This window comes from Phoenix dactylifera, chromosome 5 (assembly GCF_009389715.1).
Source record: "Phoenix dactylifera cultivar Barhee BC4 chromosome 5, palm_55x_up_171113_PBpolish2nd_filt_p, whole genome shotgun sequence".
NCBI lineage: Eukaryota > Viridiplantae > Streptophyta > Magnoliopsida > Arecales > Arecaceae > Phoenix > Phoenix dactylifera.
The window spans coordinates 13,788,308-13,860,396 of NC_052396.1; the positions used below are offsets into that span (position 1 = coordinate 13,788,308).

A 72,089-nucleotide genomic window follows, 5' to 3' on the forward strand; every position below is an offset into this window, starting at 1 on the left:
TGTGGACTTCATGAGAAAGTGTGATCGGTGCTAGAGACACGTCGATACCCAGTGACAACCAGTCATGTCTCTTTCCCCAATCAGCGCACCCTGGTCATTCGCCTAATAGAGGATTGACATGTTGGGACCATTCCCTCAGGCAGCTGGATAAAGAAAATTTTTGATAGTGGCCATCAACTATTTTACCAATGGGTGAGGCCGAGCCCCTAGCTCACATCACCAAGGAAAAGGTATGGGGCTTTGTATGGAAGCAAATCATATGTCGCTTTGGTCTTCCCTATGCTATCATTACTAACAGTGGGAAGCAATTCGACAACTCTTGCTTTAGAGCATTCCGTGCTAACCTGCACATCGAGCATCACTTCACCTTAGTGGGACATCCCCAGTCGAACGGAGAGGCCAAGTTAACTAATTGGACAATCTTGCAGGGCCTAAAGATGTCGTTGGACAGGACAAAAGGACTCTGGGCTAATGAGCTCTATAGTATCTTATGAGCCTACCAAACGACACCCCAAACCTCGCGAGAGAGACACCTTTTGCTCTCACATATGGGGCTGAGGTTGTCATCCCAGTGGAGATCTGACAACCATCACACCAAGTCGACTTCCTGGATGAGCAGGCCAAGCATCTACGAGTCAACCTCGACCTATTGGAGGAAAACAGGGAGCGAGCTCGAATTTGCATGGCTGCCTACCAGCATTAAGTGGCTCGATATTACAATTTTCGGTTGAAAGCCATGCTCTTCAGACCTGGAGACCTGGAATTAAGGAGGGCCGAAGTCTTCCAGCCAACCGAGCGAGATAAACTCTCATCTAATAGGAAGGTACCATACAAAATATTTGAAATCGTCCGACCTGGAGCTTATCGCCTCAACATTTAGATGGGATGGATATTCCCCGGATGTAGAATTCAGCCAATCTCTGAATCTATTATCAGTAAAAGCTCGACGGAGCATCATTGTAAGTCTAAGTTATGTAATAAAATCACTTACTTCTCTCTACAGATTCTATGGTGGTTGTCAGAAGGCTAGACCTTATGCCGAAGACTTTGCATGCCAAACGACCTCTATAGGTTGAAAGAGGCCCAAGTAGATGTCCCACTTTCCTTCTTTGCCAAATGTGAACGCATTCGGCCTCAATCTTACGGTCAGGTGCATCCCATTATGACCACTGACGAAAATGCTCTCAAATGTAACAGGTCAAGCGAGCCATTTAATGGTCACGAAGAAGGCCGGCCCCCGTGCCAAAAGCTTGGTGTGCCAACCGACCTTTTTAGGTCAAAAATAACCCAAGAAGAAGACCGTCCTCCGCTCTGAAGGCTTGGTATGCCAACCAACCTCTCTAGGTTAAAAATGGCATAAGTAGAAGATCTGCCCCTGCACCGAAGGCTTGGTATGCCAACTGACCTCTCTAGCAGATGGGTTCATGAATATTCTTCCAACAAAAAAGAAAGAAGACGCAGAGAAGAGAACAGTAAGGAGAGGAAAAGCAAAATAACCCACCAGAAAACAAAAATAAGATTCTGGATGGCACAAGAATGGAGAACCTTGCAACAGAAGTGCTCAAGTCATGCCCTGCGACCTCATGCCTTTTCTCTCTCTAGATTCTGGGGACTAAAAGAATGAGATGAATGGGCACGACTGCAGCCTTCCCTATTGATCAAGGGTTTGAGCAACCCTAAATGGGCATGGCTGCAGCCTTCCTTATTGATCGAGGGTTTGAGCAGCCCTTTTCGAGGCAACACTTCACCTAGCCTCAGACGCATGTCTCTTGGGCACGCATCCCAAGACGGCCCATTTGGATCACCGCCAAGACTTGGATGCTAATTAAACTCCTAGATGCCTTGCCCATGATTACAGTGCTTTGAGAAGGTAGCAAGGCCACACCTTTCATAAATACGGAATTTGAAAAATCATTATTTTCTCAAAAAAGATACTATGCATCCATCTTGGCGATCTTCATTAAAGCAAACCTTCTAGGAAAACTACTTCCGCAGCCCAAGCAGGATAGCTCGGCTCAATTGCGGAAGTATGGGGCAAGTGATATGCCTCCAAACTAGTCAAAAGGACCAACCAATCAAAACATGCCACGACTGCAACATGTGGCAGATCGGAAGCGGCCATTAAGCAGGCCCAATGCCATACCGCCGAGCTTACCTATCAAGGGCTCCCTATAGTTGGCCTATCCTTACTGGAGGACCCAATGATCATGGAGATCCCACCAATATGACAAACAAAATGTCGTCCGTATGCGAAGCATTCATGCCCGATATCTAGGTCGTACTCAAATCAGTCACTTCGGGTCGACCCATTTGCCATAATCCTTTGGTGGTAGGTAAGCTCATCTCCCCAATATACACAAAAAAGGAGAGGTAAGCAAGCAAGAAGAACACTGTTACAAACTGAGAGACAACCTCCTTCTGTACCCTAATAACTGCATGTCTTAGGCATCAGAGGGTCCTGTACCAAATACATTCTGGCTAGTGGACTTATTTGCTCTATACTGTTTGAGGTCGGGGTGCTACCATACAACGAAGATCTTAGCCATAGGGACCGTACTCCGCTCGTCTTTTTTCAATTCCGACCAAAGCAACCAACAACCGTGCTCTCCAGCGTCGTCACACCTTTTGCCGTGATGCCTAAGGCGAATCAGTTCCCAGCGGTAATACTAAGCCTACTTTTTCGAAATTAATCTTTATCTAACATTTTAGTCCTTAACCTAATACTTTAATGTATAACTTAGTGGAATGCTAGTAAAATCGTTAATCCAAATGATGTATCAAAATTTTTTTAAAAATAATTAAAATAATTTTGAATGATATTGCATCCATCCAAGGATATATAAAAAAAAATACGTGCATCCTTCTCTCTACGGATAATTTTGATTTATAAACTAAATAATTTTACTAAAGCTATTAATTTAACTGTATAAATTTTAGGGACTATTAGATATAACAATTATAACAGACATAAACATGAGAAGAATTTTTATAGTTTATTTTAAATATTATAAGGAAATATTGGAGCTATTTGTGCGACCGAAGATGTTGGCTTCAGCAACTTGGCTGGCATCCTTCTTTGCGGGATTTCGGGTTGTGGTCCTCGGGCTGTGTGAGCTGGCCCGGGCTAGACTGAACCCGGGTAACATGGTACGGAGTTGGACAGGGGCCGTATGCAATGGAAAGCATTCAATCACGGTTGAAAAGGAAAGAAGCTTGGAGGTGGGGGCTGCTGGGGAGGCGCGGGTTTCGTTATTCGGGACCTGTATGTCAGGGTCGTGGCTGCTGGGGGTAGTCAGCTATTTGACACCTCGATGCCGAGTGCGGAGCTGAGAGCTGCCCGGGTGGGCCTTTACCATGCCCGGTATGTGTTACAAGCCAGGTCTATCATTCTAGAGGATGATTCTGCTATCGTTATTAGTTGGATCCAGGAGGGTCCTAGGGGTGATGGTACAGACCATCCCTTGCTCCGAGACATTTGAGCTATGGTGAGGGATGGATGGGCCTTTCAGGCCAAGCATATTTGCCGTGAAGCCAATGGTGCGGCGGATTGGGTGGCTGCGTATGTAGCTAGTCATTCCGGAGGCACCTTATGGACTAGAGATGGGGAGCTGCCTTTGGCACTTCGAGGTATCCTATTTTTTGACTTTATTGGGGTATCCGTATCCGTCAGGTATGATCCATCCGCATTAACAAAAAAAAAAGAAAAAGAAAAAAGGATCTAAAACTCTCTGAGTATCAGTTTTAAAAATTCCGTTACAAGTGGGAGGCTGGGGATATATTGTTGATCCGAGGATTATCTGTCATTGTTTAGTTCACTATTTTCTAGTCTCATATATCATATATATATATATATATATATATATATATATATATATATATATATATATATATATATATATATATATATATATATATGTATATGTATATATGTATATATGTATATGTATATGTATATGTATATGTATATGTATATGTATATGTATATATGTATATGTATATGTATATGTATATGTATATGTATATATATATATATGTATATGTATATATATATATGTATATGTATATGTATATATATATGTATCTGTATATGTATATATATATGTATATGTATATGTATATATATATGTATATGTATATGTGTATATATGTATATGTATATGTATGTATATATATATATATGTGTGTGTGTGTGTGTATATATATATATATATATATATATATATATATATATATATATATATATGTTGCAAGATCTAAACTAATATTAAAAAAAAAAAATCTATTGCACCTGCATTTCAATTGCTTTATGTCATTATCGCATATAGCATTTTTATATTAAAGTAGTTGGGCTCCATAAAACTATAAGTCTAAAAATGCATGAAGTAGGATCAATTTGTGAAGGTACTCTTCAAAAATTTACTTATTTATTTTTTTCTTAAATGTGTTTTGCATGTATTCCATTGCTGCCATGCTAGTATAGCAGAGAAGATTAAACTTGAATTATTTATTTGAAAGAGAAGGAGAGAGATAGTCATATTAACAGTTATCCAAGTTCAAATGCTCGGAGATGTACCATCCAAAATTCGAAGCTGCAAGTTATGGTTCCCAGACAGAAGAGGTATAACCAGGGGCGGCCCAATACATTTGGAGGCCTAAGGCGAATTCACTAAAAGAGGCCTTTTTTTTAAATAATAATATTTTTTTAATAAATATAAAATATTTTTTTATTTAAAAATAATTCGTCTAGCTTTTTGAGATGCAAAATTACTAATCAAACTTTTGTACTCAAGATTCATTAAAATACTATTTTCAATCGATAATATAGCTAATCCATTTAATCTTTCTTGCGACATAGTTGACCGTAAATAAGATTTTATCAACTTTAATTTTGAAAAACTTCTTTCAGCAGAAGCAACTGTTACAGGTATTGTTAACAATATCCTGTAAGCAATGCATGCATTTGGAAAAGAATCTGTTTTTTTTATAAAACTTAAAATATCAATAGGGGTACTAGTTTCTATTTGTAAAACTTCTTTTAAAACTTTTAACTCTGAAAACAGATCAAGACCATCAATATCAGAATTTTCACCATGCTTTAAAAAGTTTTCAAGATTAAGGCAATACTTTTTCAACTCCTCTTCATTTAAAGATTTAAACTTTCTAAAATTAAACAAAAAACTAAAAATATCTTCATATATGGTGAATTGTTCAAACCTATTTTGAATTGAAGAAATAGCTTGATCTACTATATATAAAAAGTAATCAATTCTAAAAGATTCTTCGGTTGATCTTTCTATCTCATCATCACTATTTTCATCAAATTGTTTTTTCCTACGGATCACACGTTTTTCACGAAATGTAGGTTCTATTTTCATTTCAATTGCAGTTTCTTTAGATGAAATCAAAGCAGTCATGAATCCTTTTTCTCTATAATTTTTCAAATAAGAAAGAAGATCTTTTAATTGATTTATAGCAACATCAATATGCATATCTTCAGATTGTAAGTTTTTACTAACTGAATTAACAGCAAACAATATATCATACCAAATATTCATGCCTAATAAAAATTCAAAATTTTCAATCTCATATGTAGCTAAGCATATGGCTTCACTTTTTGTTTTAGGATCTTCGCTAGTTTCTGCTAATTGAATTAAGGCATCTCTTATTTTAGGAGCTTGGTTTTTAATTGCTTTGACACTTTCAATACGACTTTCCCAACGCGTTTGTGATAAGGGTTTTAAAGTTAATGTCGATATATTATTTTGTAAAATTTTCCATCGTTTTGTAGAAGAAGAAAATAAAGTATAAATTCGTTGTATCACTCCAAAAAAAGATATAGCCTTAGGACATGAGTTAGCGGTATCACATAATACTAAATTTAAGCTATGACATCCACATGGTGTGTAAAACGCTCTAGGATTTATATCTAATAATCTTCTTTGTACACCTTGATGTTTTCCTTTCATATTAGACCCGTTGTCATACCCTTGTCCCCTTATGTCATTAACCTCAAGTTTATGTTTTTCTAATATATTTATAAGTTCACTAAAAAGACCTTTTCCAGTTGTATCATCTACTTCTAAAAATTCTAAAAAATATTCTTCTACTTTTACTGGACTTGTTGTAGTATCTACACATCTTAAAACTAGAGTCATTTGTTCTTGATGGCTTGCATCAGGAGTGCAATCAAGTATTACAGAAAAGTATTTTACTTGTTTAATCTTTTTAATTATTATAGTTTTAATTTCAGATGCTAACATTTGAATTAATTCATTTTGAATCTTATGACCTAAATAATGATTGTGAATTTTATCTTGTTGAATACGTCGAACATGCTCTTGCATTATTGGATCAAATTCTGCAATTGTTTCAATAAAACTTAGAAAATTTCCATTATTGCTTTGGTATATCTTTTCATTCTTTCCCCGAAATGCTAAATTATTTTTTGCAAGATTTTTCACAACAGCAATAATTCTTAATAGTACTTTTTTCCAATGGTCCTTCTCTTGGTTTATTTGTTCTTGGAGTCTTTTATCAATTGTCTTGTTTTCTAACAATCTTACTTCTAAATCAATCCATTTATTCATGCTAGTAATATGTTCATTAGTTGTTTCATGATTTTTGAGCTTAATACCTAGATTTTTCCAGTCCCTAGTTCCTTCATTGACTAAATGAGTCGTGCTATGTGTTGAATCAAATAATTTACAACAAAAACAATATACTCTATCCAAATCCTTCGAATACACTAACCATTTTCTATCATATTTTTCACCATTAGGTAATTTACGAATATAATGTATAGTAGAGAAGTGTCTATTATTTTCATCCCTAGGAAAGTAAAGATCATAGTCTCTAATTGGACCTCTTTCCACTAATAGATCTCTCAACTTTGTATCAATATTTTTCCATTGACCAGGATCATATATATTTGTAGGATTAGAACTAGTTTCATTAAACTCTATACTATCCTTATTTATCTTATCTCCATCTAATTTTTCATTGTGTTCTTCATTAGAGATTGGTTCATCAGATGTTTGAATACTATTATGAATCTGATTGTCTATCTCATTTTGTTTCATTCTTTTTATGTCATCTTCAAACTCTATTTCATTCTGAGTTGAACTTGATGTAGTATTTTGTTTATTTGTAACAATAAATCTATCTAAAGCACCTTTTTGAGATAGAATAAGTTTTTCAATTTTTTTTTTCTTTTTGAGTTTTTCATATCCACATTCAAATTTTCTATTAGACATTTGAATTTAAAAATAATATTATCAAACAAAACAATTAAGACAATCACTATAAACAAATTAAAATATAAGAGAGTTAGAAATGATAAAACCCGAAATGTCAACAGAAGCAGTGTTGGACGGCCCGGATTCGACGACGAACTCAAGTCCCGACAAGCGGTGCCGAGCTCAACGGCGAGAAGCGGTGCCGGAGCTACTGTCAATTTTAATGGGGACCCTAAACATGAAAAGCTAATGTCAATTTTAAAGCAATAGACAATAAAACATGCATAAAAGAGGAAAAGCTAATGTCCATTCTTTCAAATAGGTGCTCCAGGAATTTTCACTGACAGGGAATTTAGGGAAAGAAGGGAAATCTGTTAAAACTTTATATTATTCAATCACCCAAATACCCAATAACCTGCAATAGGATTATGAGTATATAATAACAAAAATAAATAAGTAATAACTAGTTAACTACCATTACCCAATAACCCATTACGGCGTTACCCAACCCAAGTAACCCAACAAACAAAAACAGTGAAACAGAGCACCGAACAGTGAACACAGAACTGTCAGAACACAGGGGACGGAAGCTCACCAGTCACCTCCGGGCTCCGGCGACGGCGGCGAGGACGGAGGGCTGCCGGCCTGGGTCGAGAAGGAGAAGAGATAGGCGAAGGACCGAGGACGGAACTCGGAAGTCGGAAGAATCGAGCCGAGGACGGCGAACGGGCGAAGGACGGAGCTCGTCAACTCGGACAGTCGGAGTCTCGGAGGTCGGAACTCAGAAGAACCGAGCCGAGGACGGCGAACGAGCGAAGGATGGAACTCGGAACTCGGAGAGTCGGGTCGGAGTCTCGGAAGTCGGAACTCGGAACGGAAGATTGGGCCGCCCCTGCTCGGAAGAACCGAAGATTAAAATTTGAATCAACTAGGGCTGGGGATTAGGGAAGCCTGGAAAGAAGAACGGAAGATTGAAGAAGAGTTTAGAAATTAGAAGGAGAAATGGAGAAGGACTCTCTCTGGACCTCTGGTTATCTACTTATCTGGGATTCTGCAAATCTGCCAAGACTGCCATTCTGCCTCTGGTGACTACGGCCGGCGGATGGAGAAGATGGGCTATGGGGGAATGAGGATCGTAGGGGGGCATAGGGCCCTCCATAAGCTGATAGGCCATAGCCCCGGCGCCCCGCTGTCCATTGCCCGTTGGGCGTTGCCGCGTTGGCTATGCTGCCGCCTGCCAGTGCCATGCTTGATGCCTGGAGAGTGGAGGCTGGATGCCTGGATCCTACTTCGTAGGCAAGACCGCAAGAGGTAGGCAGCTAGCCAGCTAAGGGCTCGTAGGCTCGTAGCTTCCTTCCGTGACGGGTGACTCTTCCGACTTCTTCTTCGGCGGCGAATGGCGATCCCAATCCCAAAATCGTGATGCCCTGGCAGCCGGCAGGAGAGTGGAACTGTCAACTGTGGAAGGCCGGAGCCCAGAGGCCTTCCTTGAGGCTGAGGCCTTAGGCGACCGCCTCGGTCGCCTAGGGCTTGGGCCGCCCCTGGGTATAACCACGAGGATAAGGCTCGATTTATAAGGTTGAGCTTGAATTCAACATGTTAATCTCTCAAATTTCCTTTCTTCAACAAGAAACTATAATTCTTTTGTATCTATGTTTGAGCCCGGTCCAAAGTTATGTTTGAACTTCTATTAGTGAAGCTTGATAGGCCTAGAAATTTTATTTTGAGCATACAATTCTTCTGTGAGATCTTTAGATTAACCATATTTCTTGCTACCGATTATCTCGAAGAAAAGACAACTATGTAGTCTTTTGTGATAGTCTATATATACCACAATTATAAGGGTATCTTCAAAGGCGGTGCCCTATTTTTTGTCTAAGAGGGGCTGAGTTTTACAATATTGCTATATTCATGTTATTTTTAATTAATGATATTTGTAAAATATAATTAAGAATATCAAAACTTATTTTTCCCAAAGTATATATATATAAAAATAATTTATCTTAAAAATTATGCAAAAAATATTCATTAGAATTTAGGGCAATTAACCTAGGAGTTAACAAGCATCATTTTGGTTGGATGATCTTTGCCAAATGATGATTCTTGGCCAAATGATCTTCTCCAACATAAACAGTAAGAGAGAAGACATTACAGCAAGTATTATATATGGACTCTACATGGACTCTTATTGTTTGAGGGGGGAAAAAACGGAAGAGAACAAAATAAGACTTTTATCAGGTTGACTTTCTCATTGAGAAGGTCTGAAGTCAGCTAAGGTGATCCATTTGAATGGATAAGCATGGCGCGGCGCAGGAATGTCATACTCTAATGCAACAATAAAATATCAAGTACCATGAATGGGATCCTTCGCGTCAGTGAATGTTCTTTTCTTGTTATGTGAAAAACTAGAATATAATTAGATAAAAAAAATATTCCATGAGTACTTGATCTAATAAAAAAGAGAGAAAAAAATTCTCAATTCGTTCAATTTGAACTTATCGAAAATAATAATAAAAGAACTATAAAAATAGGATTATTTTTTTATTAATTTAAATAATAAGATTACAACCCTCTATTTATACTTATAAAAGACACCCTTATAAAATTTAGATTAAATTTCTCTTCTAATTGAAAAATATAACAACTTTTCTAAAATAGTCGTGACTAGTAGAAGTAATCATGAAAAAACTAAAATTATCTTTAAGCTAGATCTTAATTTCTATATTAACTTTATTTTCAATTGTTTTATTTAATTCTTCTCAGGTTATTATGTATGCTTATTAAAAACTTTTTAGAAAGGAATTTTTTTACTTTCACTTATCCATTTTGAGATCTAAAAGTTATCGCATACATAAGTCGAATCCTTTAGAGATCGATGCAGCGTCATAGATCTCACAAATTTACCTAATTTTAGAGAAGAGCACCTCAGTCAAACATTGCATGGAGAAGTTTTGATCTCCAAAAATTTTGATATTAGAAAAGAGCACCTTAGTGAGATGTTGCATGGTGAATAGCTTTTTCTGTTTCACCCGAAGATCATCCATAGCTGATAGCACTAGTTTTTGGCTTTGGTCTTCATCTAGAATAGAAGCTTGGTAGATCTATGTCTTTAGCATTGATAACTGAGAACATCGTAATATGATGGTGGCAAGGCATTCTCCCCTATTTTCTTTAGAATTTCAAAGGACCATCGTGAATCGCTTTTAGCTTCTTCCCTTTGCCCTTCAACCTCTATTTTTCTAGGTGTAGCCTGACAAGCTATCTCTCTCTCTCTCTCTCTCTCTCTCTCTCTCTCTCTCTCTCTCTCTCTCTCTCTCTCTCTCTCTCTTCGAACTCGCACTTCACCGGATGCTTGTTATGTTGGTTGTTATATGTTTGCTATGATCTATGTTACTATGCTTCAACCTTCTAATACACTTCTCTAATATTTCCTAAAAACTTTTAAGCCCATGTCACCCTCCATGCCATTCTTTGGCTCAGCACCAATTGTGAAATCCAAATCGAACAGGCTTTATGGTAGATAGCCAAAGCAAACCTCAAAGATAACTTTTGGATAGAATATGCATTACTCAATTATACATGAACTAGGATAGAGCAAGCTATCATCCCAAGTCTTGGATGATGGAATTATAGCCCCCAAAACGAATTAAGCACCAATATCGAATTTATGACTCTCATTTGTCCATCTATGGATTGAAGGCAGTGCTCCTGCTTCATATTGACATCCAATATCCATCATCTAGTAATTATTTAGAAAATTTCTATCTCAATCTAAAATAATGAACAAGGAGGCCCAAATTTTTCCAAGCATGCTAAATTTGTAGGCGTCTATACAATAGCCTAAATAAGGTCAGTCCAGCTATGCTAGATATGTTTTATCAAAGATCTATCAAACCCAAATTGGACACAGTTATTAAATGTGTCAAGCTTCCAAGACCAAACTTTATCCTTTTATTGAATAGATAATCCGACTTGAGCGACATAGCCATTTAATAAGGGATTAAGGGGTTGGATGCAAGTCAAGTCGGCAGGTTAGGCCAAGAATTGCAACCCTCAAATTCCAATCCTAGACGTGCTAAAGCTGGCGACTTTACCTATGTCTTTTATATCAAAATGATTAGATATACATTTTTTGATTTAAAATATTATTTTAAAAAAAATAATAAAGATCAGAATATCATCAATATATAAACAACGAATCACGCAACATCATTGATGATTTTGAAATAGACACACTTGTCATGATAATTGATGGAGAAAGCAAAGAAAGATATTTTTATCAAACTTTTTATGCCATTGTTTAGATACATATTTTAGACTACATAGGAACTTAATAATTAGTTTGCAAGCTTTATTCTCTTATTTTTTTTATAATGGATCCTTCAGGTTGGATAGCCATCTAATACGGCTGCCGCTCGCTCATGTCGTCTTCTTCTCCCACAGAACGTACAACAACGTGCTCTCAGAAAAAATAGGCATCAAAGCTTGGAAGTGGCAAGCTTGATGAGATCCTTCCTTAATATCTTCCCGGATGGATTCTTGGGAATGGCTGATATGAACGCCACCTTCCGAATCCTCTTGTAAGGAGCCACCTGAAAATATCACACTTGGTAAGAACTAAGAACGCCGCCATTAATGGCTCCCAATCCATGGGCTCACCTGCTTTGCCACGAACTCCATCACTCCAGCCTCCGAGAATTGGCTTCCAGCCTTTCTCACCACGTATGCCATGGGGTACTGACCCGCTTCCCTGTCCGGGAACCTGCATCAAAATTTGCGTTTCGATTAGATTACGTGCAGCGATTGCACGAAAATGATTAACCACAAATGAGTTTACGGGATCACGGCGGCATCGGTGATCTCAGGGTGGGTCAGCAACAGTGCCTCCAACTCTGCAGGGGCCACCTACATGAGAATTAACCACCGTCCAATTAGGATCAGACGTCTCAAATGGATACCATTATAAGTTTAGATACATATATGGATGGAGCCTACCTGGTAGCCCTTGTATTTGATGAGCTCCTTGAGTCGGTCCACCACGAAGAGAAAACCGTCGTGATCAAAGTAGCAAATATCTCCCGTCCTCAGCCACCCCTCTGAGTCCAATGTGGCGCGCGTCGCCTCTGGATTCTTGAAATAACCTAATTATTAAACATGGGCAAAACCGACATTTCATTAGAAAAATTATTAGGAGCTCATTATCAACATGAAGAACAATCTACATTTTTTAAGATTCAGTATAAACAATTAATTCCAGGCATTTGGTATGGTTGCAATCTATACTACAATAAAGTGAAGCTTTAGAAACAAAAATCAAATGGGGGTGAGCACCAACGAAGAAAGTATGGGCCGGGTTGCCAATTTTATTATATTTTCTTTAGTAACTATTAAAAAAAAATCAAAAATCAGAGACTCCTCTTGCCAATATTTTCAAAATATACTTTTATTGATACATACTATATGGGCAGATAATACACACCAAGCAAATTAGTCTAGTAAGCCAATATATACATTTAGGTTAATCAATACACAAATTCTAGAATATAGTGCTTATCAGGATACGGTACACGGCTAGAGAATACATGCTTAACAAATAGTTATTTAGCAACCTAATACCTACCTCTAAGTAAATTAATACATAGTTTCCAGATCATCATATTTATCAGTACTTTATAACCAAATGGTACATACTCGTCGAGTTTTTGATACATACTGTAAACTTTTTTGGTACACACTGAGTAGAGATCCAATACATATCTCCAAATAAATCGATATATAGTTTCTAGAACATACTTTTTACCAAGACACACATGGCTAGATGATATACAGCCAATAAATTAGTCATTTAGTAAGCAAATACATATCTTTGGATAAATCAATTCATAGTTTTCTTAGATTTTTATCAGTATTAGTACACAATTTTTTTGTTTTGTCTAACATAAGAAATTGTATATATATTATTTTTTAGATTCCATAAACTCTTAGGTGCAAAGATCCTAAAAAAGAAAGGAAGATTTGAAAGAGAAGAAAGAGACTCAAGAGGAGAAGGAAGATATCATAAAAGGGAAAGATGGCTTAACGACAAAGAGGATAAATGGTGAGGTTTGACGAGGAAGAAAGTGGATGCAGACGGTCTTTCATGAATCCTCCCAACGTTTCGAGGAATCCACGCGCTGCCGGGGAATCCACATAGTCCCAACGTTCGGAGGATTCCACGCGCTACTGGGGAATCCACAGTTCCAACGTTCGGAGGATTCCACGCGCTGTCGGGGAATCCACATAGTCCCAACGTTCGGAGGATTCCACGCGCTGCCGGGGAATCCACAGTTCCAATGTTCGGAGGATTCCACGCGCTGTCGGGGAATCCATATAGTCCCAACGACTGCGCGTGGTTCTTGTCCACAAGGCCGCACGTCGGCTCCGAATGTTGGTCGCCACTCGGATCTTGCCGCATTTGGCCGTTTATCACGATCCGTTCCGCACGTTGTTTGGAACAAAACAAGAAACTATTCCCTGTTAGGCGCACGTCTCTCTGTTTAAATAAAAAAATTACTTTTATACGTGGCGTTCATCCGGTAGACTATTCCCTGTTAGGCGCACGTGTTGAAACCTCATTAGCCTCCGAGTGGTATTATCAGCATACATATGGCATTGATCAGGTGGCCATGTCCACATGATTGCCACGTGCTGGTGTCCCATTCGCTTGAGTAGAAAATAAATAAAGAAATAAATTTGATCAGGCCTTTTTGCCTGGTATGGTTGGCAAAAAAAAAAAACCTTCTTACCTCTCCGGGTGGATGCTACGGTTGGTGATCCCGTCTAGCCTCTCTCAGGAACAAAAATCATGAGGGCACCATAGAAAACATTATGGGACGTGGCTTTTCTTCGACGCATCTTCTCTTGCATTGATCTTAAAAGAGAAATCCAAAAGCTCAATAGAGATAAAGGGATTCCTACTTAATTTAAAACAAAGAAAAGAAAATTATATATGCCAAGAGATATCATCCGTAAAGAAAGACCATCTACATCTTTTTTCTTCCTCGTCAAGCCTCTTCTTGTATCCTCTTCCTCGTCAAGCCATTTTTTCAATCCATAAGGGCTTCCATCTCCGTCCGAGTCTTTTTATTCTATCCTTCTTAAAACTATATGTCGATTTATCTAAAGGTATGTATTGAAACTTTGGATGACTATTTTATTAGATGTGTATCACCTGACCGTGTAGTGTGTACTCATGAATACTATGTTTTGCAAACTCTATATCAATTTACTTGAAGGTATGTATTGGGTTGCTACTAGGTGTGTATTAGAAATGCTTATATAACGATTTACCTAGAGGTGCGTATTAGGATATTGAATGACTATATTGCTAAGTGTGTATTGACTAGCCCATATACTTTGTGCTGGTGAACATCGCAATGTAGAAACTATATATCAATTTACCTAGAGGTTTGTATTGGGTTTTTACTAGGTGTATATCAAAAAAGCTTATGGTATGTATCAGAAAGTCGATGAGTATGTATCACTTAACGAGGAAGAAAGATGATTCGACGGCCTTTCTTCATGCATAGTTTCTATTGGCGCATAATTTTTTTTTTTATTTTTTAAGTTATAGAATTAACAGACTCCATGCATGGTCTTTCTTCATGCATGGTCTCTATTGGAAAACCTATGACACATGGCATGATCGAAAACCATCCGATAATATGTGGCCAAAACCCTGCCATCAACCTTTCTTTGTTTGACTAAAAAAAAAATCGCCCAAGGCTCTTCAAATTCATAGGATTAAGAAAAAGAGAAGAAATTTTGCCTCGACTTGCCATGGTGCATGTGTCAAATTTCTATTAAGGGGAAGAAAGCAAAGGTCAGAATCTCTATTGTATGCAGCTTGATATCCCTCTTTTAGGTTAGACGTCCATGTTTAGATGAGGAGGGAAGGGACCAAGTTTAATACCTCCTCATAGCCCTTGTACGTCTCACTTAGGTAGCGTTTGATAACCCAATCACAGGTGATTCTTATTTTCAGGATAGTTTAATTTTTAATGATTTAAAATCATCACATTTGGTATGCTATGTTCTACTAATTAAAGATTTTTAGATATCTACGAGTAACTTATTTAGTATTGTATAAAAATCCAAGATCACTCATTATATAATATCAAAATTATCCTTCATATATTTCATAAAAATATATTATTAATTATTAATATATTCTATAAAAATTTATTTATTATTCTTATAAATCATCAATCCAATAAGATATATTAATTATTATTATAGAATTAATATTTTTATTTATACTTATAATATATTTTTAATACTAATAATTATTTTGATTAGGAAAATAAGGCAAAAAAAAGTAAGATATTAAATACTTTTATTATATAAATATAAAGTATAATAATATGATTAATAACATATTATAATATCATATATCATAAATATTATATATATAATATTTATATAATAAAATATATTGATATAATATATTGATATACTATTTTTTTGATAGATTAAGGGGCATTTTTATCCTCAACTTTTAGCCCAAGATCACAATCCTGGAGTGATCTAGGATTTCCGACTCAATAATGACCATCTTATTGCTGGGTCGTACGGTAATTTAAGAGGTAGGGGTTATTTGGGATCATTGCAACATAGAATCACCATGGTGCAACTAAACATAGTGATCTCATCACTTTCACCTATATCATTCTTGATCATGAGATGATCATCTCATACCAAACATCCCCTTATGACAGGAGATGTTAATTGGACATGACCCAGGTAACTTCCACAGACCCATGGTTGACGGAAGAGGGTCAGTGGGGAATGCAATGCTCAGGGACCTGAGAGTCCCCTCCATTTTTCTTTCTGACCTCTCTGGAGTCTCCAGGCAATTGCATAATCTGACCGCGACCTACAAGCATGCTAACATCCACACTTATTCTTGCTGTTTTTGGAATAAAATAAAAGAAAAACCATGATATTTTCTAGTCAAAAAATAGAGAAACCATGTTAAATAAGCCAAAAAAAAAAAATAAGCCTTCTTTTCCTCTTTTTGGATAAAAATTGGATTTTTTTCAGCAAAAAAATTCTTCGATGCAATTTTATGTTTATAAAAAAACCTTTTCTTTGGTTCCTCTCTTTTGTTATTGAAGAGATTTTTTTTGTTTTTTTAAAAAAAATTCTTTTGAATCCCTCTGTAATTTTAGAAGAGAAAAAGATTTCTTCTTCCACTTGCCTATTTTAAATAGGGCAAAAATTATTTTGTATATTTCCATTTTTAAAAAAAATCTTTTGCTATTAAGAATAGCAAATTGCAAGAAAATCCAGATTAGCAGATTTCAGTGTGATTTTATCCAATTTCTTTCTTGTCTCCGCAAGAGAAGGTGAAACAGACAGACACAAGAGAAGTACTCCAATTTGGGTAAAGAGGAGTGATCCGGTAGAGGATCTTTCCATTCTAACAAAGATCCAAGAAGGAAACTAAGAGAAAAGTTTAAAAAAAAGAGAAGAAGCTGAGAGGGTAGCCCCGAATATAAGAATATCACATTTTACAATGTTGATCCAAGAGGGAAAGCGACGCAGAGGGCGAGAAGCGGAGAAAGATGGGATTTCGGCAAATTCGAGAAAGTAACTCACCAAAATAGAGCGCTGCTGAGCCGGAGTTGGTAGTGACAACTCCAACCGATGGTCACCATCCTAAACAACCATATCTTCATTATTATATTATACTATAAATATAATATTATATTATATTATATCATAATATATTGATATGTTATTTAAATAATTTAATATTATATTAAATTATTATACTATAGTATATAATATTATATTACTATATTATAATAATATTATATTACATTACAGTAATATTATAGTATATCATATATTTATGTATTAATATATATTATATTTTATTATGCTCTGTTGTATAATACTATGTAATGTTTTTTATGGTTATTTTATCATACCAAAAGTACTTTCTCGGTTTGTTTACCAAACACGTGTTAAAGTAGTACAATATTTTAGAAATATAGTTACCAAACAGCAAACAACTTTTTATAAAAGCTCTACTTTAGAAAGTTATACTTTCAAAAGCTCTACTGCCAATAGCACCTCCAAATGGGGCCTAAGGCCACGTCTAGCAATGCTTTTGGCAGGCTAAAAAGTATTTTCTGATCTTCCAAAAGTATTTTTGAAAAGTATAGTAGTATTTGGTAAAAAATTGAAAAGCAGTTTTGATTTTGTTAAAAAACTGAAAACGTCTATTTAGAAAAAACTTTATTTTGGAACTTCTCTCCAAAAGTGCCTTCTAGCCAATGTCAGAAAGTTATTTTGGTTTTAATAGCTAAAATACACACCAACAAATAGTAAGATTATATCTTATATTATCATATCATATTATAATATATTATTATACTATAAATATAATATAATATAATATAATACAATATAATATACTATAATAATAAACTAATATAATATTATATTATATTATAAAAAATTATGTTATATTATATTATTACATTATAAATAATATAATATATTATTGTAGTAATACATAATTATAATATAATATATTGTTATTATAATAATATTATAATATAGTATTAATAATATATAACAAGGTAATATATTAGATTTTATTTCATCATATTATATTCCATTATATTATAATATATTCAAATAATCTATTATATTATCATCTATTATTGGATTAGATTCTAATCCATTATATTATATTTGTCATATTATATTATAATATTGCATTATATATTATGTCATAATTATCATAATATTAGATAATATTATGTTACATTGTATTAATATTGTACTATTAATAATACATTATTATATCCTATCATATCATATTATGTTATATTATTATGCTATAGTATTCAATAATATATTATAATAATAAAATAATAATAATTTAATATATAATTATATGTAATATTATATTATATTGTACTCTATTATGCAATATTATGTAATATTTTTTGTTGTCATTTTATCATACCAAAAGCACTTTCTCATTTTGATTACCAAATATATGTTATAGCTTCACGATACTTTAGAATATAATTACCAAACAACAAGTAGCTTTTTCTAAAAACTCTACTTTCAAAAGTTGTACTTTTCGAAAGTTCTACTTCTAAAAGCTCCAAAAACTCTACCACCAAAAGTAATATCAAACAGGGCCTAAATCTGGAGAGGGCTTATGATAGGATGAGGTGGGACTTTGTGCAGCAGTCCCTACGGATGTTTGGGATACATGAGACTTGGATCAGGTGGGCGATGGGCTGTATCAGGGTGCCCTCCTTTGCTATTTTGGTGAACGGTACGCCCTCCCGTTTCTTTGCGTCTTCTGGGGGTTTGCGTCAGGGCTGTCCCCTCTCTCCTCTGTTGTTTATTATCTGTGCGGATGCGTTGTCTCGATTATTGCGGCAGGCAGTGTCGAGTCAGGAGATGGAGGCTTACAGACCGGTGGAGGGAGCGGTGGCGATTTCCCATTTGCTATTTGCTGACGATTGCTTGCTTTTAGCCAGGTCCTCGAGGCAGTCGGCTCGAGCTATAGTTCAGACCCTTCGGGATTACTGTGCTCTTTCCGGGCAACTGGTCAATTTGGACAAGTCTTCTGTGATCTTTAGCCCGAAGACGCGTGGGGCGCTGAAGCTATCTATACTGGAGGTTCTAGGTGTGGGCGAGCAGAGGGGCCTGATGTCTTATCTGGGGGTGCCTTTATGTGGACGACGTCTGAGGGTTAGGGATTGTGTGTCCCTTGTGACTAGAGTCAGATGCAGGCTGGAGGGATGGCAGTCTCATTCACTGTCTATGATGGGGAGGATCATTCTGGTGCGCTCTGTACTTTCATCTGTTCCTATCTATCTTCTATCCCACGTCGATATTCCGGTGGCAGTCTTGAGGTCCCTTGAGCAGTTATTCAGGGAGTTTATCTGGGGGAGGAGGAGCGGCAGAGGCGGGATCCACTTGGTGGCTTGGGAGAGTGTATGCCAGCCGACCAGTGCAGGGGGGCTGGGAGTGCAGTCCTTGTTGACGAGACGGGAGGTGTTAGCGGCGAGGCATGTTGTCAGATTTGTGCTTGAGCCAGAGAGCATGTGGTCCTCACTGATGAGGGCCAAATATGGTGTCTTGGTGCCTGGAGGGCGGGTGGAGCGTCACCACTCTCCGATATGGCGTGTGATGTGTGCCAGGGCTATGGTGGTGCTTCCGGAGATGAGATGGGTGATTGGTGATGGGCGCTCGATAGATGTGCTGGAGGACAGCTGGGTGACCGATTGGCCGTTATGTCGTTTGCCGACCATGGTGGACTCTGCGAGATTAGCTGGGTGCAGGGTGAGGGATCTGCTGGATGCTGAGGGGAGCCATTGGAGGGTGGGGATGATCAGGGAGGTGTTTGGTGAGCAGTTGGCGGAGTTGATTCTGGCCTTGCCTATTCCCTCTGGAGGGTCGTCAGACAGGCTGCTCTGGACTCCGACGGGGCGGTCGCGGGTGAGGGCCAGGGATCTTTCTGCGTTGTTCTGCAGGACGCCAGCGCGACAGATCGTGGGAGGATGGATATGGAGATTACGGATTCATCCACGGGTGGCACTTTTCATCTGGAAGGTGGCTTGGGGATGTCTCCCGACTAGGAGTTTGCTTGTTCGGCGTGGGATGGGGGTATCGCAGTTTTGCGAGGCGTGTGGTGATATAGTGGAGACCATTGAGCATGTTCTCCTGCTGTGCCCTAGAGCTCGACAGATATGGCAGTGTTCTTCGGTCCCCTTGTTTGATGCGGCAGTCTCGATTCAGGATCTGTTGCGGATGTTGAGAGAGTCCATGTGTAGGCCCAGGCTGGCGGCGGAGGGTATACGGAGGGCGTACCTGTCTTATCACATTTGGTTGGATAGGAACGCAGGCATATTTGAGGGGAGGCGGGAGTCTCCGAGGACGGTGGTGGACAGAGCGGCACGACATGCGGGGGAGGTTATGGCGGCTGCCACTGAGATTTCTTCTGGGATGGTCAGGGACACCTGGGGTACTTCTTACGCTGTTTCAGCGCCCCTTTTCGTTACTGTCTCTTGGGTACCCCCACCCCTTGGCTATCTCAAAATAAATTTTGATGGCAGTAGGTCACTAGACGGGTTGACTGGAGGGGTCGGCTTTGTGATCAGGGATCACGGTGGTAGGTTGGTGGCTGCAGGTGGGCGTCGGACTCCTGGGATTACAGTTGTTGGTGCGGAGCTGCGGGCTGCTTGGGAGGGCTTATCCTATGCCAGGCAGGTCCTTGGAGCCGAGCGAGTGTTCCTCGAGGGAGACTCTGCGGTGGTGATCGATTGGATCCGGGGGATGGACAGATACGGTGACGGTCACCCTCTGATTCGGGAGACTCGGAGGATGGCTCAGATGATGGCCGGTTTCCAGATGGGTCATGTGTTTAGAGAGGCGAACAGGGCCGCCGACTGGGTCGCCTCTTTTGTGGCCCGGCATTCCGGGGATGTGTTGTGGACGTCTAATATAGACGCTCCTTCTCCTTTGTTGTCTTTTATTTCTTCGGACATGGCGGGTTGTACTCATGTTAGATCTATTTGAATGAGTAGCCGTTTTTACCAAAAAAAAAAAAAAACAGGGCCTAAATCACATTTGCAATCAAGGCTAGAAATATTTTTTTAAAAAAAGTAAGGACTCATTTTGTTCATGGACAAAATTTGTCCTCACTAGAATATTTTTTCTAGGAAGATAATTCCTAAAAATATGATACCTAAAAAAATATTTTTGGTATGTTTGGTTGATTGTGAAAAAGTGATATATTTCAAAGTGAAATATGTTTGGTTGAGTATCTACATTTTCAGAAAAGTTGTATGAAATATGTATTATAGCTTTAATAAAAAAGAAGACCTTATATATATATATATATATATATATATATATATATATATATATATATATATATATATATATATATATATATATATATATATATGGTTTTGATGGCTTTAAGATACTTTTGATAAAAAAAAAACTTTATTTTTAAGTAGCTTTTGTATGCCCTCTCTAATTTATTTTTTTTTTTTGTAAAAACATTCTAACTAAACAAAAAGTGCTTTTTTTTAATCGTATTATCTCTCTTTCTTTTCCCGCACTTAAAAAATAAATGGGAGATGGGCGTTCCCCTGACCTTTCATGACGTAGGGACCCCGGATCCAGAGCTCCCCCGTGCAATTGACCGCTAAGGACGCACCGGTCTCTGGATCCACGATCCTGGCCTCCGTGTTGGACGTCAGCAGCCCCGCCGTTCCGTACCGCCGGGTCTCCTCTGCCGAGTCCGTGGACGCGGCGATCCCAGTGCTCTCCGTCAGTCCATACCCTTGCAAAATCTCCAGCGCCGGATACTTCTCCCGGAACCTCTCGATCACCTCCCTCCCCAGCGGCGCGCCGCCGCACATCACCCGCCGGAGCCGCCCCAACGGCAGCGGCGCCGCCTGTTTCCCCATCGCCACCAGGATCGGCGGTACCAGCGGCAGATACGTCACCCCGTACTCCCTGATCGCCCGGATCATCTCCCCCATCTCGTATCTCGACAAAATCACCACCTTCGATCCCGATCCCAGCAGCCCCGTCGCGAACAGCGCCAGGCCGTAGACGTGGAACATGGGGACGGTGCAGATGAACGTCTCCGGCTCGCCACCGCCCTCCTCCAGTTTCAACCGGCTGAGGATGATCTGGACCATCGAGATCAGATTCCGGTGGGTCGCCACGACGCCTTTGCTGGTCCCGGTGGTCCCAGAGGAGTACAAGAGCGTCGCCGTGTCGTCCTGGCTCACCAGCTCCCGCCGGCGCCGGAGATCGGGCTCCATCGCCTTCAGTTCCTCGATCGTGTAGCGGATGCGGACATCGTCACCGGCGATCCGGCGGTCCTCGAGGAGGACGATGGGGAAATCGCGGTCGCGGGGGAGTTTTCCGACGAGGGCGCGGGTGGCGAAAGCCAGGATCGGGTCGCAGCCGGAGATTTGCTTGGCGATTTCTTGCTGGGTGTTTAGTGGGTTGGTGGTGGTGAGGACGGCGCCGAGGGACATGACGGCGAGGGAGACGACGGGGAAGTGGATGGAGTTGGGGGAGAGGTGGAGGACGACGTGGCCCTTGCGGACGGAGAGGTGGGAGGAGAGGCCGGAGGCGAGGGCGGCGACGGAGCGCCAGAGGGCGGGGTAGGAGACGCGGCGGCCGGAGGCGGCGTCGATGAGGGCGGTGGTGCCTGAGTGGCGGCGGGAGGAGAGGAAGGTGGTGACGTCGAGGTGGGGGTCGGAGGGGAGGGGGACGGGCTTGCGCTTACTGTAGAAGATGGAGTTGGAGGGGCAGAAGCCGCTCCGAGGGTCCACCGGTAATCCGTCCGTTCGTTGTGCCATCGCCGGAAGCTGTTAATTTCCCTCTCGTTTCTCCGGCAGTGGGGTGGGAAAGGGAGAGCGGTTCAGAGTTTGGTGCTGGGTTTTGGAATTTAATGTTGGTGCTGGGTCTACATCTCATTGGATTAAAGACGCAAAGCACCAATACTAGCACGTTAAAGAAGAGTCCACTGGCGGCCATAGTACGCTGAATGTCGCTTTTCCTGCTCGTGCCGGCGTTTTTTTTTTTCCTCCGATAAAACCAGTATTTTATATGGCCCTCATATTAAAAAAAAAAAAAAAAAGAAAAAAAAAGCTACAAGGAAAAAAAAAAAATCAGCAATTCTCGTCCAAATAAACTCACCAAAATACTGAGCCAAAAAAAAAGCAATTCAATTTGCAGCTCTATTTATTTTTTAAAAAACATGTGCTGCTCCGAAGAATTTTATTTTTTTGATTAATCTGCGAGTCTCACCGGATGGCCATCCTCTTAAAATCAATTACCTAGATAATTCTCTCAAGGTGTACTTGCTTTCATGGCTTCTGAATGTGGCGCACAGCAGCAAATCACGTGCTTTCTCCGGGTGTTCCGAGGGTTCCGCCGCATGCACGACTGCCAAATATTGACGCATGCCGCTCTCTAGCGAGCCCGCCGGCCGTCTCCGTGTGGTATTAGGATGGACGTCGCACGGAAGGAAATTCTCCGGACGAGGAGGGACGGGGAGAGTCATAGGAAAAGGGTGCTGCTTTTTCACCAAAAAAAAAAGGGTGCTGCCATTATGGCCTCTACCTTGCTGGTATATTATTGATAATATCATTCTTATGCCATATTGCAGATACGGCATGACTGCATGGTATACCTCTCAGGTTCCATTCATTGCATGCACAACTCCTATCAACCAAGTTCACTCCAAGTTCATAGTTTTTATCACCATTGTAAATTGCCTCACACCATCTATCTCTGGCTTATTTTTCTCAATCTTCTCTTGAATGCAAGGGTGAATACTCCCATGCCACTTTTCAATATCTTTCCATCCAGACATTAATGCCCTTCGTATGTCTTCAACCATCTAACCTATTGGCTTTTCCCTTGCTTGTACTATGTAACCATTGAATGTTTCGCATATGTGGAAATGGACTGAAAAAAACGCTAACATATTTCCTTGGGTTTGCATCTGTGAAGCCCTTACATGCTCCTTGCAATAGTCTTTTCGGCTCATCCGTTACATCAAGATAGTCTCCATCTGCTGCACGCTTGGCAGTCTAAAACAAGGTGGACTTCAAAACTCCACCTCTGTGCCTCTTTCTCCAATTTTTATAGGATGACTTACATTCACTGAGATGGTAGCTTTTTTCGAGAGGAGTAGAGAAATATAGTTTTATGTATTCACCTTTGATTTATGCAACCATTTTTTTATTAGTTTCATTTTTTTCAAACATTAATATGTAACTGTTTATTTGAGAGATATAGGAGCAGGCTACATCCTTTATTTCAAAGCACGTCAAGGAGTCATATCATCATCTGGTGCTACTAGTCGCATTGATGGGCTCAGAGCGCTATGGTCGAGTGAGGAGTTATAACGTTGGAGTTACCCCCACTCAATTGTCTGCAGTAAGTAGATATACCCAAGATACTAAACAAGGTAGTAGCACTGCAGAGATTTGTAGTCTAAAGGTAGTAATAGAGGAGGTGAGACAAAACCATCAGACAGAGATAGAAAAGATAAAGCAGAGCTATCATACCAAATTGGCGGAGTCGAGGTAGAGCCATCAGACAGAAATACAATCTTTGAGGGCTCAGCTTTACCAGATTTCATCTGTGTTGAATAAATTTGCTCTTTCTCAGGTAAACAACTACATCTATCTAAATATTTTACATAAATATAATGTATTTTTGTATGAGCTTAATGATTTTCATATTCTTAACTTCTAATGTTTCTATTTTTTTTGTAGGTTTCTAATACTTCATCTACTCGTAAAGATGATGATGATGATATCATCGACCCCGATACCTCGTAAATTGTTTATTTAAGAGTTTGATATATATGTGTTTTTTATGTTTTCGAAGCACATTGTAAATGTAAATTGATAATTTAAATGTAATCATATTTGACAATATGAATATTTCGAATGATCCGTTTGATTATGACATGTGACTTTTGTTATGTATATGATTTTTGTTATATATGTGATTGGTAAATAATAGATACAGAATATTAAAATTGTTTTAATATATTTTTTTAAAATAACTCTAATGATGCTTTAAAGCATTCTTAGAAGAAATATTGCAGACACTTTTTAAAAATATCGGCAAAAAAAATTTCTACGCTCGCATTAGTGATGTTTTTACGAAAATTATCGATACTTATAAGCATCGGCAAATATAACTTTTTTTATAGTGCTTGCACAATACTTGTGCTCAGCGCATGGCACCAACTAATTGACTGTATCAATCCCTACAAAGAATATGCAACAAAAGTTAAGTGCAATGAACATGCAGCAGCTTGCGGCTTACTAAGCAACTAAATTTATTAAATGCCACACACTAGAATGATTGATGACCCAAAGATTGATTTAAAGATTAATTTTGATGATCACAAAACCTTGAAGTATAAATACTAATGTTTGCGTTGCAAGAAGAAAGATAATTGATTTTGCAAGGAAAAACACAAGAAGGCCTCAAAAGCTCTCAACAAGAGTTGGAAGAAAAACACACTTCATTGGCCCAAGTTTCAAGTTTAGAAGTATTCAAGTTGGAGGAGCAAACTCTAAAGAAAAATTCAAAAGAATAGTTCTCGAGTCGACTCCTCGAAAATTCGAGTCGACTTCGAGACAGTTCGAGTCGAGTCCAAGGCAGCGCAACCCCAAAAGACAGAAGACTGTGTTTTTTCGTCTCTGAGAGCCGAGTCGACTCCAAGACAGTTCGAGTCGACTCCAAGGCAGCACAACCCAAAAGACAGAAGACGTAATTTTCATCTCTGAGAGGCGAGTCGACTCCAAGACAGTTCGAGTCGACTCCAAGGCAGCGCAAGCCCAAAAGGCAGAAGACTCTATTTTCATCTCTGAGAGCCGAGTCGACTCCGAGACAGTTCGAGTCGACTCCGAGATGGCACAAGTCAACAGACAGAAGATCGGGAGTTCGGGCTCTGAGTGGCGAGTCGACTCCTAGAATATCCGAGTCGACTCGAGTGAGCAAACTTGAAAAATACATCTCTGGATTCCTTGGAACAAGTCGACTCCAAAAGTGCCAGGTCAGCTCCAGACATTGGGGAGTCGACTCCAGGTTCAGTCGAGTCGACTCCTGTTGCCCAAGGTGACAAGCCAAGAGGGGGGGGTGAATTGGTTTCTTTTAAATTTAAACTATCTTACTCAAGTCAAATGGATGGTTAGTAAGCTAAAGCAAATCACAACACAAACAACACAAAGTATAGTGGTTCGGTGTTCTCCTTAGCACCTACGTCCACTCCCCAAGCGACCCCTTGGAAATTCACTATAATCTTGCGGATTACAGTTGGATTGTTTTCCGGGCTCACAATCCAAAAACCTTTGTTGGTTTTACGGGCTCACCAACGAACCTTTACACTTTGGTTTTCCGGGTTCACCAAAAATCTTTGTTGGTTTTACGGGCTCACCAACGAACCTTTACAATTGGTTTTTCGGGTTCACCAATCAACCTACTCCGTTGGTTTTCCGGGCTCACCAACCAACCTTTACAAGTTGTTTAACAAATAAAGAAAGAAGATTTAAACTCCTAAATGAGCAAATGAAACAATATAAACTATAAGGAAGAGTATAGAAAATATTTATCGCTTTGAAGTGGCTTCTCTCTTCTTTGTCAAGGATGCTTCACTCTACAAGGGAGGATGGAGCTCTTGATGACTCTTTGAATCTGCTCAACCCCTTTTTTTGATTCTTGAATGAAGCACTTGGATGAAGAAGATTAGGGCACTTTTGTTTTCTTGTGTACTCTTTGATATCCCTTTCAAAAGTTGTTCTATCTGATGAATAGTGCCACTTTAAATAGTCTCCTACATCCATTGGACAAGCCCCAATGGTTAGAATTCAAAAACTAGCCGTTACTGACTTTGGGAAGGACAAAAAGTACATCTGCAGAACTAGCCGTTATGCTTCAGCCCGTATTTGGGTCGGCTCAACCTGTCCTTGGGTCGACCCAACTTTCACTTGGGTCGACTCAAACATTTCTTGGGTCGACCCTCTCAGAAAACACAGAAACTTGAAATTCAGCCTTCCTTCCCTTGGGTCGACCCAACCATTCTTTGGATCGACTCAAGGTTCACTTGGGTCGACTCAACTTCTTCTTGGGTCGACCCTCTCAGTAATTCCAGAGAACCATTTTCTGTCTTCTTTTCTGTCTTGCCTTTGGGTCGACCCTCTCAGGGTTTGGGTCGACTCAGGCTTGGGTCGACTCAACTACTTCTTGGGTCGACCCTCTCAGTGAATCCAGAGAACCATTGTTCTGTCTTGTTTTGAGGATCTTGATGTTTGGGTCGACTCATGCTTTCCTTGGGTCGACCCAACTCACTATTCATCTGTGCCATTTTTGCAGAAGTGTGCCAAATGATTTCTTGATGTGCCGGGGTCGACCCAATCATCCTTTGGGTCGACTCAATCCACACTTTGCTGCATCTCAAGGTTAGATTCATTCAAATAAACAATGAAATGTATCTATATCAATTTATACAAATATCCTGAGAGTAATAGTCTTATAAATGAAGTATCAATTTAACTTATAACATACTCTAGATAATTGCTTGTTAATCATCAAAATAACACTATCATCCTCAATCTCCTCCTTTTTGATGATTACAAAATAAAGTGTATGAGCCTATTGATACTTGTCTTTAAGATCAGTTTTTGAAAGGGCTTAACTTGCTGAATTTCAGCTTTTCATATATAAGAGTGAAATCTCCCCCTATTTCATTTAAATGTTGCCAATTTGACTTTTTGAATTGCTCCCCCTTTCATTTATAATTCATTAACGATGAAACTTCAAAAATTTGAGATAAAATATGAGTTTCAGGTTATGTATCGGGGTGCGAGAGGTGCGTGCCAAATTCTGAAATTATATGTGCCAAATTCTGAAATTTGATAGAAATTTTTGATTTGATGATTTTTATTGTTACAAATTGCTCCCCCTTAGATGTATAAGCTTTCTTATATGATTTTCAATTTGTTTGCCCAATTATTTCTCTTTTCTTGCATAAGTTCTTATTTCTCTTTCTTTACATAACTTCTTATTTCTTTTTCTTTACTTCTCCTTTCTTTAACTTTCTTTACTTTTGCTCTTATTATTCTTTCTTTACTTACTCTAAAGATATCTTTAGTTCTTCCCTTTTTGTTACTTTATTTACTCTAAACAAAATCTTTACTTCTCCCCTAAGATCTTTACTTCTCCTAAAATAAATACTCTTTCTTTACTTCTCCCCCTTTTTGTTATCATCAAAAAGATATATGGGAAAGATGCAATAAATACCAAGCTTCAAACTTCATTGATCAAAATGGGAACATTTTCATACATTCATGCCAAAAACAAAAACAGATACAATGTTCCTGAATCAAAGTTTAAAGATACATGATAAAAGCAAAATACATATGAGAACTAGATATCTAGCCTAGGCTCTAAACATAGATGCTAAGATCAGCCTAGGGAGACTCTAACGGCTGGGATCTAGTCCTCATCCTCCTAGTGTACGTGGCGAGGGGAGGCCGAGCCTGGTGAGACTGTGTCTGGCGTGGAGCACGACGAGCTGGATGACTCTGTGCCGAAATCTCTGACTCAGCAGCCTGGGGCACAGATGGTCCATGGGTCTCTCTCTCTCCGGAGTGCTCCTATCTGCTGCCTCAGATCACTGATCTCAGCAGACATGACGTTCAATCGGGCGTCCAATCGGCTCGTCAGCCCGTCAGTGATAGTTCTCGCCTGAGCTGACATGAGCTCAGTCATCCTGCTCCAGAACTCATCCGTATCTCTCGGAGGAACGGATGATGATGGTCCAGCCTCTGAAGGTGCAGTAGGATGATCCATATGCTCCTCATCCTCATCCTCTGGTGCATCTCCCTCTGGTGCCTCACCCTGAATGCCTGCTCCAGTGTGAATCCACTGCCCGTTCACTTTCTCATATCCCATGCGTATGAGTGTCCGTGCAGTGTATGTGTCAGTATGATGCAGACTCTTGGATGCCTCCTCTTCGAGAGCTAAACCGTGCTGTCGAAAAATCAAGGTGAGTATCATACCATAAGGTAGTGATACCCTAGAGTTGCACATTACCTTCCTCATCTGTCTCAGTATCATGGCCGGAAGATTTAGGGAAATCCCCTGAATCATACACTCCATCACTGCTAGATCTCGCTCTATGATGAGATCGAATCTCCCGGTCTTTAGAAATAAGATTCTATTTATTATACTGAGCAGTAATCTCATTTCAGCAGTAAGAGAACTAGCTATTACCTTCGCGGAAAAGTCGAAGTTCTCATTTTCCATAATCAACTATAGAGCTCTCATTTTGTTTTCAGGCTTTTCCGGAGTGGCTCCTACGCAGGGTAGATGAAGTAGCTCACTCAAGCTCTCCTCGGAAACTCGAACTCGAACCCCTCGAACTTCCGAAACAAGCCCTCCCATACCAGTTTTGAGGAAGGCATAGAACTCCTGAACCAATCCGGGGTAGATCATCACGTCTAGGGAGCAAAGATACTCCCAACCTTGCCTTTGGATCCATTCCCTCAACCGAAACCCTTCTTGATCAAAGAACTCGGAATGGATCCTTCTCCCCGTTGTAACCGGTCTCCCCGCAAATCTTGCAAGTATCACTGAGGGGGAAGGAGGAGGAGGAGGGGCGTCCGCACGTGCCTCACGTCGTGGAGACACGGTAGATGGCTCCGTAGGTTGCCTTTCCTCCCGTTGGATCCGTGTGACTCTTCCGGATCTCTTGGCTACGGCTCTTTTGGGTCCCATTTCTCTAAGATCTCAAAGTAATCTACTGTTTGGAGGAGTTTGAAGAGTGGGGATTAGAGTATTCAGAAGAGGACAAGGGCAAACAGTGCCCTAACAATGCTCTCGGGTCCCCTTTTAACAGTGGGGTCCCGACGTTGGGTCGACTCAACGTTGGGTCGACCCTATTCTGGGTTGGGTCGACCCAAATGCAGAATTTTTCTTTTCTCTTCCTTTTTGCTTCTAAAACTTTTCTTTGCTTCCAATCCTTATAAATTCTTTCCGAGACAATGATTCATGAGTAAGGAATCTCTAGATAACAATTTTGACTCATGTTTCATGGGATTTTAGAAATTGGAAGAATGTATCATGAGACTACTAGCTCCCTTTTATATTTCTTCAATAAAAAGGATCACATATGCCTAATTCCCTCCTTAGCATGCAGAATCTATCTTCACTCAATGGTTTCGTAATTATGTCGGCTAATTATTTTTCAGTGCATATATGCTCAATACATATATTTCTATTTTGCACATGATCCCTAATAAAATGGTACCTTATTTCTATGTGTTTGGCTTTAGAGTGCTGAACTGGATTTTTAGTAAGATTGATGGCACTAGTATTATCACACTTAATAGGAATATTATCTAGTTTAACTCCATGGTCCTCTAGTTGTTGCTTAAGCCATAATACTTGAGCACAACAACTACCAGCAGCTATATATTCAGCTTCAGCTGTGGACAGTGCCACTGAATTCTGCTTTTTGCTAAACCATGATACTAAGTTATTTCCTAAGAATTGACATGTGCCACTTGTGCTCTTCCTATCTAATTTGCATCCGGCAAAATCAGCATCTGAATACGCAAGCAAATTTAGACAGGAGTCCCTTGAGTACCATAGCCCTATATTGGTAGTTCCTCTTAAATATCTAAGGATTCTCTTAACAGCACTTAAATGTGACTCCTTAGGATCCGATTGGTATCTAGCACATATTCCTACACTAAATACGATGTCGGGTCTACTAGCAGTAAGATAGAGCAAGGATCCAATTAGTCCTCTATAGAGCTTGATATCAATACTCTTCCCTTTTTCATCCTTGTCTAGCTTGCTAGTAGGATTCATTGGAGTGCCTACTCCCTTATGATTTTCATTCCCAAACTTCTTTAGTATTTTCTTTGTATACTTAGTTTGATGAATAAAAATGCCTTCTTTAGTTTGTTTGATTTGTAATCCTAGAAAGAAGCTTAGTTCTCCCATCAAACTCATTTCAAATTCTCCATGCATTAAATCAGTAAATTCTTTGCAAAGAGTATCATTTGTGGCACCAAAGATTATGTCATCTACATATATTTGTACCACTAATAGATTTTTGTCCTTTCTTTTGAGAAATAGAGTTTTATCTATATTTCCTCTACTAAAGTCATTATTAAGCAGAAATTTGCTTAATCGATCATACCAAGCCCTAGGTGCTTGCTTTAATCCATATAATGCCTTATGTAGTTTAAAGACATGATTTGGCAATTCATGATTCTCAAAACCTGGAGGTTGTTCTACATATACTTCCTCCTCAATAAAACCATTTAAGAATGCACTCTTCACATCCATTTGATATAATTTGAAATCCATGAAACATGCAAATGCTAGAAGTAATCTAATAGCTTCTAATCTAGCTACAGGAGCAAATGTCTCATCAAAATTTATTCCTTCTTCTTGATTGTAGCCCTTAGCTACAAGTCTAGCCTTATTTCTTATAACTAATCCATTTTCATCTAATTTATTTCTAAATATCCATTTTGTTCCAATTACTGAATTATGCTTTGGTCTTTCAGTTAATGTCCATACATTACTTCTTTTGAATTGATTTAATTCTTCTTGCATGGCATTTATCCAGTTAGTATCTTTTTCAGCTTCTTCATAAGTCTTAGGTTCTAATTGTGAAACGAAAGCAAGATAATCATTTAAATTCCTAAGAGATGATGTGGAGTGATTGATTAAAACTCCATTTGATTTTGATGAGCTCAAAGCATTTGAGTATATCTTGTGATTACTAATAAATTCAATTGAGTGTTTCAGTGAAAATCCTGTCCAAGTGTCTCTAGATTTTGGTTCATAGTATTTTGGATAAGTTAAGAAGTCTGCTGAACCAAAGTCTGAGACTCGAGTCGACTCCCGAGTATCACGAGTCGACTCCAAGCGTATCAAGTTCACTGGCACGAGCTCGAGTCGACTCCAGACTAGTACGAGTCGACTCCGACTGAGAACAGAAAGAAGAACAGAAAGCCTCATCTCAGAACCTGTCAACGAGTCGACTCCTGAAGTGCGCGAGTCGACTCCAATGTTCAAAGAGTCGACTCCAGGGTAGTAAGAGTCGACTCCAAGCGGTACACAAAGAAAAGGTCAGAGAGCATTTTATGGACTCTGAGATTCGAGTCGACTCCCGCAATACGCGAGTCGACTCCGAGACTGTGCGACCATCGACAGACAGAAAATCATGTTACTGCCTCTGAGATTCGAGTCGACTCCCAGACAGCTCGAGTCGACTCCAAGACAAGCTTCACGTCAAAAGGCAGAAGAACAACTTTCGGAAACTGAGAGCCGAGTCGACTCCAAGGAAGTTCGAGTCGACTCCAAGACTGGATGAGCCAAAAGACAGAGAATCGGGAGTTCGGGGCTCTGAGATTCGAGTCGACTCCAAGGACAGTCGAGTCGACTCGAGTGGACAAAATTCAAAATTGGATCCACGGACTTCAGTGGATGAGCCGACTCCAAAATTGCCAGGTCAGCTCCAGAAGTTGGCGAGTCGACTCCGGGTCAAGACGAGTCGACTCCCAGTCGTGACGGCAACTTTAATTCAAATTTGGAACAATTGCCGAGTCGACTCCGGAAAAGCTTGAGTCGACTCCCGCTACAGCCGAGTCGACTCCTGATCGCGCGAGTCGACTCCAACCCACCAACGGTCATACTGTCAGGCTGCGCAGAGTGTGCAGAACGGACAGAAAAAGCAGTGTAACGGCTAGTTTCCGTGGGGGTTGGCTTAAATAGCCACAGAAGACTGTAGCAAGAAAAAGAACAACCATTCCACTCCAAGCATTCAAGCTTTCAAGCTCTGCAACGTGCTCTTCAACGAAAAAGGGGAAGATCAGCATTTACTGCAACCAACTACATCTTCCCAGCAATTAAAGCCTCCTCCTCCTGCATTCAAGTCGACTACTCATTCGAGAGGAGATCGGAGTTCAAGAAGCCATTCCTCTACTTCAGCTTAAAAGCGTTTGAGGGCTTCTAAACTCCTCTTTTGATTATATTGTTTTACATCTGCTTTTGAGAAGCTTATTTTCCTTTCTTTCTATAACTTGTATTTACTTGGTTCAATCGGGGGATTGAATCAAGGGGATTAAGGTTGGTTGGTGAGCCAAGTTAAAACCAACGTGTGTAAGGGTTTGATTGTGAGCCCGGAAAAACAATCGGGGTTGGTTCTAGTCGGTGAGCCTGGAAAAACCGACCGAGTTCGTTGTGAGCTCGTAAAACAACAAGTTTGGTTGTGAGCTTGCAAAACAACCGGCTATAATCCAAGGGGGTTATAGTGAATTCCCAAGAGAGACTTGGGGAGTGGACGTAGGAGCAAGGGGTAGCTCCGAACCACTATAAAACTCTGTGTTTGCATTGGATTGTCTCTCTTCTTCTTCCCCTCACATCACTCACAGCACTTAGCATTAATTAAATAACTTGCAATAGTTTTTAATTAATCAACCACATCGTTTTAATCATCTAAATTAATTTAAAACCCAATTCACCCCCCCTCTTGGGTTGTCTATCTGGGCAACAAGTGGTATCAGAGCCAAAAACTCTTCCACTCAAGAGTTAAAAGATCAAAATGACAACCCCATTTGGATCTTCTCACATTGAGGGTCAGTCCACCCAAAGACCCCCTTTCTTCAATGGATCCGACTACTCATACTGGAAGGCTAGGATGAGAATATTCGTCCAAGCCCAAGACTATGAGATGTGGACCATTGTAGTGAATGGCCCATACATCCCACCCACATATGTAGAGGGTGTTAAGGTACCCAAATTAGAAAAGGATTGGGATGAACATGACATGAGGAAGGCACAATTAAACTCTAAAGCTATGAATGTGTTTTATTGTGCCTTAGATAGAAATGAATTCAATAGGGTCTCTACTTGCAACTCTGCAAAAGAGATCTGGGATAGACTTGAAGTGACCCATGAGGGCACGAATCAAGTTAAAGAATCCAAAATTAATATATTGGTTCATATGTATGAACTATTTAAAATGGATTCTAATAAGACAATCACTAGCATGTTCACTAGGTTTACTGACATTGTCAATGGCCTAAAATGCCTTGGCAAGAGCTATACTAACAGTGATCTTGTCAGGAAAATACTTCGCTGTCTACCAAGGTCATGGGAAGCCAAGGTGACGGCAATCCAAGAAGCTAAAGACTTGAACAAGCTTCCACTCGAAGAGCTCCTTGGATCCCTAATGACTCACGAGCTAACCATGAAGCAACACAGCGAAGAAGAGTCCTCCCATAAGAAAAAGGTAATAGCACTTAAATCTACTTCATCTAACAAGGACTTGTCCTGCAGTAGCAGCAGTGAAGAAGAAGAACATGAGGAAGATGATGGTGAGGCTCTTCTTGTGCGCAAGTTCAAGAGATTCATCAACCACAAGAAGTCCTATCATCAAAGGAGAGGCCCCTCAAATTTCTACCGCAAGGACAAAGGTAAGGAAAGGGAAAACGAGGGGATTGGGTGTTACGAGTGCAAGAGGCCGGGTCACATAAGAGCAGAGTGCCCCTTACTGAAGAAGGGGAGTAAGTACAAGAAGAAGAAGGCTCTTGTCACTACACTATCCGACTCCGACTCATCATCCTCCTCATCAGATGATGAACAAGAAGAGAAGGCCAATTTCTACTTCATGGCCAACGAAAACGAGGTAACTTCCGATACGCATCTTGATTTTTCTTTTGATGAACTTTATGATGCATTTAATGAGTTAATGGTAGAATATAAGGCTATAAATCTTAAGAATAAAGAACTGAAAATAGCTAATCAATCATACCTACATAAATACGATAAATTAGTTAAGGATAAGGACTTAATCACCAAAGAAAATATTGAACTTAAAACAAACAACCAACTTTTAACTCAAAAGACTAACACCTTAACTAAAGATAATGAAAAACTAACTAAGGAATTTTCAGAACTTAAAAAATATAAACAAACCTTAGATAAGGATCTTACAAAAGAACTTAATGATCTAAAAGCAGAAAATCAAACACTAACTAAAGAACTTAACAAATACAAACCCTTAGTTGAAAAATTTACATATAGTTCTGAAAAATTAAACATGATACTAAATAGTCAACGAGCAGTATTTAATAAAGCGGGTTTAGGGTATAAACCAAGAAATAAACAAAAACTTCTTAGTAACTTCTTTGTTAAAGCTGGAAAAACTAAAACTAAGAAAATAACCTGCTTTTGTTGTGGAACTATAGGACATAAGGCAAATGCATGTGACTATAGGAAAAGTAAAACAAAAAGGAAAATTAAAAGGGTATGGGTTCCAAAAGGAACCAACTTGACTAACCATGAAGGACCCAAGAAAACTTGGGTACCTAAGATGACATGATTTGCTTGTGTAGGAGTGTCTTGCAGCCAAGGTCAACAAAAACCGCTGGTATTTGGATAGTGGCTGCTCAAGGCACATGACGGGTGATAAAGATCAATTTTTCACCCTTGAAGCTAAGAAGGGAGGTGCTGTGACTTTTGGAGACAACAACCAAGGTCATATCATTGGTATTGGTAAAGTTCAAATCACCCCTTCTACTTTTATAGATAATGTTAGATATGTTGATGGTCTTAAGCATAACTTGTTAAGCATTAGTCAATTATGTGATATAGGATATGATGTTATGTTTAAACCATCACTATGCATTAAAACAAATCCTAATGATAATAGTTTAGTTTTTAAAGGAATTAGACGTGGAAATGTATATGTTGTAGACCTAGAAGATCTTGCAAAACATAACCAATGTCTAGTTGTAAATGAAACTAAAGCTAATGATGCTAGTTGGTTATGGCACCGTAAGTTAGGTCATGCAAGCATGGACACAATAACTAAACTAGTTAAAAGAGACTCCGTGATAGGTTTGCCAAAATTAAAATTTGAAAAGAACAAAATATGTGAAGCATGTCAATTTGGCAAACAATCTAGGAACTCTTTTAAATCCATAAAATGTGTCTCTACTTCTAGGCCTCTAGAATTACTACACATGGACCTATTTGGTCCAACTAGAACAACAAGCCTAGGTGGAAATAAATATGGTCTAGTTATAGTAGATGATTACTCTAGGTACACATGGGTCATGTTTCTAGCACATAAGGATCAAGCATTTTCTGTTTTTAAGAAGTTCCATAAGGAAGTAACAAATGCTAGAGAGTCTTCAGTCATAGCCATTAGAAGTGACCATGGTACCGAATTCGAAAATCAATCATTTGATGAATTTTGCAGTAAAAAGGGGATAACCCATAATTTCTCAGCACCTAGGACACCACAACAAAATGGAGTTGTGGAAAGGAAGAATAGAACACTAGAGGAAATGGCTAGAACTATGTTATGTGAAAGTAACCTCCCTAAGTACTTTTGGGGAGAAGCCATTAATACCTCTTGTCACATATTAAATAGAGTTCTATTGAGACCCATTATAAAGAAAATACCTTATGAACTGTGGAAAAACAGAAAACTAAAGGTTAATTATTTTCATGTATTTGGATGTAGGTGTTTTGTGCATAATAATGGAAAAGATAATCTAGGGAAATTTGACCCTAAATCTGATGAAGGAATATTCTTAGGTTATTCTACAACTAGTAAAGCCTATAGAGTCTTTAATAAAAGAACCTTAGTCATAGAAGAATCTATACATGTAGTATTTGATGACTCTAGTGACATCTCCTCTAGTAAGAAAGTTAATTTTGATGATGATGTTGAAATACTTGAGGAAAAGATAGATGAGATGGGATTACAAGATGATAATCAAAAGTTGATTGAAGGAGAATCATCAAGCCAAGAGGCTATTGTGGATCATGGGCTAACAAAAGCTTGGAGGTATGCTCACGGGCATCCTAAGGAACTCATTCTAGATGATCCATCTCAACCGGTTAGGACTAGAGCTTCACTTAGAAATCTAAATAACCATCTAGCTTTTGTTTCACACTTTGAGCCCAAACATATAGAAGAAGCCGAAAATGATGTAAATTGGATAAATGCAATGCAAGAAGAACTAAACCAATTTACTAGAAACAAAGTGTGGGATCTAGTAGAGAGACCTTCTAAATATCCAATTATAGGTACAAAATGGATATATAAAAATAAGCTAGATGAAAATGAAATTATTATAAGGAATAAGGCTAGACTAGTGGCAAAGGGTTATAATCAAGAAGAAGGCATAGATTTTGATGAAACCTTTGCTCCCGTAGCTAGACTTGAGGCTATTAGACTATTATTAGCATATGCATGCTCTAAGGATTTCAAACTATTTCAAATGGATGTAAAAAGTGCATTTTTAAATGGGTATATTAATGAGAAAGTGTATGTAGAACAACCTCCTGGTTTTGAAAATCATCAATACCCTAATCATGTGTATAAACTGAACAAAATACTTTATGGATTAAAACAAGCACCTAGAGCATGGTATGAGAGACTTAGTAAATTCCTATTAGAACATGAATTCTCTAGGAGAAATGTAGACACAACATTATTTCTGAAAAAGCAAAATAAGGAGATGCTATTAGTACAGATTTATGTTGATGATATCATTTTCGGTGCTACTAACAATCGCCTCTGCGAAGAGTTTGCTGATTTGATGCAGAGTGAGTTTGAGATGAGCATGATGGGAGAGCTGAACTACTTCCTCGGGCTTCAAATCAAACAATCTGAAGGAGGCATCTTCATCAATCAAGCAAAATATGTCAAGGAGATGCTCAAGAAGTTTGATATGGAAGGAAACAAATCAATCAGCACCCCCATAAGCTCATCATGCAAATTAGATCAAGACGAATCAGGTAAATCTGTAGATCAAAAACTTTATAGAGGTATGATAGGATCTTTACTATATCTTACTGCAAGTAGACCTGATATTATGTTTAGTGTTTGCATGTGTGCTAGATATCAGGCTAATCCTAAAGAATCACACCTAGCTGCAGTTAAGAGAATTTTTAAATACTTAATAGGAACTAAGAACATAGGGCTATGGTACTCTAAAGAATCTAGCCTAAACTTAATAGGGTACACAGATTCAGACTTCGCTGGATGTAAGCTTGATAGAAAAAGTACCAGCGGGTCGTGTCAGTTTCTAGGAGAAAATCTAATCTCATGGTTTAGCAAGAAACAAAACACGGTTGCATTATCCACTGCAGAAGCTGAATATGTGGCAGCCGGGAGTTGTTGTGCTCAAATCTTGTGGATTAAACAACAATTAGAAGATTATGGCAGTAAACAAGATAAAATCCCCATTAATTGTGATAATACAAGTGCCATAAATCTAACTAAAAATCCAATTCAACATTCAAGAACTAAACACATTGAGATAAGACATCACTTCATAAGAGATCATGTATTGAATGGTGATGTGTCACTCCAATTTGTTTGTACTGATAATCAATTAGCAGATATTTTTACAAAACCCCTAAGTGAAGAGAGGTTTAGCGTGCTTAGGAGGGGATTAGGAGTGATTGATCCATCCTAGTGGGAGTTTCCACTAGATTAATTGATTTTGATGATTAGAATGCGGTTAAAATAGAGCTTCTATTCAATGATCATCAAATCAGATCCCAATTAGGTGATTTTCCCTCATTTGGCACGGTTATAGCATGACTTTTAGGTGCGTGCCAAGGTTAGAGACGACTCGAGTAAGTTTCAGAGCCGGCTCCTAAGGGGGAGTCGACTCGCGCATTTGCGGGAGTCGACTCGCAAAGATGGCAGCTGAGGGGGAGTCGACTCGCACATTGTCGGGAGTCGACTCAAAGTCTACAGGCGCATAAGGAGAGTCGACTCGCGCATATTCTGGAGTCGACTCGAGGTCGAGTCGACTCGCGACTCAGGGGAGTCGACTCGCAGTCGGGATTCGACTTTTTAACCCTAGGTTTGTCGTTTCGCAAACACTTTTCTTTCAAGCCGCCACTGTTCAAAAAGCCCTAGAGCCGACTCCTAGGTCTTCCCCGATCGTCTCCAACCTCTGTTCGGTCGATTTTTCACCGGTTCTTAGGGTTTTCGTCCGTTCCTAGGTCGTCTCCGGTCCGTCCCGAGTCTCCTCCGTCGACCTTTCTCCGTCCTTTAGGTGTTTCTTCCCGTTTAGGTCAAGATGCCTCGTAAGACCGTGGTTAGGAAGAGGTCCCGTCCCGAGGCCGGTCCCGAGCGGCGCTCCAAGGCGCGGCACGATCCCGCGAGGCAACCACCTCCGGCTCGTTCCCCGCCTAGGGCGGTTCCCGCGAGGCCATTGGCCGGGAAGGTCGTCTCCACCGGGAGGTATGTCGATTTCGACTTCCTCTCCCGGGAAGGGTTCACCATAGGTGATAGGCTTAGAGCCCAGGGCTTAGAGTTCTTCCTTACATTGGACCTCCCCACATATCCAGGGCTCGTTAGAGAGTTTTACGGTACCGTCCATCGGAGAGATGGGGGTATCGAGGGCACAGTAGCCGGTGTCCCTGTGTTTGTCACGGAGGATCTTATTGGCCACATCCTCCACCTTCCACTAGTAGGGGTGGCTCCCGCACACCCTGAGGATAGAGTTGAGGCCCTTACGGTCGTCTTAGGGCATCCACCTCAGTCCCCCCTAGACGAGGTATCTGCTAGCTCACTTCCTGTTGAAGTGAGAATCCTTTTGAGTATTCTGTCCAGGTCCATCTTCCCTAAGACAGGAAGATTTGATTTTGTAAATGAGAGGGACCTAGCTATTATGTCTTACATTCTTCAGGACACCCCGGTCAACTTCCCCAAACTCATATATAGGTATATGTGTGAGCCCCTAGATAGACCTAGGCTCACCCTCCCATACGGCATGATTTTTACTCTTCTCTTTAGGGAGTACGAGATTTCCATTCCTGAGAGGGAACCCTCTCGTGCATTGCGATGGACAGATCGCTTGTGTACGGGGACCATGCACAGGATGGGGTTTCGGAAGAGAGAAGGGATCTGGGTTAGGAAGTCTACCCTCACCGCTCAGACCACCAGACCTTCACCTAGTCCTGAGCCCGATTCAGACTACCCAGACCTTCCAGACCATCCAGACCTCCCATCCACTCCTCCTGCTCCTACCACCTCCGCCGGACCTTCCTCCTCGGCACCACCCTCTATGGCGGTCCGGATTGATCCTGAGCAGCTCCGGGAGCTGCGATAGGAGATAGTCAGAGAGGTGAGGGATGAGCTGCTTCGGGAGCTCCGAGGTGCGGTGCCTGCTCCCACTCCTGCACCCGTATCTTCTCAGTTGGTCCCTTCCTTGACAGCCGTGACTGACATGACGGCTCATGTACGGGAAGAGATCTACAATGTCCGGAGTTTGGTCCAGGCCCAGTTCCACAGCATGAGTGAGGTCACGAGCTCCACTCGACAGATGCGAGAGGAGATAGGTCGTGACATGCACACCACCACCGAGGGGGCCGAGCGCTTGGCGAATGTACTCATCGACAAGCTGGACGCACTTCAGACATCGGTGACTGGGCTTCAGGCGTCGGTGACAGAGCTCTCCACTACACATAGCAGAGCCACCACGTCTATCATCACACAGCTTGGCCATGTCACAGATGCAGTCACCCTCCTCATGGAGCAGAGCCGATTGAGAGGAGGAGCAACATCCTCGAGAGGAGGAGCCACATCCTCCAGAGGAGGAGATGCATCCTCAAGAGGGGGAGCTTCATCCTCGAGGAGGACATAGATGTGTTTGAGTTTTGTTTTGTATTGTTTTACTTTACTTATTGTATGCTCAAATCTACTTCAATTCATATCAATACAATGAGTAGACATCTTATCTTCAATTATGTGCCATTTGATGATTGTTTGTGCCATTGATTGTGGTTGATTACCTCCTTTTTGGTATGATGACAAAAAGGGGGAGAAATATGTATAAAATGTGTAAAGGGGAGAAAAATAAAAAAAATATATGTAAAAGAAATCAATGGAAATAAATAAAAAGATAAACTCTTAAAAACACACACAAATTTGTTCTAAGTGGATTCGGTACCTCGAGGCTCATTATCTCTCTTTTGGGGCTCCTAATGGAGTAATCTCCAGAATCTATTCAAGGGATATTCGGAGATTAGCTGAATCCTACTCAAGAACAAATTGACAGATTTTTCCTCTAAAAATAAAAAATTCAGTTCAAAAACTTCAAAGCATTAAAAGGAAATTCAGAGAATCAAAACATAGTTGAATGCATATGTTGAGGGGGAGAATCTGAATTTTAATCAAGCTAAATCATTAATGACATATAAGCCAAACGATTGATTGCATAATATGAAGGCTTATATAATTCCAAATGAAAGGGGGAGCTTTAACTCCGAAATTTGTTGTTTCACTCCTTTCAAACTTGGATAAATTAAATTATCAGACATTTGAATTCATTTATAGATTTTATTTCATTATTTATTGAGCAAGTCATTTTACATATACTCAAAGTTTTGTCATCATCAAAAAGGGGGAGATTATGGAGTGATTGATTAAAACCCCATTTGATTTTGATGAGCTCAAAGCATTTGAGTATATCTTGTGATTACTAATGAATTCAATTGAGTGTTTCAGTGAAAATCCTGTCCAAGTGTCTCTAGATTTTGGTTCATAGTATTTTGGATAAGTTAAGAAGTCTGCTGAACCAAAGTCTGAGACTCGAGTCGACTCCCGAGTATCACGAGTCGACTCCAAGCGTATCAAGTTCACTGGCACGAGCTCGAGTCGACTTCAGACTAGTACGAGTCGACTCCGACTGAGAACAGAAAGAAGAACAGAAAGCCTCATCTCAGAACCTGTCAACGAGTCGACTCCTGAAGTGCGCGAGTCGACTCCAATGTTCAACGAGTCGACTCCAGGGTAGTAAGAGTCGACTCCAAGCGGTACACAAAGAAAAGGTCAGAGAGCATTTTATGGACTCTGAGATTCGAGTCGACTCCCGCAATACGCGAGTCGACTCCGAGACTGTGCGACCATCGACAGACAGAAAACCATGTTACTGCCTCTGAGATTCGAGTCGACTCCCAGACAGCTCGAGTCGACTCCAAGACAAGCTTCACGTCAAAAGGCAGAAGGCCAACTTTCGGAAACTGAGAGCCGAGTCGACTCCAAGGAAGTTCGAGTCGACTCCAAGACTGGATGAGCCAAAAGACAGAGAATCGGGAGTTCGGGCTCTGAGATTCGAGTCGACTCCAAGGACAGTCGAGTCGACTCGAGTGGACAAAATTCAAAATTGGATCCACGGACTTCAGTGGATGAGCCGACTCCAAAATTGCCAGGTCAGCTCCAGAAGTTGGCGAGTCGACTCCGGGTCAAGACGAGTCGACTCCCAGTCGTGACGGCAACTTTAATTCAAATTTGGAACAGTTGCCGAGTCGACTCCGGAAAAGCTTGAGTCGACTCCCGCTACAGCCGAGTCGACTCCTGATCGCGCGAGTCGACTCCAACCCACCAACGGTCATATTGTCAGGCTGCGCAGAGTGTGCAGAACGGACAGAAAAAGCAGTGTAACGGCTAGTTTCCGTGGGGGTTGGCTTAAATAGCCACAGAAGACTGTAGCAAGGAAAAGAACAACCATTCCACTCCAAGCATTCAAGCTTTCAAGCTCTGCAACGTGCTCTTCAACGAAAAAGGGGAAGATCAGCATTTACTGCAATCAACTATATCTTCCCAGCAATTAAAGCCTCCTCCTCCTGCATTCAAGTCGACTACTCATTCGAGAGGAGACCGGAGTTCAAGAAGCCATTCCTCTACTTCAGCTTAAAAGCGTTTGAGGGCTTCTAAACTCCTCTTTTGATTATATTGTTTTACATCTGCTTTTGAGAAGCTTATTTTTCTTTCTTTCTATAACTTGTATTTACTTGGTTCAATCGGGGGATTGAATCAAGGGGATTAAGGTTGGTTGGTGAGCCAAGTTAAAAACCAACGTGTGTAAGGGTTTGATTGTGAGCCCGGGAAAACAATCGGGGTTGGTTCTAGTCGGTGAGCCTGGGAAAACCGACCGAGTTCGTTGTGAGCTCGTAAAACAACAAGTTTGGTTGTGAGCTTGCAAAACAATCGGCTGTAATCCAAGGGGGTTATAGTGAATTCCCAAGAGAGACTTGGGGAGTGGACGTAGGAGCAAGGGGTAGCTCCGAACCACTATAAAACTCTGTGTTTGCATTGGATTGTCTCTCTTCTTCTTCCCCTCACATCACTCACAGCACTTAGCATTAATTAAATAACTTGCAATAGTTTTTAATTAATCAACCACATCGTTTTAATCATCTAAATTAATTTAAAACCCAATTCACCCCCCCTCTTGGGTTGTCTATCTGGGCAACAGATGATCGAGTTCTTACCCCTTGAGATGGATCACCAATGATTAAATCTTTAGGATGTCCATATGCATACCTCCATTCCTTTGGCAAGTTTTGGGATTGTGGTGGCACGCTATCATCTCCCTTATCTTGATTTGGCACGTCATCAATATTCAACTTTTCAAAGTCGATAATTCCTGTATCATCATCAACAATATTTTCTTTCCTAGCAGACTCACTATCAGACTCATCAAATATAATATTGACTGACTCTTCCACTACTAAGGTTCTTTTATTGAATACTCTGTATGCCCTGCTAGATGTGGAGTATCCTAAGAAGATACCTTCATCTGACTTGGCATCAAATTTACTTAGATCCTCCTTGCCATTGCTTAAGATGAAACATCTACATCCAAAAACTTTAAGATATTTAGCAGTTGGTTTCTTATTCTTCCAGAGTTCATAAGGAGTTTTCTTGGTTATAGGTCGTATTAAAACTCGATTTAGAATATGGCAAGCAGTGTTTATAGCTTCAGCCCAAAAGTACTTTGGAAGATTTGACTCACACAACATTGTGCGTGCCATTTCTGCCAATGTCCTATTTTTCCTTTCAACAACCCCATTTTGTTGAGGCGTTCTAGGTGCTGAAAATTCATGTGATATTCCATTTTTAGTGCAAAATTCTTCAAAGTGTTGATTTTCAAATTCCGTACCATGATCACTTCGAATTGCTACTAAGGTGAGTTTCTTTTCATTTATAATATTATTATATAGTTTCAAAAATTTTGAAAATGCTTCATTCTTATGTGCCAAAAATGAAACCCATGTATATCTTGAAAAATCATCAACAATAACTAGTCCATACTTCTTCCCTCCTAGACTTGTAGTTCTAGTAGGTCCAAATAAATCCATGTGTATGAGTTCAAATGGTCTAGTTGTTGATTCTATATTCTTTGATTTGAAAGATGATTTAGTTTGTTTTCCCAATGAACATGGTCCACATATTTTGTCCTTTTCAAAGATCAATTTTGGCACATCTTTTATTAATTCCTTCTTGACTAGTTTTGATATTAATTCCATACTAGCATGTCCTAGTCTTCGATGCCAAAGCCAACTAGTTTCATTTTTTTTTCTTCATTAGTAATTAAGCATAATCCATTTTTCTTGCCTAACTCATGAAGGTCTACTAAGTAAATATTTCTTTGCCTTTGTCCTACAAGTATAATGCTATTATCTTTAGGATTTGTGATTATGCATACAGATGCTTCAAACGTGACTTTAAACCCTTTATCACAAAATTGACTTATGCTAAGAAGGTTATGTTTCAAACCCTTAACTAATAAGATATTTTCTATGAAAATAGATGGCGTAATGAAAATTTTACCCTTTCCAATGATATGCCCTTTACCATTGTCTCCATAAGTTACTACTCCACCCTTCTTTGATTCCAAGGTGACAAATTGATCTACGTCACCGGTCATGTGTCTTGAACAGCCACTATCTAGATACCATCGTTTTTCCACTTTATCAGCTGTAAGACACACCTGCAATCAAGATCAAGAAGAAACTTTAGGTACCCAAACTAAGTTGGGTCCTTTAGGGTTAGTACTCCATGTTCCTTTTGGAACCCAAACTTTCTTGAATTTAATCTTTTGATTATTACTTACTTTGTTTTGACTGGACTTTCTATAGTTACATTCATATGCTCTATGTCCTAACTTATTGCAGCAATAACAAGTGATATTTTCACTTTTAGCTTTTACAAAAATGTTCTTTAAGAATTTTTGTTTCATATTTGTTCTATATCCTAAGCCAGCCTTATCATATACAGCTTTTTGACTATCAAGAATCATATTTAATTTGGTAGAACTAAGTGTAAATTTATCTACCAAGGATTTATATTTTTCAGCATCTTCTTTTAGCTTGATATTTTCAGCAATTAGATTCTTGGTTTCATTTGCAAGTTTCCTACTTAATGTTTCACAGTTATGAGACAGTTTTAACTTATCTTTAACAAGAGATTGATTTTTTCTTTTAGAACTTTATTTTTATTAATTAGTTTCTTATGTTCTTCCATGAGTTCTAAGAATGCATTATGTAATTCATCAACAGTAAAATCACAGTCAAGTTCAGAATCTACCTCATCGTCATTGGCCATATGACACATTTGGGCCGTCTCTTGATGATCTTCCTCTTCCGAACTTGATTCCTCACTTTCACTCCAATCAGCCATGAAGTTCTTCTTTTTCAGTTTTCTTGCCATCCATTTCAAATCTGGGCAATCTATCTTATAATGCCCGGGTTTGTTACACTCATAGCAAATGGGAGTTTCTTTTTCCTTTTCTTTGTCCTTACCTTTTTCCTTGCTTGAGTTACCTTTGATGAAGGGTTTCTTTCTATAGAATCTATTCTTACCTCTCATAAATTTTCTGAATTTTCTCCCAAGCATAGCCATCCCTTCTTCATCAATTTCTTCATCATCATCTGAATCTTCCGATTCAGTTTGTTGTTTAGGGGTGGTAGTCTTTAGGGCAATGGGCTTTCTTCTCTTGACCTCATCTTTTGAATTTTGCCTCATTGTCAACTCATGGGTCATGAGTGATCCTAGAAGCTCCTCTAATTGCAGTGTGTTGAGGTCCTTAGCTTCTTGAATTGCGGTTACCTTGGCCTCCCAAATTCTTGGTAGAGACCTGAGAATTTTTCGCACCAAATCAGAGTTAGAGTAAGACTTTCTTAAACTCTTAAGCCCATTTATAATGTCAGTAAAACGAGTAAACATATCAGTTATGGACTCAGTAGATTCCATTTTAAACAATTCATACTTGTGTACTAATATGTTTATCTTTGACTCTTTAACTTGATTGGTCCCTTCATGGGTGACCTCAAGTTTGTCCCAAATTTCTTTGGCAATAGTGCAAGTAGATATTCTATTAAATTCACTTACATCTAATGAACAGTAAAGTACATTTATAGCTTTTGCATTTAACTGTGCTAATCTTCTATCACTTTCATTCCAATCCATTTCTGGTTTGGGTATGATAGTGCCCTCTATATTAAGTGTGGGTGTGTGAGGTCCTCTAGTGATGATGTACCATAGTTCATAGTCGGAAGCTTGAATGAATATCCTCATCCTAGCTTTCCAGTATGTGTAGTTTGTGCCATTAAATAGAGGTGGTCTATTTGTGGATTGCCCCTCACTCATAGAACATCCCACTTGGGTTGTCATGATCTTTAACTATTGATTGTGAGATCAATGAGTACTATTAGAGCACCTTGCTCTGATACCACTTGTTGCCCAAGGTGACAAGCCAAGAGGGGGGGTGAATTGGTTTCTTTTAAATTTAAACTATCTTACTCAAGTCAAATGGATGGTTAGTAAGCTAAAGCAAATCACAACACAAACAACACAAAGTATAGTGGTTCGGTGCTCTTCTTAGCACCTACGTCCACTCCCCAAGCGACCCCTTGGGAATTCACTATAATCTCGCGGATTACAGTTGGATTGTTTTCCGGGCTCACAATCCAAAAACTTTGTTGGTTTTACGGGCTCACCAACGAACCTTTACACTTTGGTTTTCCGGGTTCCCCAAAAATCTTTGTTGGTTTTACGGGCTCACCAACGAACCTTTACAATTGGTTTTCCGGGTTCACCAATCAACCTACTCCGTTGGTTTTCCGGGCTCACCAACCAACCTTTACAAGTTGTTTAACAAATAAAGAAAGAAGATTTAAACTCCTAAATGAGCAAATGAAACAATATAAACTACAAGGAAGAGTATAGAAAATATTTATCGCTTTGAAGTGGCTTCTCTCTTCTTTGTCAAGGATGCTTCACTCTACAAGGGAGGATGGAGCTCTTGATGACTCTTTGAATCTGCTCAACCCCTTTTTTTGATTCTTGAATGAAGCACTTGGATGAAGAAGATTAGGGCACTTTTGTTTTCTTGTGTACTCTTTGATATCCCTTTCAAAAGTTGTTCTATCTGATGAATAGTGCCACTTTAAATAGTCTCCTACATCCATTGGACAAGCCCCAATGGTTAGAATTCAAAAACTAGCCGTTACTGACTTTGGGAAGGACAAAAAGTACATCTGCAGAACTAGCCGTTATGCTTCAGCCCGTGTTTGGGTCGGCTCAACCTGTCCTTGGGTCGACCCAACTTTCACTTGGGTCGACTCAAACATTTCTTGGGTCGACCCTCTCAGAAAACACAGAAACTTGAAATTCAGCCTTCCTTCCCTTGGGTCGACCCAACCATTCTTTGGGTCGACTCAAGGTTCACTTGGGTCGACTCAACTTCTTCTTGGGTCGACCCTCTCAGTAATTCCAGAGAACCATTTTCTGTCTTCTTTTCTGTCTTGCCTTTGGGTCGACCCTCTCAGGGTTTGGGTCGACTCAGGCTTGGGTCGACTCAACTACTTCTTGGGTCGACCCTCTCAGTAAATCCAGAGAACCATTGTTCTGTCTTGTTTTGAGGATCTTGATGTTTGGGTCGACTCATGCTTTTCTTGGGTCGACCCAACTCACTGTTCATCTGTGCCATTTTTGCAGAAGTGTGCCAAATGATTTCTTGATGTGCCGGGGTCGACCCAATCATCCTTTGGGTCGACTCAATCCACACTTTGCTGCATCTCAAGGTTAGATTCATTCAAATAAACAATGAAATGTATCTATATCAATTTATACAAATATCCTGAGAGTAATAGTCTTATAAATGAAGTATCAATTTAACTTATAACATACTCTAGATAATTGCTTGTTAATCATCAAAATAACACTATCATCCTCAACTCCAAGTCAAGACAGCACTTTAATTCAAATCCAAAACAGTTGCCGAGCCGTCTCCAGAAAAATATGAGTCGACTCCTGCAACAGGCGAGTCGACTCCAGATCGCGCGAGTCGACTCCGATCCCAACAGAAATATTGTCAGGAGGTACAGACTGTGTCCAACGGCTCTATTTTTGTCTCTAACGGCTAGAATTTTGTTTTCACGCCATCTAAAGCTATAAAATCAAGAGGAGAGCTAGGGGAGAAGAAATGGAAGTGGGAGAGAACACTTAGGAAAGAGATCTCAAAGATAAATCTTCCAAAAGCACAAAAGGGCCATTAAAAAGCAAAATAGAGAGAAGAAGAGCATCAAAGTGAATCCCAAAGCTTCCTCTCCATCCGTGTGCTGCCTCAGTGATCCTCTACCTCGTGCCAAATCAGAAGAGGGACAAGTAAAGAAGAAGCCGAGTTCCTTCATCTTCAAGACTCGTTTGAGGGCTTCTCTTTACTCTATTTATTTATATTTGCAATATTTGCTTAGTTAAGAAGCTTGTATTTGCTTTAAATTCTTAGTCTAATATCTTGTAACTTGATTCAATCAAGGGATTGAATCAAGGGGTTAAGATTTGTTGGTGAGCCAAAGGAAAAACCAACGGTGTTAAGGTTGTGGTTGGTGAGCCTTTGGAAAAACCAACTGGGTTGATTGTGAACCCGGAAAATAATCGTTGTAAGGTTGTGGTTGGTGAGCCTTTGGGAAAACCAACTGGGTTGGATTGTGAGCCCGTGAAAACAATCGGTAGGTTCTAGTCGGTGAGCCTATGAAAACCGACCGAATTCGTTGTGATCTCGCAAAACAACAAGTTGGATTGTGAGCTTGTAAAACAACCGGCTGTAATCTGAGGGATTATAGTGAAATTCTCAAGAGGTCTTGGGGAGTGGATGTAGGTGCTGGGATGCACCGAACCACTATACTTTTGTTGTGTCTGTGATGCTCTTTGTTATCTAACTTCCTCACTCTCTTACTTACTTAGATAAATTGCTTGCTTAACTCTTCTCCGCGCATCCTTTAGTTGCAAGCATATTCAATTTACTTAATCAAGTCTCATTCAATATAACTGCATTAAGACTCATTGTATTGAATTGCATACTTGGGCAAACTTAGACTAATCTTTTATTGAGTCCGCTGCTTATTAGTTGATTAGATTAGAATCATACTCTTGCTAAGTTTAAATTCCACTATGCATCCATACAACTTAGCTTAATTAACTCTAAAAGATTAGAAGTAGTTGAAAAGTTTTAAAAGACCCAATTCACCCCCCCTCTTGGGTTGTCACCTTGGGCAACAAGTGGTATCAGAGCAGGTGCTCTTCTATTAATTATAGTCTTAACCGACTAGAGCTAAAGATTATGACAACCCCACATAACATATTATTTGCCGAGGGACTTTCCATAAACAGACCTCCACTGTTTGATGGAACATATTATATTCAATGGAAAGCTAGAATGAAAATTTTTGTTCAATCACAAAACTATAAAATATGTAATATCATTATAGATGGACCTCACACACTCTCTCAAAATGTCAATAAAAAAGAGTTAGCACAATTGAATGCTAACGCTATGAACTTTCTATATTGTGCTATCCATGAATCTATATTTCATAAGATTTCTACATGCTTATCTGCTAAAGAAATCTGGGATACTTTAACAATTATTTATGATAAATCTCAGATTAGCTCACATGTGCTTCAATTGCGTACTAACAATGAGATTGCAGAATCTTCCACATTAGCCCAGTCGACTCCCAATTTGTCCGAGTCGACTCCCAGAGAAGAACAGTCTGAAAGGCAGATCAGTTCAAAAAACAAAGAGTTCGGTAATGAAAACAAGGATCCATTCCTAAACACCGAAAGATTCAAAAGCTTCCTAACGACAAAGAAGAAGAGGAAGCAAGAAGAAAGAAAGAAAGAGATAAAAAGGAAGAAAGTTTTGACCAAGGAAGAGTCAAGCAAGAAAATAAAAGCTAGGAGCAACAATGATGATATTAGCTCCAAAGAACTACAAGAGGTAACTAACTTTTGCTTTATGGCACAAGAAGATAAGGTAAAATCTGAATCTACTTTTACATCAAATGATTTTCAAGAAGAATTTTCTTATGATGAACTTTTAAATGCTTTTCATGATTTGTATGGTGAATGTAGAAAACTAGCTATGAAAAATAAAAATCTTAAAAAGCTAAATTTGGGAATTTCAAAAGAAAGAAATTCTATTGCTGAAATACAAGACAAACTAAATTCTGAAAATAAAAGCTTAAGGTTAATTTCAGAAGAATTGATTCAGAAAAATCATAGCTTAATCAAAACAAATCAAAACTTAAGTAAAGAAATTAATCAATTAAAATCTTTTATTAACAAATTTACTGTAAGTTCAGAATGATTAAAAATGATGTTTGAAAGCCAATATGTTGCTTATGATAAATCAAAACTTGGCTTGACTCCTTTACTTAACAATAAATCTCTAGAGAAAAAGGTTATCAATTCACCAAGCAAACCATTAAATAAGATAACTTATTTCAAACATGAAAAGAATGGGCATAACAACTTTACCTATTGTTCTAACATAATTAAATCAAGTGGTAAAGTTATTACAATTAAACAAATTTGGGTTCCAAAAGGAACCATATGTCCTAACTCTCAAGGACCCAAGCAAGCTTGGGTACCCAAAATGAAAATATGAGGATGTAGACATAGGTGTGCCAAGATACCCATGGAACAAATAGAACTTTCATACAAATGGGTGTTCTAGACACACGTCAAAAAATGAAACTTAAAATATACTTATGAAAAGTAATTTTTTTTTAAAAAAAATAATAATAATGAAATCAGTAATCCTTGCATCTCATCATTATTTTTGCTTTAGTATTTGATTAAAATATGAATTGCAAGTATTGATCAATTTTGTAATATAGAAAATACTTTTGGAAATATAATCAAATCACTTCATTTTATAGTATGCTTTACTCACTATTGGATAAGTTGCTAAATGATTAATCAATTTATTAAGAATAACTCTATGAATTCTCTATATGCTTGATTGAGAGTTTTTTATCCATGGCATTATTGTTTATCGATCATAGATATGAAAATGTATACTTGGTATGCCTTTGAATATATGCACTATGAATACCAAGATTAAAGAAACCATCTTTGGCATATAAAATCAACTCATGCTAGTATGTACTTAATCTCAAAAGACCTTGCCATTGGCTTACTTAGATTATCTTCTGAAAGGTAAAAGTTTGCTATGTATGTTAACTAAGGAAACAAACAAAAATCAATTTCTAAATCTAAAGGTATTGTTTCCATTACTAAGTTTTCAAAAGCTTACATTAGTTCTGTTCTTGGCACTCAAATTGAAATATTTTCTACATTGGCACAAACTCACAAAAAGGGTTCAAATGAAAAAGGTTTGCAAACTATGAAAATAAAGAAGTATCATGGCATAGTTTTGAAAACCAATTTTGTATTAAGCTGTACACAGAAAATAATATTGAATACAATTGTTTGTGCACCAAGAACACCATAAATAAAATAGGATTAATAGAATCCTTGAAGAAATGAAAAAGGCAATGTTGTATGATAGCCATCTACTTAAATGATTTTTTTTAAAAGGCTATCATCATTGCTTGTCATATATATGGTTTCTATTAGATCTATTTTTGATGAAAACTCCATTTGATCTTCTGAAAAATAGAAAATGATCTATTGCATATCTTTCATATTTTTCAGTAGTATATGTTATGCTTGATATGGTCTTTTGAAAATAATGCCAAATCTGATAAAGATATTTCTATTTTTGGATATCATTCATCAAGCAATGCATATGGAACATTTAATCAAAAGATTATAGTTGTAGAAATATCAATTCATTTTATTCTTTATGAGACTAATGATTTATTATCAAAATACTAAAATCAAATTATATATGTATATGGTTAATCTTTTACATATAACAATATGAAAACATGTTAATAATTAGAACCAAATTGAGTTTTTCAGAAATGCACTTAATGAAGAAAAATTGATGACTACTAAAAGACTAAATCAAGAAAAGATGAAATAGATCTTGATGGAATTCTTGCATGATTAGAAGTAAAAATCACCATTATCATTTGCTTGCTTTATGAGCTTTATATTCTATCAAATGAATTTGTAGAATGGACTCCTATGTGCTTATTTTATTAAAGAAGATATATGTTAAATAACCACCATATTTGAAAACACTCATTACAAATATGATAAAGCAATATATGATTTGGAACAAGCATCAAAAGCATGATATAAAAGCTTGAGTAACCTTTTTGATAGAAAGTAATAGTGATAAATCTATGCATCAAAAAGAAGAATTTGTGATATCTTATTTGCTCAAAGTATACATTGATGACATCATTTTTGGTTCTACTAATGAAGATTTATATGAAGATTTTACTAAGCTCATGCAAGGTGAGTTTGAAATATGTATGATGAATGAATTAACATTTTCTCTCGAACTCCAAACTAAGACAAACAAGAAAGGGGATCTTCATTGACCAAAGTTAGTCCACAAGAAAACTCTTATAGAAGATTGGCATGAAGAAGGTATGTCTATGACCCCATCTTGTAGAATTTGAAAAGGATGAGCAAAGTAGATCTATTGTTTTAAAGCTGTATTGAAGCATGACAGAATAAGTATTTTATCATACAGCTAGTAGACCAGATTATATGCTCATGTGCCCTTGTGCAAGACTTCAATCTAACTTTAATAAATCATATTTTATTGATAACAAATAAATCATAATCTGAATTTTGATAGAAACAACTGTCTAAGATAAGTTGATTAAAACTTAGCTAGCGTGTCTTATTGATAATTATCTTAAGCAAATAAAATCTAAACTAAATTGATTTTGAAAATAAGAAATTGATTTGACCTTGATGAATCTTCCTATTGCCTCACATGCTTGTCCTTGAACCATCTTGGTTAATGAAACTATCTCTTTAGTTCAAGTGACATGTGTTTGCTTATATTTGGGCAATCTCTTGAGTAAAGTGACTCAACTTTCAACTATTGTCATATCTTATGTTGAGTCATCTAGTTAAGAAAAATGTTGTATGAATGTTTTGTATCTCGAAGAAACTAATGACTTCCTTTCAAGAAAGAAAAGGATTCTGTTGATAATGCAGGATCTATGAGCAAGAAATAAGAAATTTCAACCTGAAGGACACCTCCATGTAAGGTACAATAAACATTCACATGCAAACAAGAGAGAGGACTTTCTTCAGCCAAAAGGTTACACATAAGAAATCTAGTAGGTATTTGACTTGAAGAATGCAGAATCGGTAATTTTAGATACCTCTCTCATAAATTAGCTGAGCAAAGTCATTAACTTAAATCTTACTATGGCATGATTAAAGTCTTTAATTATTAATTTCTTGATATCATGTCTATATATGTATCGATTGACTTATGCTTTTAGAAATTGTTTCATGGTTTGTCCCAAACTAAAATATATCTTTGCCTATGTCATAACCATGAACTACACAAATTTATGCTTAAAATTTTGATTTAAAATAACTTGTGAGAAGCTATGAATCCTTGAGCATAATGAAAATGTTGTTTGCATGATATACATCTATATGATATATAAGATTATTTCTTTATTCTGCTCTTTCATGTAAATTACTTGAGAATAACAAAAAGAGAGAGAGATAAAGAAAAGAAATGAACATTATTCAAGGAAAGTAAAAATCTAAGTAAAGGCAAATACTCCAATCTTAAGGAAAAGCAAAACAAGCATAATATGTTCTGCACATTTGTGAGACCTATGTGAGCATTCTTTTGGAAGAGATAAAATCCGTAATTAATTATACTTAAACAGAGAAAATTTAAAGTGAACATTTTAACCTTTCTATATTGCTCATCATAGGGATAGTGCCAATGGGGAGGCTAGTGGTAGTACCCGGCACTATTTGACCCAACTATTCGGTGTAAGGTATATTAGGGACGGCACAAGAGGGAGGCTAGTGGTAGTACCTCGTGCCCCTTCCAACTCCACCGGATAGGGAGCAAATAGAGTATAGAGCATAAGAAAGTAAAAACGAAAAACAATATCAAAATGTTCGTTAATTTGTTAAGAAAAGAAATTCAAAAAAATGAGGAAATGAATGACAAAGTAAATGAAAGTATATAAGAGGAAACAAGTCAAGTGTTAATCACTTGGAAACACACCTTAAGGATGAAATCAGTGGAAGATTATATTTAAATAGGGAGAGTTTATTTGAAATGAATTGATTTTGATCATTGACATGCTTACTCTTAATATTTTAATGCATGACCTAACACATAATATATTTAGCATGTGGCATGATGTCTTGAATTATGGGTTTTCAATATTTTGTAATGCTCCATGCTTGGACAATTTGATTGAAAGTTTGAAATACTACATAAAATGTTTGTTTGGTATTATTGAAAAGAAATTTCAGATTTGTCGTTCAATCATCGTTAAAATCTGAAAGTTGAATAAATTTGTAAAAAGGAGAAGAGAAGGATATCTCTATTTAGGAAAAATGAATTGATTTTGTTTTATCCTTCAACTTGCTTAACTTTGATATATAATGTTCTAATTTATACCAAAACTCAACATAAATACAAATATTCTGAATATGCTCTCATATATTTGAAATATGTGTTTTTCAATCGTAATGATTTAAGATGAGCTACAATGTGGAAGATACATATCTCAAATTACAACTTTGAAAGCCTCCTTGAGAATCTTTATGAAGTTCAGAATCTGATTTTGTATAAAAGCCATAACTCAATATGATTTCTAAATGAAAATTTTAACATAAGAAAAACAGAATTAATTTTGACACCTTGGTTGATTGTCTCGATACGCATCCGAAACATATCTTTTCTTATCGTTAAAATGTACTAATATTGGTCTAAATGATGTGTCTTTCAATGATCTTGATTGCAAACAAATATTTTTTTAAATATATAATTTTATTTTGATATTAAAAAGATTTATTGTGCTTCATGTATACATTGCTGAAAAACTATGATTAAGAAATTGAGTTCTATAAATATAAATACTTCAATGATCATCTATATGTTTTTCTCTCCTACATTATTAAAGACTTCCATCAAAATAAATATATATATTATTAAAAGAGTGAATGATCTTAAATCTAGAAACATTTCAGCTCACTCAAATGATTCTTAAAAGAAAGAAAATGTAAATGCTTTTGAAAGAAATTGAGCTTCAAATGAATCATTTTCTGATTAATATTTCAGTACATTTTCTCAAAGATTAAGAGGAAGCATAACTTGTTCTTGAAAGATTAAAAAGAGTGATTACTATAAACTTTGAATAATTCTAGATCACTCTACATTCTTGATATCAGAAAGTTTCAGTTTTATTCATGTTTATTATTAAAATCTGAAATTCAACAAAAGAAAAGAATGATTAAAGAAGAATGCATCTTGTGAGGGGGAGCTTTAGATATTCAATCTAAATGAAAAAGGTTACATCCATTTGATGAATATCTTGATAAACCTCTTTGTTGCTTGCCTTGAGTTGAGTTCTACAAAGTTCGTCTTATCTCAAACATTAAGCTTTATAGAAATATGCTCTCATGAGTGTAAGCTGTGCTGAAACTTATAGAAAAATATATTTTCAAGATTGACAACTTGAATATTTTATTGAACATTATCTTCAAATTCTAATACTCTCCAATATGTATCATCTGAAATTTAAATCTGAAAATCTTTATGATACACCTTGAGGCTTGTTATTTGGTTAATATATCTTATGCATAAATCATGAACCAAATTGCAATTCAAAAAGTTGATCCTAAGAACCTCTAATTTAATGAAAAAGGGGGAGAATAATGTGTTGAATTTTCTAGAGTATCTCTTAGAAAACCTATTTTTGGAATTCACTAATGAGTTCTTATTGGCTTGTTCTTTAGAACTTCAATTTTGTGCCAATTCATTATTATATGTACCAAAATGTGCTTCTTTTTAAAGAAATAAAGTCTTTAAAAGAGCTTTAAAAGAACCTTCAAAGCTTTGAATTTTATGTATGCTCTAAAATATATCATAAATTGCATGAATTCATGTTTTGGTATTTATGCCACAATATTTTTACATCATAAAAGAACTTTGAAGTCATTAAGAATTAATGATCCAATATGATGGTATGTTTTTCAAGTATATAAGTTTTGATCATATACTCTGAAAATTAATTAAATTGCTCTCATGTTGATAAAATACTTAATATATTGGGCAAAAGATCTTAAATGAATAAGCTTTCATACTTATTATTGAAGAGAGGTTAGATTTCCATTCGTGCCTTCTTTGAATATCAGTCTTGATACTCCTTGAATTAACTTGAAAAAGATTCCACCCACACTTGATTTGAAAACTATCCTTGGAATCACATTCGATGTGCTCTCATCATAATTTGCTCTGAAATCATCTTAATTGGCTCTGATCTATGCTAATTAATCTTATTCTGACATTATTGCCTTGAGTTATATGATTCATATTCTTGCAATAATTTGACATGCATTAACTGAAAATCAGAGTACTATAAAAAAAAATATATTTGAGTACCATTATCTTTGTGCTTAATGTTTCATTATCTTACAACCTTTTTGATGTTGTCAAAAAGGGGGAGAAATATTTGAGTATATGCTCATAATGCTTTATGTGTTGATTATGTTAAGATTAAATCTAAAGCATTATCATGAAGTATATTTTAAAGATATATATTTTCTACTTCATGCAACTTAGCTATGCATCACTTCTAGAACACAATATATTTTATATTGCATATACTCCAAGTTTTGTCATCATCAAAAAGGGGGAGACTGATGACCCAAAGATTGATTTAAAGATTGATTTTGATGATCGCAAAACCTTGAAGTATAAATACTAATGTTTGTGTTGCAAGAAGAAAGATAATTGATTTTGCAAGGAAAAACACAAGAAGGCCTCAAAAGCTCTCAAGAAGAGTTGGAAGAAAATTCAAAAGAATAGTTCTCTAAAGTTTCAAGTTTAAAAGTATTCAAGTTGGAGGAGCAAACTCTAAAGAAAAATTCAAAAGAATAGTTCTCGAGTCGACTCCTCGAAAATTCGAGTCGACTCCGAGACAGTTCGAGTCGACTCCAAGGCAGCGCAACCCCAAAAGACAGAAGACTGTATTTTTTCGTCTCTGAGAGCCGAGTCGACTCCAAGACAGTTCGAGTCGACTCCAAGGCAGCGCAACCCAAAAGACAGAAGACGGTATTTTCGTCTCTGAGAGGCGAGTCGACTCCAAGACAGTTCGAGTCGACTCCAAGGCAGCGCAAGCCCAAAAGGCAGAAGACTCTATTTTCATCTCTGAGAGCCGAGTCGACTCCGAGACGGCACAAGTCAACAGACAGAAGATCGGAAGTTCGGGCTCTGAGTGGCGAGTCGACTCCCAGAATATCCGAGTCGACTCGAGTGAGCAAACTTGAAAAATACATCTCTAGATTCCTTGGAACGAGTCGACTCCAAAAGTGCCAGGTCAGCTCCAGACATTGGGGAGTCGACTCCAGGTTCAGTCGACTCCAAGTCAAGACAGCACTTTAATTCAAATCCAGAACAGTTGCCGAGCCGTCTCCAGAAAAACATGAGTCGACTCCTGCAACAGGCGAGTCGACTCCAGATCGCGCGAGTCGACTCCGATCCCAACGGAAATATTGTCAGGAGGTACAGACTGTGTCCAACGGCTCTATTTTTGTCTCTAACGGCTAGAATTTTGTTTTCACGCCATCTAAAGCTATAAAATCAAGAGGAGAGCTAGGGGAGAAGAAATGGAAGTGGGAGAGAACACTTAGGAAAGAGATCTCAAAGATAAATCTTCCAAAAGCACAAAAGGGCCATTAAAAAGCAAAATAGAGAGAAGAAGAGCATCCAAGTGAATCCCAAAGCTTCCTCTCCATCCGTGTGCTGCCTCAGTGATCCTCTACCTCGTGCCAAATCAGAAGAGGGACAAGTAAAGAAGAAGCCGAGTTCCTTCATCTTCAAAACTCGTTTGAGGGCTTCTCTTTACTCTATTTGTTTATATTTGCAATATTTGCTTAGTTAAGAAGCTTGTATTTGCTTTAAATTCTTAGTCTAATATCTTGTAACTTGATTCAATCCCTTGATTGAATCAAGGGGTTAAGGTTTGTTGGTGAGCCAAAGGAAAAACCAACGGTGTTAAGATTGTGGTTGGTGAGCCTTTGGGAAAACCAACTGGGTTGATTGTGAACCCGGAAAACAATCGTTGTAAGGTTGTGGTTGGTGAGCCTTTGGGAAAACCAACTGGGTTGGATTGTGAGCCCGTGAAAACAATCGGTAGGTTCTAGTCGGTGAGCCTGTGAAAACCGACCGAGTTCGTTGTGATCTCGCAAAACAACAAGTTGGGTTGTGAGCTTGTAAAACAACCGGCTGTAATCTGAGGGATTATAGTGAAATTCCCAAGAGGTCTTGGGGAGTGGATGTAGGTGCTGGGATGCACCGAACCACTATACTTTTGTTGTGTCTGTGATGCTCTTTGTTATCTAACTTCTTCACTCTCTTACTTACTTAGATAAATTGCTTGCTTAACTCTTCTCCGCGCATCCTTTAGTTGCAAGCATATTCAATTTACTTAATCAAGTCTCATTCAATATAACTGCATTAAGACTCATTGTATTGAATTGCATACTTGGGCAAACTTAGACTAATCTTTTATTGAGTCCGCTGCTTATTAGTTGATTAGATTAGAATCATACTCTTGCTAAGTTTAAATTCCACTATGCATCCATACAACTTAGCTTAATTAACTCTAAAAGATTAGAAGTAGTTGAAAAGTTTTAAAAGACCCAATTCACCCGCCCCTCTTGGGTTGTCACCTTGGGCAACAATGATCATGCAGCAATCACTGAATTTTAGTATTTTACCTTCTGTTGGTCACTAATAGCAACACAACCTAGCCCATCTCCAATCTTTAGATTTTCAGCCAAGGGATCAATTAATGAACCAAGTCCATGATTCCTTGCATTCCACCTCAGCCACATCCCATGCAATTAGGAACATCTAGTTGTTAGCATCTCTACCAATGTCAGTTAAGAGCTCATCCTTACAAATCCATTTCAAAAAACATCCATCAAGCCCAAATACGGACCAACAAGTTGCCGAAATGCCCCTTCTAAGAGCTTCAAAACCTATAAACAACCTTTCAAACCGCACTCCATCAGCAGACCTCTCAACATTCAATGATACTGTTGTGCCCTTGTTGCTCTTTTTGATCTCTTCATAATAATCAGGGGAGCCTGCCATAATGCTTATGATGAAACCCTCTAATAATCTCCAAAGCCATTTGCCTTGCCCTCCAACATTTAGATACACATCCACTTCATATTTTGTCCTAATGTCAAGTTTCATCTCTTGAAACTCCCTTGCCATCCACATGGTTATCATTTGTCTATTCTTATGACTTCTTACACATCTGTACGCTCCAGCAGAAGTCTTAATTTGGAATTTATCTATACTTTTCTCATATGAACACCATAGTCTAAATGGACAGCCACTGAATGCACATTTTACCTCTGCTCTACTGGCCTCATTCTTATTAAACCTCACATCATACCTCAATGCTACATTGTACCTGGCCACAGCATCTTTGAACTACTCTTGGTATTGAATGTCATACCTTACAAAATTTGATATCCCGCACGACAGTTTTAACTTTTAGGGTTGAAATAAACCGACCTCTTCCTCTTCCTAAGCTCAGCAACCTCATGCTCAGGACTTGACGTAGTTCTACCAAACTCAAAAGAATCATGATACTCACCGTAGTAGCCAATCTGCTCTTCAACTTCATCCAAAGCAGTGGTAGAGCTTGGACCTATAATCTCATCACTACAAGAAAAAGGAGCTTTGGCGACGCTTTTTGAGGCTTTTACCGACGCTTATAAGCGTCGGTAATTTTCTTCCCGACGCTTTTCAAAGCGTCACCAAAGCGTCGGCTATGTCGGAGTGGAAAAAAAATTGCTGACGCATTTGAAAAGCGTCGCTAAAGTTATTTTTAGCGACGCTTTTAAGCGTCGCTAAAATTCCTCAACCAGTTGAATTAGCGACGCTTTAAAGCGTCGTCATAAATTTTTTTTACAGAAAAAAAAATAACGATGCTTTTGGTTCCATTCGAATCTGGGGTGTTCTCAGTTGGGCTTCAAGATTTCCACCATATTGACGATGCTTTTGATCATGTCTTGGCAGTGACAGTTCACAATCCCTCGAGGGCTTGGCTTTAATTCCGATCGAGCGATCCGGCGAGCGATCGTGGTGGGAGGAACGTCGGCGGGGCCATGGAGTCGGGATCGATGAAGCCCTCGCCGCTGGATCTGTTGTCGGCGATCCTCACCGGGAAGTTTGGCGTTGAAGGGATGTCGCAGGAGATGGGGGCAGCGTTGATCGCCGAGAACCGGCAGCTGCTGATGATACTGACAACCTCGATCGCGGTGCTCGTGGGGTGCGCCATCGTGTTCGTGTGGCGGCGGTCGACCGGGAAGAAGGCGAGCCGGCCGGTGGAGCCGCCGAGGCCGCTGGTGGTGAAGACGGACTTGGAGCCGGAGGTGGATGACGGGAAGAAAAAGGTCACCATATTCTTCGGCACGCAGACTGGCACCGCAGAAGGGTTCGCCAGGGTTCACAATCCCTGGTGCGATTGGTACCTTGGCGGGGGAGAAGGAGGAGGGATCGGGGGCTTGGGTGGCCTGAGAAGGCATGAAGCCGACACCGGAGAAGAGGGAGGAGCTCCATCGAACTCCATCGACGCCGGAGAAGAGGGATCGGGGGCCTGGGTGGCCGCTCTCTCTCTCTCTCTCTCGCTTCTTGGAAGGATGGGTTTGAGGGATCGGGAGAGGGGAGGGGATTTGTAGAGAGGAGGGGGGAGTGGGCGAGCGGCGGAGAGAGAAGGGGAGGGGGGCGGCTGGATGGGTTAGGGATCGGGAGGAGGGGAGGGGGGGATAATGGCCTCCGACGACGCTTTCTAAAGCGTCGTTGGGAGGAAAAAAATAAAAAAAAAGGATTTTTGCTTCCGCCGACGCTTAAAAGCGTCGGCCCAAGCCACGGATTGCGACGACGCTTATAAGCGTCGGCGGAAGCCAGACTTCCTGGGAGAAAAAATAAAAAACAAGGATTTATGCTTCTGCCGACGCTTAAAAGCGTCGGCCCAAGCCACGGGGTGCGACGACGCTTATAAGCGTCGGCGAAAGCCAGACTTCCAAAAACCTTACCGACGCTTCTACTTAGCGTCGGCAGAAAAAAGTCGGGAAAGATAGTTATTTTTGTAGTGCATTCATAGGAGCTGGTTGTTCTCTCTGCACCGTATTAGCCTGTTCTTTTTTCTATTCCTTGCTTCCTTCACTTTGTCTCTCACAACTATCAACTCCTCATCTTCAGTTAATAGCTCATCATTTGTATAATAGCTGTCTGTCATCACTCTCTTCCTCTTCATTGTCGCTATATGGGCTGTAGTACTCTTCATCCTCAGAAGCTTCCTCAGCAACATATCGAACCCTAGGTATCTCAAGTACTCTCTCTTTTCCCTTGCTTCTCACTTCTTCACTTCTCACCACTTGTTGACTCTGCTCAGCAACTAGTTTGCTGACTTTGCTTCCTCTGCCTCTTACTTGCTTTTGACCACTTGACTTCTCACCACTTCCTGGCTTTGCTTCTCACTGATCTCTTTTTCAAAACTTCGAGTCCTAGGTCTCTCTATGACTGTTTCATTAACTGCTTCTCCTATGTCTCTCGTTGCTCCACATAAACATGAAGATACTCCCTTGTATCCAATACAGGCTTTATCATTTCTTTAAACTGACTGTCTTTATATATAAGCCTCATTCCTTGATTTTCATTCAGAACATGCACCCTACAGAATAATCCTACAACTTTATCCACACACAGCTTCTCCACTATATCCTGTAACTTCTCATAAAATAAACTGTGGATGTCACGGATGTCATAATAAGCCACAACTCCTCCAACATGTTCAACGCATCCACAACGCATCCACCCTTGTTGACAAACTTGCCAGCATGATGCATAGCAATGGTTACAGAATCCATTCTGCATGACATGTGAAAAAGACTATACTTGAAAGATGAAACAACATTATTATTAAGATAAAATTATCAGCAAAATCTATGAAGCAGTACCCACAAAGAGTTTTTTAAGATCAAATTAGCTGTTAACAAAGAGTCCATTAACATCAAAGGCGGAGTCTACAAAGCAAGATGGCTGTTATCTTGCTTATCTTGCTTCAGAAAGGCGCCCTATCTTGCTGCGGTAAGGTACCTTATCATGATTCAATAAGTAAGATGGCTGCAGCAAGACACAGGCTGAAAATGGAATAGGTTTCAATAACTAGATGGATGCAAAGAAGTCGGCTGTTATTAAGGTTCCATGCACCCTTATTTTTGGAGCTGAAAGATTCAAGTTTCAAGCATTCATGTAATCCCTCTTTTAATTGTGGATCGATCCTAGTGCTTCAGCAGAGTTGTTTTTCATCTTTGTTTGCTCAGCCAGCAATCCAATTTTTTGCAACCAAATAAGGTACAAATAGTTGGCTTTTGATTGTACATATTTTCGATAAATATATTACAGTGAATAGAAACCAAGGTGGCATCTTGCCTCCCTTATTCTCAAAAAACTAGATGGCTGCAGCAAGAGAGCAGTGAAGAGACATGACAAATGGGCACCATTAAACAAATGGGTTCCATTAACTAGATAGGGTTCCATTAAACCAACTATAAAAATGGTATTATTTAGTCCCATTTGGATAAGTCTGACTAAAAAAAAAGGGAAACATCTTGGGACCATGTTTTGCTAATAACAAAGCATTAACAAAGCTTTGGGGCTACATAGAGACACGACAAAAACAATTTTTTTGGATCACCTTCTGCTCAAAATCACTAGCAATGTTTGATATTAAAAGCAATCTTTTCTTGTTTTTCTCTATGGAGTGAAGGATCCAGGATGAAGGGATTACGTATTACAGGAAAAGCCTAAGGGAAACCCTAATAAAGTATAATGACAAAACCTAATGCAAGACGAAGATATTACCATCATCATCGAAATGGAGGACTAGTAACGTTGCTAGCCACCGAAGGGAAACACCACCACTCTCACGGCCATTTCTAGTGCGCAGTCGTTGGGAACAAGAGATAGGATTTGGATGGAAATGGAAGTCAAAATCCTAACCAAAGTGGGGCGAAAATGGGAGATAAGCTTGTCCACATCAGCCCTTTTTACCATATAAGCAAGTTGCATGATATGTGACTGCTCCATAATGGCAGCCAGATGGAATTCATAGCGAAGGTTCGAATTAAAAAGCTTAAAAATTTAATGACCTGATTGCACTAAATTAAACTTCAGAAAGAAATTGAAAGCCCTAAATAGTTTAGAATTTTTTGCATGACTAATCCTATCTAATTTAGCAGCTGCATTGCGTGGTGCAAAACTTTTTTCTGGTAGACTAAAGCAGTGCAAATGTTCAACACTACACATTACTATCAGTTTTATTTAAGGAAAAAAAATATCGGACCATCAAAAATTTGGTAGTTATCCTGATAAATAAGAATGGTAGGGTAGTTATCTTAAAGATCAATCTACATTTAGATTAGGTAATCAAATCATAATATAACAGGACTAAGATGGCCTATAAAGGGCTGTGTGTGTATGTATCTCAGAACATATTGGAGCCAATTCAATAGGTGGTTGAAATCAGTAATCATATTTTATCTACTCTAAGAAATTGGTATGCAGGCCTGGACAAAAGATTTTACAGCATGTATTATATAATGACTCTACATGGACTCCTATTGTTTGAGGCAAACAAATTAAGAAGGGAACAAAAGAAATATGACTTTTACCATGTTGTCTTTCTCATTGACAAGGTCAGCAATCAGATAAAGTTATACACCTAAATGGATGAGCATGACGAAGGAAAATCACACAGTTTCAGAAATAAAGTACATGGATGCACACCCTCCGCAAAATTTTATAAAAACTCTAATTCAAAAATAAGTATCAAATACCATAAATGAGATCCTTCACATCAGTACATGATTTTGCTTGTGATGGGAAAAAATAGAACGTAAGTTGTCAGAAAAGGTTCTATGAGTACTTGATATGATCAAAATTAGAAGGTATAAATTCCTGCAATCTGCTCAATTTGAACCTCTTGAAAATAATAATAGAAATAGAATAATTATGAAAATAAGGTCTAAGTTTTTTTAACTAATTTGAACAATAAAATTGATTGCAATCCTATATTTATTCTAGTAAAATACATGCTTATGAAATCCATATTAAATTTCTCTTCTAGTTGAAAAAGTTTATAACTTTTTTTCAAAATAGTTATGACCAGTAGAAATAATTATAAAAAATCTAAAATTCTCCTAGAGTTAGATCTCGGCTTCTATATCAACTTTGTCTTCAATTGCTTCATCTAATTCTTCCTAAATTATGAGTTATGCCCGTAGAACACTTTTCAGAAAAGAAACTTTTACTTTCACTGATCCTTTTCAAGACCTAAAAGTCATCATATACCAATGATCATTGCATGAGTCAAACCCTTCAAGGGTAGACGCAGCATCATAGATTTTGCAAATTTGCCCAATTTTTAGAAAAGAGCACCCCAGTTAGACATTGCATTGGAAGTTATGGCCTCTAGAAATTTTGATATGCAATTCAGCTTGACGAATCTTAGTCCCAGACCCTGGCTAGATCTATCCAAAATTACTAGAGTGGTCAACATTGAGTCATTAGACGTGAGCTATTATCTATCAACTACTTACTATCAAAAAAATAATGAGATTTTGGAGATTCCCTAGCTAAGATCCAATGGTACAAAAATAAGCATCATTCCTGTCTTTTTTTTTTTTCCTTTTTTACCATTGGATGCATAAGCAATGCACATGCTAGTAATTTCCAAATCAAATGACTTTTTTTTTAACAATAAGCAAATTTAGAGATAATGAACCATATCCAATAGGTTGGATCATCGATGTCAAATCTCTGGTCATCCAGTGTGGATTGGCCTTATTTGGATTGTTATATGGATACTTGTTCTTGTGCCCCGCCCTTTCAGAAAAGCTAATAAAAAAAGATAAACACACACACACACACATATATATAAAATTGTATACATGTGTGTAATGTGAATGAGGAGTAGCACTCTTAAGTTGGCAGTGATTTTTATAGTGTTGTCATTAAAGTAGTTTGAAAAACATTTTGATGCAATATTGCATTGCTTAATAAATTGCAAATGTACACCCTCTTTCTATTTTGTAGAAAACAATATAAATGGTATGCACACATTAAAAAAAAAGAGCAAGTTCTTTAACGACAAACTAAAAAGGTACATACATACATACATACAACAACACACACATACATTACACACATATATAAAAATCGCTGCCAACTTAAGAATGCTACTCCTTATTCACATTACATACATACATACATACATACACACACATGCATACACACACACACACATACAGACATACACACACACATACAGTACATACACATGCACATACATACATACACACATACATACATACGTACATACATATATACATATATATATATAACATACAGATATACATACACACATACATGCATACATACAAACATACATATATACATACACACATACATACAGACAGACACACACACATACACACACACATGCATACACGCATGCACACAAATATACACACAGACATACACAAACATACATATAGACATACATACATACACACATATATACATACATACATACACAATATAGACGTGCATGCACCGGCACAACATACATACATACACACATACATATATACATACATACATAATACAGACACACATGCACCTGTATATACATACATACGTATTTATGTGTGTGTATCTTTATGTATGTATATATGTATGTATGTAAATATGTATGTATGTATGTAATGTGAATATGGAGTAGCGCTCTTAAATTGTTCGTATGATACCTGTGCCTTCAAAAAGTTGGCACAATGGCATCAACAATTGTTTTAAAGCCCGGCCCGTAATGGATAATTGACAAGGTGCATTCCGATACTAGGAATCCAAGAGGTGGTTGGTGGTGAGGATAAACTTCATCCGAGGGACCATACCGGTTCAATGTTACGCAAGTTTAATTTGGCAGCTCACAAATGCTGTCCAAGTAGCATCAAGGTGAGTGATCACATTCACTTTGAGAGGCATCCTAATTTCCTGCATGCATATCAATGCGAGAATATGTGGCTTTCATGGCCAACAAGAACAAAAGGAGCCAACCCTCGTCTAGGCAAAAATAAGTTTGATGGTATAGAGGGCAAAGATAATAATTACATAAAATAGTAGAAATTATATAGATATTGCAAAAGAAGAAGGTATGTTCTCCTCATTTTCTCTTTATTGGTCTCTGTTGCCACTCTGCCTCTCTCACAACATTTTCGTTATTTCTTGAGAATCCATCTGACTTAGATATCGTAGAGTCCCCATGCCAGACACTCTTCGGTTAGAGGACTCCCTTGTCTTTACTGGTTCAAGTCGGAGCAAAAGTCTGAATACAGTCTCCTTCTCTTAGCATCATTTTGGGAGTGACCAGCATTGTAGCCATCGCCATCTGAGCACAATGGCCACCACATCGCCACTTCAGAGATACATCACAATCTTCAACCAATCTTTTACGGTCTGAATAGCTGATCATCCAAGCACTCCAATAACTTAGCCAGTTCGGTGCTTTGGCCGAACCTATTTCCAGCAAAAACAGTCTTTAATGCTTAAATTGAGATTCTTAAAGTCAAAACTACATAAACATTCTTAATCTTGCAATATATTCTAGACATACATAGCAATGATGCAGTCAAGTTTTGCAACTTGCCAATAAGGTAAAACTGGAAGCCTCATTAGGAGAACAAATTAGGCTTGTTTTCCATGAAAGGCATTATTCACAACAGACAAAGTGAGATACTGATATGGCTTTAGTTAAAGTTTGAGCATTAAAAATAATTAACTGTTAAGGCCCTAATAATTAGAGTAAATAATTGAGACCTACTTGGATAAAGTAGGCAATCTCAAATCCAAATAAAAGTGGATTTGTGAGCATATGTTGGAAAAACTTTTAGTGGTAGACCTATTTGAATAATGATATTACGATACAATTTTTTCTTAGTAATCGTTCTCTAAACAATTTTATCTACAGATCAAGGATATAAGGAAAACAATGGATGTACCATCATTAAAATGGCTTAACATTATTATGATGATGATTGTTTAGCCTATACCCTCTCGTTGGGATGGAGTGTGGAACTTCTTGGGCCAAGGCCTTGTGCTCCTCTTCCCTCCTGCAATGTGATTCGTTCACACCACAGGAACCACAAATTAAGATGGACAGTTGACCTTGACCACGTTGGACTCAGACCTCTTGAGCCCTCGCTAGGTTACAAACCTCTTCCATCTGCCTTCGTAGAGCTTTGCATTCTCTCCAGTTTGCTGGTCTGAAAGATTCAGTAGCTTCCTAGCTATTCTGCATTCTGCAATGCATGAACGGATATGTAATGGGACATGAACCTCTCATGAGCTTGATAGGATTTTAACTCTTAGTTATCTCCCAATAAAAATACAAAATTAAGACAAATGCCTACAAATAATCCTGAATAATTAGAATTAGCATCAAAGATCTTTTTGCTCGTAGACCTGTCTGTCACCTTGACATGCAACTCTATCATCAGATGAAGCCAAGGCAAGAAAGAGAAGCTGGGAAGCCCAAGCAAGTATGCAGTCTAAACCCGATCCACTCAGAATGAGCAGACAACTAGACGGCATGTTGAATAAGGCTGCCAACCATCGTCGCTATTTCCCGGGCTCCGCGGCGTTCGATGCTGCTGTCATAGTAGAATATTTTTATTTATTGTTTGCATCATAGTAGAATATTTTGTTTGTTATGTTTCATATTGTGAATCTTATTTTGTTTAATGTTATGTAAGATATTGAGATTTATTTATTTATTTATTTATATAATTAAAAAGTTCAAAATAATTTTTGTAGTTTTATCCGCTCCTATCTATCTCTAGCTATATTATCTAACTGAAGAGAAAACGAGGCAAATGTATTCAGAGATTTAAGAACACCCATTGGGCAAGTTTGGATGCTCCAACCTTCGCCGAGGCGAGTACAAGTATTTGAGCAGGGATGGCAACTCTTACTCCTTGTGAATCAAAACTTGCTTATGCATTTATCCCACTCAAGAATAAAATGTGGTGATTTACCACTTCCAATTAAGTGTTGCAATCAGCACAGACTTGATATACATCTAAGCAAAGACATCTATCATACCCAAATCGGACATGGTTAATAAATGAGTCAAAATTCCAATAGCAAACTTGACTTTTGTATTGAATAGATAACCTAACTTGAGTGTTATGGCCTATTTAATAAATAGGTTGGATTAGGTTGAAAAGATTAAGTGGATTTCAAATGAATTAATCGGATTTTAAACAGATAAAACAAGTCAAAGTCATGAACTAGCCAAACTATTAAATGGGTCACCAAAGATTAAATATGTCAGAATTTAAATCTGAATCTGACCGGTTGAATAAGCTGGTTAATACGGATTGATCAATTTATGACCTGGATCTTTTTATGCCCCACCCGAACAATTTAAATTAGGTGGGTTGTGACTCAAGTTGGTGGGTTAGGTCATGATACTGGCACCCCTAAATTCCAATCTTAGGCATGTGCTAACATTGATTTTTTATATTTATTTTTGTCTCCACGTGGTGTTAGATTGGCATTTTCTTCTCCTAATAGTCATTTATCTTACTCTCATAAAAACAAAAGATATTTAAATTGTATCCAGATGTGGAGTCCACTTCAACCACCGCCACTTTTGCTCAAGATTTTAAGCCCCTTTTGGTTGGTAGAGTTTTAGCTGCACGATTTGTATAAGTTTTCTTTTAAAAAGAATACATGTAAAAGAATAAACAAATAATTGTATGACTCAATAATAATTAATAATATAAAAAAATTGTACTCTTTCCATATAATTTTCAAACCATATCAAGTTACGCATAGGTTGGGTTCAACTCCACATAATTCAAACTTTAAACTTTACTAATAGAAAAAGCTTTTTTTTTAAACTTTTTTGGGTAGAGGAAAAAGCTTATTTTAAACCCAACATGAACAGCTCACACACAGCTTATACTACTGTTCATTCTGTATTTCGTCTTCTTCTCCCACAGAACGTACAACAACGTGCTCTCAGCCAAAATGGCCATCAAAGCTTGGAAGTGGCAAGCTTGATGAGATCCTTCCTTAATATCTTCCCGGATGGATTCTTGGGAATGGCTGATACAAACGCCACCTTCCGAATCCTCTTGTAAGGAGCCACCTGAAAATTTCACACTTGGTAAGAACTAAGAACGCCGCCATTAACGGCTCTCAATCCATGGGCTCACCTGCTTTGCCACGAACTCCATCACTCCAGCCTCCGAGAATTGGCTCCCAGCCTTTCTCACCACGTATGCCATGGGGTACTGACCCACTTCCCTGTCCGGAAACCTGCATCAAAATTTGCGTTTCGATTAGATTAGGTGCAGCGATTACACGGTGCTGATTAACCACCGGTGAGTGTACAATGGGATTTTAGAGGGAGAGAGAGAGAGAGAGGGGCGATTACGGGATCACGGCGGCATCGGTGATCTCAGGGTGGGTCAGCAACAGTGCCTCCAACTCTGCAGGGGCCACCTACATGAGAATTAACCACCGTCCAATTAGGATCAGACGTCTCAAATGGATACCATTATAAGTTTAGATACTTATATGGATGGAGCCTACCTGGTAGCCCTTGTATTTGATGAGCTCCTTGAGTCGGTCCACCACGAAGAGAAAACCGTCGTGATCAAAGTAGCAAATATCTCCCGTCCTCAGCCACCCCTCTGAGTCCAATGTGGCGCGCGTCGCCTCTGGATTCTTGAAATAGCCTAATTATTAGACATGGGCAAAACCGACATTTCATTAGAAAAATTATTAGGAGCTTATCAACATTTTAGCATGCAGTCTCTCTATGAACTCGCATGTAAGGACAAAAGCCTGGCCTTTTAATTAAAGATCCCCCTCCTATTCATCACACCCTGCACGGTCCAGAGAGAGCAAAAGTTCATGAAATACCTGGCCATGTGGACTGAATATTATAAGAATGATTAAGAGGAGCTTACTGTTAGAGTCCAGTCCACCAAGGCACCGATCAATAAGTTTCCTAATTTGTTTAAATTTAGTATAAAAAATTAATTTCTCGTATTTTGTATAACAGTAATCTAACAATAATGTGTACTGCTACCCACTTGTCACTTGATTTATATAATATATATATATATATATATATATATATAATAGAAAATCTTAACAATTGGTTCGTTGATTCAACTACCATCTCATATCTAGTCATTTACAACATTTATATTGTTTTAACTCTTACATATAGATTTTTTTCATGTAATTAGGGATTTATTTGGATATTTTTATAAGAATATCCGGTATAAATCAGATTTGCTGGTCTACCCAGCCTGCATCTTTTAAGGATATGCCAGGATCCTAATTTGTTAACTTGTTGATCAAAAAAAATTATTATTTTTTTCTTTCCATAAGATTTGGACCTCACGCTACTAATTTGATATTAGCTAAGTTCAAATAGATTTTTTAATCAATGAATTCAGCAGAAAATTGAATCTAAGTTTTGTTGGATTATACAAACAACTTCAATTTTTTTTTCTCATATAATCATATAATATGAAAGATTATCAAATAGAAACAAATAGTAAATTCTAGGTGCCAACAGCAGATATCTTAAGTTCTCTCACAAAATATAAGCTCAAACTACTAAATTACAGCTACCACAAAAGCTAGGAATATTTTTAAAAAAAAGCATAAGAAAGAAAAAATAGAGGGTTCGGGTTACATCTTTCGCGCGAAAGAATGGTTGGTTTTCTTTCGCAGCGTCAACGGTCGGATCGCGCAAAAGAAGGAGGGATTTTCTTTCGCAACATCGACCGTTAGATCGTGTATTGAACTCTCAAAGCACTTCAATCTTTTTCTTCATCAATTTCGAAGCAACATCACGCAAAAGAAGGTGAAGCATTCTTACCCGCGAAGGACCCGACCGGACCCAAGAGTGGGTAGGAATAGGATAGGCTTTCCCTTACCTTTCATGACGGAGGGACCCCGGATCCAGAGCTCCCCGGTGCGGTTGACCGGCAAGGAGACACCGGTGTCCGGATCCACAATCCTGGCCTCCGTGTTGGGCGACAGCAGCCCCGCCGTTCCGTACCGCCGGCTCTCCTCCGCCGAGTCCGTTGTCGCCCCCATCCCCGTGCTCTCCGTCAGCCCATACCCCTGCAAAATCTCCACAGCCGGATACTTCTCCCGGAACCCCTCGATCACAACCTTCCCCAGCGGCGCGCCGCCGGACACCACCCGCCGGAGCCCCCCCAACGGCAGCGGCGCCGCCTGGTTCACCATCGCCACCAGGATCGGCGGCACCAGAGGCAGATACGTTGCCCCGTAGTCCCCGATCGCCCGGAGCATCTCCCCCAACTCGAACCTCGACAAGATCACCACCGTCGATCCCGTTCCCAGCAGCCCCGTTGCGAATGCCGCCAGGCCGTAGACGTGGAACATCGGGACGGTGCAGATGAACGTCTCCAGCGCGCCGCTGGCCCTCAAGCAGATCGAGCCGGTTGAGGACCATCTGGACCATCGAGATCAGATTCCGGTGGGTCGCTACCACGCCTTTGCTGGTCCCGGTGGTCCCGGAGGAGTACAGGAGCGTCGCCGTGTCGTCCTGGCTCACCAGCTCCCGCCGGCGCCGGAGATCGGGCTCGATCGCCTTCAGTTCCTCGATCGTGTAGCGGATGCGGCCATCGTCGCCGGCGATCCGGCGGTCCTCGAGGAGGACGATGGGGAAATCGCGGTCGCGGGGGAGTTTTCCGACGAGGGGGCGGGTGGCGAAAGCCAGGATCGGGTCGCAGTCGGAGATTTGCTTGGCGATTTCTTGCGGGGTGTTTAGGGGGTTGGTGGTGGTGAGGACGGCGCCGAGGGA

At 38.8% G+C, this 72,089-nt stretch overlaps 1 protein-coding gene and 1 pseudogene across 1 annotated transcript; both read right to left on the bottom strand.

Moving 5' to 3' along the window:
* Positions 1–11,483: 11,483 nt before the first annotated feature.
* On the bottom strand, positions 11,484–22,750 carry LOC103700229 (4-coumarate--CoA ligase-like 4). The gene is made up of 5 exons (XM_039126860.1): positions 21,418–22,750; positions 12,231–12,376; positions 12,073–12,140; positions 11,895–11,997; positions 11,484–11,827 (listed from the first exon to the last, which is right to left on the bottom strand). The coding sequence occupies exons 1-5, from the start codon at positions 22,640–22,642 to the stop codon at positions 11,714–11,716; spliced, it is 1,656 nt and encodes a 551-aa protein (XP_038982788.1). The 5' UTR covers positions 22,643–22,750; the 3' UTR covers positions 11,484–11,713.
* A 46,253-nt stretch (positions 22,751–69,003) lies between these two features.
* LOC103720088 overlaps positions 69,004–72,089 on the bottom strand; it is a 3,622-nt pseudogene continuing 536 nt past the window's right edge.

Bases quoted from the DNA above. Each gene is read 5' to 3' on its own strand.
- LOC103700229 (XM_039126860.1), bottom strand. From the start codon at position 22,642: ATGGCACAACGAACGGACGGATTACCGGTGGACCCTCGGAGCGGCTTC. The intron at 12,377-21,417 runs GTCAGGGGAACG...TTTAATAATTAG, and splicing joins GGGTCCCTACGTCATGAAAG to GTTATTTCAAGAATCCAGAG. The intron at 12,141-12,230 runs GTAGGCTCCATC...ATTCTCATGTAG, and splicing joins TCAAATACAAGGGCTACCAG to GTGGCCCCTGCAGAGTTGGA.